General features: G+C 36.8%; 5 protein-coding genes across 7 annotated transcripts in view; 3 read left to right on the forward strand and 2 right to left on the reverse strand.

Annotated features, from left to right (window-relative positions):
* Positions 1–13, forward strand: part of LOC148867596 (Tetratricopeptide repeat (TPR)-like superfamily protein) — a 3,264-nt gene extending 3,251 nt beyond the window's left edge. Inside the window, exon 3 of the mRNA XM_088977761.1 lies at positions 1–13. This exon is cut by the window's left edge and continues 436 nt beyond it. The gene's annotated coding sequence lies outside the window, so the exon portion shown is untranslated.
* Positions 14–10,998: 10,985 nt separating this feature from the next.
* On the forward strand, positions 10,999–40,522 carry LOC148867597 (putative GTP diphosphokinase RSH1, chloroplastic). Of its 2 annotated transcripts, XM_088981008.1 has the most exons (24): positions 10,999–11,446; positions 11,576–11,766; positions 24,103–24,282; positions 27,973–28,038; positions 28,140–28,232; positions 28,378–28,509; positions 28,620–28,721; positions 28,796–28,873; positions 28,964–29,035; positions 30,961–31,068; positions 31,221–31,318; positions 33,629–33,689; positions 33,813–33,875; positions 33,983–34,039; positions 34,130–34,231; positions 34,441–34,599; positions 34,714–34,845; positions 34,936–35,022; positions 35,119–35,190; positions 38,619–38,705; positions 38,793–39,249; positions 39,695–39,756; positions 39,853–39,921; positions 40,015–40,522. In XM_088981008.1, exons 1-24 carry the CDS (start codon positions 11,395–11,397, stop codon positions 40,117–40,119), a joined length of 2,685 nt encoding a protein of 894 aa, XP_088837134.1. In that variant the 5' UTR covers positions 10,999–11,394; the 3' UTR covers positions 40,120–40,522. The 2 variants fall into 2 exon arrangements, with proteins under 2 accessions (XP_088837134.1, XP_088837135.1); XM_088981009.1 differs by lacking the exons at positions 10,999–11,446; positions 11,576–11,766; positions 24,103–24,282 and adding an exon at positions 24,751–24,897.
* Positions 40,523–40,794: 272 nt separating this feature from the next.
* On the reverse strand, positions 40,795–43,312 carry LOC148867598 (uncharacterized). Of its 2 annotated transcripts, none has more exons than XM_088981011.1 (3): positions 42,906–43,312; positions 42,721–42,808; positions 40,795–41,574 (listed from the first exon to the last, which is right to left on the reverse strand). In XM_088981011.1, exons 1-3 carry the CDS (start codon positions 43,247–43,249, stop codon positions 40,903–40,905), a joined length of 1,104 nt encoding a protein of 367 aa, XP_088837137.1. In that variant the 5' UTR covers positions 43,250–43,312; the 3' UTR covers positions 40,795–40,902. The 2 variants fall into 2 exon arrangements, with proteins under 2 accessions (XP_088837137.1, XP_088837136.1); XM_088981010.1 differs by having other exon boundaries at positions 42,721–42,817; positions 42,906–43,311.
* Positions 43,313–46,343: 3,031 nt separating this feature from the next.
* Positions 46,344–55,147, reverse strand: LOC148867599 (cytochrome c1-2, heme protein, mitochondrial). Its single transcript, XM_088981012.1, has 8 exons — positions 54,894–55,147; positions 54,715–54,789; positions 51,656–51,876; positions 51,136–51,415; positions 50,982–51,053; positions 47,018–47,134; positions 46,851–46,916; positions 46,344–46,681 (listed from the first exon to the last, which is right to left on the reverse strand). The coding sequence occupies exons 2-8, from the start codon at positions 54,772–54,774 to the stop codon at positions 46,565–46,567; spliced, it is 933 nt and encodes a 310-aa protein (XP_088837138.1). The 5' UTR covers positions 54,775–54,789; positions 54,894–55,147; the 3' UTR covers positions 46,344–46,564.
* A 7,083-nt stretch (positions 55,148–62,230) lies between these two features.
* LOC148867600 (ethylene-responsive transcription factor RAP2-3-like) lies at positions 62,231–63,412 on the forward strand. The gene is made up of 2 exons (XM_088977921.1): positions 62,231–62,518; positions 62,626–63,412. The coding sequence occupies exons 1-2, from the start codon at positions 62,344–62,346 to the stop codon at positions 63,228–63,230; spliced, it is 780 nt and encodes a 259-aa protein (XP_088834047.1). The 5' UTR covers positions 62,231–62,343; the 3' UTR covers positions 63,231–63,412.
* The last annotated feature ends 8,677 nt before the right edge of the window (positions 63,413–72,089 follow it).

The raw sequence follows: 72,089 nt of genomic DNA on the forward strand, positions 1-72,089 counted from the left end.
AGTTTATAGGAAAGTGCTGATGCCTATATAACTCCCCCCCCAACCCCAGCTACCCCTTGTCTTCATTTTTTTTCTTTCTTTGGTGCTTCTTCCTGGTTGATGAGCTTAAAGTGGATGGGTGGTATGTGCTATTTGCACACTTTGGTGTCTTCTTTCTTGCAAGTTATGTATTAAGTATAATGCCGAAGACCTAATAACGAACTACAGAAATTTATGTGTTTCTAGTTGCATTAGAACATAGCTGGTAAGATCCTCTGTGGCATGTTCTGTGAATATTATCTAGGTTCTTTTCCTGCCTTTTGTTTTCAACTTTTCTTGATATGATTTGGAAGCTGGTACCTCTTGTCATTTTCTGTGGAAAGAACACAATGAGAGAGTGCTCAATGCAAAAATCTCTCCCCTGGATGTAGTAATAGGGAGAATGGAAAGATCCTACTTTCCTGTGGGTGAGGATTTACAAGGAGTTCATAGGCTCCACAGGCTTGCAGTTTTCCTCTCTATCAGATCATTGGCATCAAATCTTATGGGATGATTCCTTCAATTTATTGCCATGATGTATCTATTAACCGTCTGTTTTACATGTTTTCTGTTTTTCTTGTTGGTAGCTTATGTGACCTTTGTATACTGTTTGAGGAATGCTTTTCCTCCTTTTAATAGAATTATCACCATTTCTTAAAAAAAAAAAGAAAAAGAAAAATGTTTCTCTGTTTAGTGAATCCAGAGTTACTAGTTAGGATTTAGGAAACAAAGAAGAGAAATCTATTTGGATACCAGCTACAAGTTCATATTCATTATGTTTATAAATTAACTATGTATGAATATCCGCTAGATTTGTTGGTAGGGATTTTCTCTTACATATTGCGTTTTTGTTCATGCTTTGGTGGTGCATGTATTTTGGGGTGAAGTGGGTTGATAGATAAGCATCTTATATTTGGCAAGAAAAAGCATCTGATTAAAATCGCCTTTTTGTTTAAATAATGTAAATTTCTTAATAACGAACCTCTTCACTTCTTCAGCCTAGAGAGTAGAGACTATAGAGGACTTGAAATTGGTGTTAAACTACTTAGATCCAGATATGCCAACTGTAGCGTGTCATTTTATCTGGTTTACGTTTTTTGCTTAACGGTGCAGTTCATGCACCATGGGTTTTACACAAGACGTATTCATGTCCCAGTAATCTACAAAAATAATAGACTTGACACCTCTACATGAATCTTCACTCACTTGATCAATGTTTGTTCCTTTTGTTTTTGGTTTTTTGCAATTAAGTCCATTTCTTTGCCCGTCTCTATATTTCTGACTTATTTGTACTTTCAACATCTCTTGCCATCTGCATTTCCATCTTCATGTGTCTCTCGAAAAATTGAGCTTAAATTTTGCATCTTGAAATATCCTTAGCCACCTACCTATACGTGGTATACCTTGTCAAATTTTGAACCATTAAGAATTCAGAAGAGGCCAACCCAATGGAATCAAAATAAAGCTGACCCAGTCGTAGCTGAATGGACCACCAATACCTCTGATTGCCATGTAAACAAACTTTGGCCATAAATTATTTAGGGTCCGTTTGGTTCATGGAAATAGGGGTCTAGTATTCCGATTTCAATCATTTGGTTGGGTGGAATTGGATTCCCATTCACATTCCTGATAGAACAATATTCACTCATTTGAGAGAATTGGCATTCTCTCCCCCTTCCTTAGAAATGAGACCCCATTCCAAATGGTTCTAATTTCAATTCTGATTCCCGTTTGAACCAAACAGGTTGTAGGTATAAATTGTTTTGATTCCGGTTTCGGCTTGGCTAAAAGGGACCCTAATGTGGCAACACATTAAGGTGTTTTGATCTATGACGTTATTTTCAGACGTGGGGTTGTCGGTTGAATTGGATTGGACAGCTGTGGAATCAGACTTCTAGTTTATGTTCCAAGACAATGACCTTTTTTTTTATTTTTTTTGTGACGCGTTCTACATGTGCCCCCTTGAGTGGATTGTCATCTCTCCACCAGTTATCCTTGTATTTTTTTGCTTATTCATGTAACTCAGCTTTCCCATTTCAGACTACAGATATCTTGATGTTTCAACTTTCAAGGCTTGGGTTGTATATGGGCCTGGTCTGTTGAAAAGGAAAGTCTATGAGATGGACAGGCCGGAGGGCAGGGAAATAGCAGCCCAGTGCAGAAGGCTCCCACAACACAAATGACATGGAAAAGTCAATTCTACCATTGTACTAAACTAGCCTTCCTTTACTCTATTAGCAAGTAAATCCATGGAGGGTTGGTTTTGGGTTGGCCCTTAACCCAATTTATCTAATCTGTACCCCTGATTTATTAGAGGGAATCAGAAGTTATGAGAGATTTAAGAGAAAATAAGGGGCTTAATGGGAGAGGGTAGATGTTATAAACATCAAACTATTGGAGAGATTCTATCAAAAAAATTTAATTATTGGAGATAGTGAATTAGAGAGTATCAATGGATTTTATTAAAGAAAATGAAGGCTCAAGAGGATTTTTATTGTGACATTATATCTTTAGTAATTTAAAAAATAAATAATCAGATGTGTGAAAAATGAGAGAAGAACGAGGAGGTGGTGTGTCGTGTGTGACTGTAGAGGAAATGAGGGATATTAACCTTACCCTTACTCTTTTGACAATTGGATGAGAGCCAGTGGTGTCACGTTGAATATAAACATTTCACTTAAACGTTCGAGGTAACGATGTCAATACCAAACACGATACTGCAACCAAACAAGTTTCATATCAAAATGTCATTGTATCTTCAAATGTTTGAGCTTGAAATGACAATGGTAGCAAATACAACCTAATTAATCTAAGTGTAGTGCTGAATTTAGGTTAATTGAGCCTCTAGATAAGGTTTAGTTTGAAGCTGACCTATACTAAACCAAATCCATTTACATCCCCCACTCCCATTTCCATCTTGTTCTTGATGTTATGATGTTGAAATGTGGAGATGTTTTCTTGAGGTTGTGTTAAGAGACATGAATTGTACATATTCTGTGATAATGGCTCATATAGGTTGTGAGAATATATGACCTCTAGACTCTCTTTCTCTCTTTCTTTTTAATATTAGTAAGCGTGCACGCATATAGCAATTCTAGATGATGATAATGATAGTAATAATATATCAAAAAATTTATATTAATATGTATTTTTTTATCTTTTTTATTTATATTATTAATAAGATGCAAATTGCAAAATCCAAATTTGATTACATAAAACACCTCATCCAAATATCATCGGATCGAGTTGTAAAGGTTCAAGTATCATTAATAGGCCTACCTACTTGGCTAGATTCTTCTTTTTTTAATGTTTTATCTTTTTGGTATATCTTTTTTTGTTCATTTATCAAAGAAATATAAGATTTAAATAGAGAGAATTGAATGAGGTGAATGATGTTGTTTGATTCGAGGCGTGTTGAGTTGAATACGCAATAGATAGTCCTGCCAACTGGTCGAGGTCGAGGTGGAAGGACAAGGCCATGCACCGTAGTCTGCAAACACAGAGAGAATCAGAGGCCTAAGGAATTTATCCCCAAGTAGGCACTTTGACGCTCAAGTCAATAATGAAGAGAGAAAGATATCGGTTGGGCCGAGCAAGTAGAGAGCTGGTCCAAGCTGAGGAAAGTAATGTGTGTTAGATTCCAGAGAGCTTACCTTGAGGGGGAGATGCATTTATATAGACCGAACACCCGTGTTGTAGTCAAATGAGGTATGTGGGGTTGTCGGGATGAAGTCGCCCACCGAGGTTCTCAGGAGGTCCCACTCTTTCTAGCGGGCCACATCTCCTTGTTTGTGCAGGACTCTACTTCCTCGTGAGGCCTCTCCATGACATGGTTGTGGTGACATGTGCTGATGTGGTCCAAGTCACTAGCCACGGAGGCAAATCATGCGAGCTTTGGCCAGCTAGGGCGTCACCTGAACAATGAAAAAGTAGTAGTAAGGGTGTCAATTGACCAATTTTGGACTAGACCTGATGGGTCCAAAATCAATTTGGACAGATTGGATGGACCAACAAGACATATTGGATTAGACCAATCCGGTCCAAAATATTTATTAGATTGGATTGGACATGGTCTGTCTATAATAAATTTGTATTGGATTGCGTTGAATTAAGCCAATATCTGGTCCATTTATATAAGATAAGAATATAAGTGTCAATGGATCAGGTTTGGGTTGAAACCAATCTAAATTTAAACGAATTTTAACAGATTGGATGGTCCAGACATTGAATTGGATTGGTCTAAAATATTTATTGGATCGGATTGGTCCCGGTCCATTTGTAATGGGCTCTTATTGGATTGGATTGAATTGGACAAAATCCGATCCAATTAACACCCCTAAGTAGTAGTTCAATTTACAATTTAAGCCTCACAATTAAATAGGGACTAAATTCAAATTAAGTATTTTAGTTAAAAGAATGTTCCATAATCTTATTCATATTTTTAATAGTAGTGAAAATATAAAATTATATATGTGTTCAATTTTTTCTATAATTCTTTTTGTATTTCTATGTGTAAAAATAATTCTGATATGTCACAGTTGCTTCTTGTTTATGATAATTATATGATATTATACATGTGCTTGAATGTTCTTTTGCAAACTTATGTATTTTCATTTTGTATTTTTATATTTTATTAAATTTTATTATTTATTTATTTATTTATTTATGACATTTAATGCTATCAAATTTGATACAAAAGTTGAACTGTTGATCTTTGCCAAATAGTAAAATAATTTCATGTTTGCTTTGTTCTAAATTATGTATTTAATTTTCATTATCAATAAAAATCATTCTTGTTTATTACACATATTATTTAATTTCATTAATAAAAATATCATAAATGTGTCTATTTTTTCTATATTTTGTAGCTTTTTATATTTATTTCTATTTTAAAAAATTTATTACCTAATTATGACTATATAGGTTGGTCAATTTTGATTCGGATGGTTGAATTTCTTAGCCACCACTTTTATTACCTAACTATGACCATATAAGACTTAATGAGAGGGGATTAAATGAGGTGGAAAGTAATAATTGAAGTTACACTTTCAACCTTTACAATTAGAGATGGATTGAATACACAAATATGGCCATCATAGTAGTCATTAAAGCTAGCATTAAAACTATAATAAAATGACTTGTATACCCTTTCTCAAACAAAGAAATAGAGGGTAATTTTAGTACAAAAAAAGTTTCACACTGCATTCATACTTTTATATAGTATAGATTGTTTGAGCTTGAAATGGAAGTGGCACCAAATATAACCTGATGAAGATCAAAATTGACCACAAATGTGAGGATGGAAAGTTGCTGGAGTAGGGTGTCACCTCATCTCGGAGTGTCACATCGGCCTGGCACCTAGGGGTGGATTCGAGCTGAGTTAAGCCAAATACTTGGCTATTCAAGCTCGGCTCACTGAAATTGTGTTTGGCTCGAACTCGAGCTCGATTCGAGCTAGAGACTTGAGCTTGAGCTCGGCTCGTTTCAAAGCTTGCAAGTTCGAGCTCAAATGCAAGCCAAGTTCTTTTCTAAAAAATAAAAAATATACATATAAAAATATTTTTTATTTTACATGCAAAAACTTAAGAATTATAAAAATTATTTATTATTATACATATAAACAATAAAAAATATACTTATAAGAAATGTTTTTATTTTACATACAAAAATAAGAATGATAAAAATTATTTACTATTATACATAAAAAATAAAAATAAAAATATTATACATACTATTATGCATACATGTATGGATTAAATAATAAAAAAGTATTTATTTATTATACTAGGCTCGCGAGCCTCACGAGCCGAGCTTCACTGGGATCGACCTCCGCTCGACTAGCAAATGGGCCTATATATCATGCTTGAAGCTTGGTTTAAACCAAGTCAAGCCGAGCTTGAATAGCTTGTGAGAAGCTCGGCTCGTGGCCACCGCTACCGGCACCTTAGTTGTTGAGAGAGACTTGCAATCATAAGAGACGTCAGAGGCCCCGGGTGATATCCTAGGGGTGTGAACTTCGACGGTTAAGTCAATAACGCTAAGGGAAAATAAGGTGAGCTGGAGAGCTTAGTAAGATAAGGTGAAAACTTGTGAGGAGAGCTAGTGAGCTTGTAAGGAGAGTTGGAGAGCTCATATGGGGAGTTGGTGAGCTCCATATGATGAGTTTTATAGCTCGTATGGGGGAGTTGGAGGGCTCCATGTGCCGAGGTTTTCCAGCGTGCCTTGTTCATAGTAGTGTACTAACATGTTCAGTTGTGTCCAAATGAATGGGGGACTCACCTATTTATAAGAGAGGGGCTTCATCCAAGAACTGACACATCTCTCACATGTGGTTAGAGCTTAGTCCACTTGTCGTGCCCTTGGTTGACACATTGTGTGCACATGGTAGGCAGTAGGCCTACACATGTTGCTTGTGCATGTTATGAGTTGGGGTCAGATCAGTTCGTTAGGACCAAGTTAGCTCATTACTCATCAGGACTAGGTTATCTCACCAATATAGGTAAGCTCGTAGCTTGTCAGGACCAAATCATCTTGTTAATTGACAACTTTGCCCCCCGCATGCTTCCACTTGGCGATTTCTAACTGATGGTCGTTTTTCACCTTTATCATAACCTAAATGTATTTGTCATCATGAAGACACAATAGATAACATATGTTTATAATGAGATGTTCATTAAACTTCTATAATAAGCGATGAAGTGGCATTAACAAGAATATTGTTCTTCACAGGGTTGGGTGGATTGGTTTTGGTTAAGATCCTATTGGTTTGGACTAGACCTGTTCACAAGCTTGGCATTAGGCTTCTTGGCCCATGAACATTATACACTTTTACAGGCTCAAGCTTTTGGCGAGGCTCATTCAAATTTTAGTAAAAGCTAAGCCTAAGCCCAAACTCATGAACAAGCCTAATTTGGATGCAATTTGATACTTCTATTCATTTAGTCAGCTCAATCTTGGACTAGACTTTTAGGTTTTGGTACCTTAAGTAGGGGTAATAATGGGTTGGGTTGGCCTTTAGGCCTAAGTCTACATATATAATATAATAATAATATGATACTAGCGGGGACCCGTGCAATGCACGGGATTTATTAAGCAAAAGCTAAATAATAGAAATGGTCATTTACTAAAATACCACTTATAGTTTCATGGATTTACAAAAATCTACCCTATAGTTAGCAATTTACTAAAACACCACTTATAATTTGTAATGGATTTAATCAATCTTCCATTAGATGACGGTGGAAAATGATAATGTTGACCCTAATGTTCATTTAAATAGATTAATCAAAAGAAAATAAAAATAAAAATACTATTTTTTCCCTTAGTAAGACACGGACAACCACTCTATTGGCTATATTTGGTCAATTTTATTTTCTGTACAAAAAAGTGTTAAGGGTATTTTTGAAAAAAAAAATATGGGCCGAATGGTGAAAAAGCACTCCTTAGTGAAAGGTTGGTTAAGTAAATAAGTTGTAAAATATATATGAGATGTTTTAGTAAAATGAAAACTATAAGGTAGGTTTAAGTAAATATGTAAAACTATAAGGTGTGTTCTAGTAAATGACCCTAATAAAAACACATAAGAGTATACAATTGTTTTAGATTTTCAACTTTTTAAATAATTAATAATATTCATATTTTAAATACTACTTTTAATAATTTTTTTATAATACAAAAATAACAATAATTAATTTTAGTTAGGTTTATTCATCAAACTGATGAAACCAACTAACCTGATCAACTTGACCCCAGTTGGTCATTTGTAAACTGACCAAGATCGAACGACCTAACCATGGATATATATATATATTATATTAAAATTTTATATTTTAAATATAACTTTTAATATGGAAAAGTGGAAAATTTCCCATATTTCTTAGTTTAAAATGTTTTATATCATAAATCTAATTTTTAAATTTATTTTTCAATAATTGCACTATAATTTTTAAAATTAAATTAAACTTTTATGTTTAAATCTTTTGAACTGATTGACGATTTGATGAGAATAAAAATTATCATATTTTTATCCCTCGATATTCAGTCTTTTATACTTAATTAGTACCTAATTGGACTCACTATTCTTGTATTTCGATTTATGGCACGAAAGAAGGCGTCAAGGGAAAAACAAGGTTAATCGGGTAATTTTACACAGTTTCAGCACCGCAAGATAATTTGGGCATAACTCTCCCATCTGGACTCCGATTGAGAAGATTCAAGATGCATTAGAAAGATGAAGAAAAACTCCACAACTTTTATGTTTTGAGTTTTAATAGATTCAGACTGCATCGAGGTCAAAATTGGGCCCGAAGTCTAAGAAAATTCATAGAGGAGCCCAGTTCGCAGCTGAAGCCCAGTTTGCAGAGAAGCCTTGCAGCGGCCCAATTCGTTAAAGAAGCCCAATACGAATGCAAGAATAAGAAACATCAAAGAGTCCTAACATATTCAATTTTCTGTTGTATTTCTAGAAATATAAAAGAAGATTAGGATTACTAGTTAAGAGATAATGATAGACTAGATCTAATCTAAGCATTATCTATTAGAGAACTGATCTCCCAAAGGAGAAAGAGCTCCTTAGAGGAGTAGGAGACAACACCCTCCTAAAGCTATAAAAAGGGGGGCGGACTAGCACCTAGGGCACCATCAAATCCTCCAAGAGAGCTTCAGCCTTTGGAGAGAGACATCAGCAACGAAGGAGGAAGAAGCAGAGTTCGCCCCCCCCCACTCATTTGGAAGTTGCAATTTCATCATGGAGTGTCTGTAAGTTTTTATTTCTGGTTGAAGGGTTTTTTATTCTATAAACATTGTGAGATCTAATTGATTTTTATTTCAGTTCATTATTTATGGATATTCATATGTTTTCTGCGATTAACTGTGCGGATTATTTTTATTGATTAAGCAAAAAGGGCCCCTTGCTCATTCAATGAAAATAATCTATGGCCGATTGAACCTCCAGTTTCGTATATGATTGGTAGGTTCAATCATGGTGGCAACTTACAGAAATTGATTGCAAAAAAGTTTTCGATCTATGTTAGGAAAATGTATGATCTGGTTTAAACGGTCTGAGCTTGTGAGATCGCTGACCAGAATTGGGTCTCTCCCCTCTTAATGCTATTAATAGATTAAATCCTAAGAGCTTGCTTAGGACTGTCTATTTATAAGAGAAGCAATCGAAGAGCTTGTTTTGGTTGTCGAATAATACGAGTAAAGGCTGGTTGTTAGAGCTTGTTAATGGCTATAACCAATTTATTTGTAAACATACGAATCTATCTTTTTATCGATGATTGATGATAAGAATCAAAGCTGAACTTGTCCCTTCAACCGGAATCTATCTCCCATCGATGATCTTTTGCTTTATGTTCTTTTCTTATTTTCCTTAGCTTTACAACCCCTTACTTCGTTTACTTGGAAATAAATCCACCAAATCCCTATGGAGACGACCTTGCTCATCATTATCTACAAATTATTTAATTGGAGCAAGACTATTTATCTTTGGTTGGATTCGACACCCACCACTAAACAAAAAAATCAACCCAAACTAATACAACTTGAGTGGGTCGATTTCACAAAAGGTCAGTCGGTTTCAGCTAATCAACTCCCCAACTTGACCATGTTAATTTGGTTAGCCAAATAGTCTATGACCGAACCAAACCAACTCTTGAACACTCATAATTTCTACTAAATTAATAGTCTCATATCTCATAAATAATAATAGTTTAATATCCAATAATTATTGAAAATTTATAGTGAAAATACACAATTATTGAAAATATATTGATAATGAAAAAATGCAATAATTACAAAAATACAATAAGTACTAAAAATATATTAACTTAGTCAATAAATAGTATAATCTCAAATATAGTTTAATCCCTAATAAATATTAATCAATAAGTTATAACAAAAATGAAATAAGTGAAATAAATTAAATTTAAAAATTTCAATAATAGTAGTTTAATCTTCAATAATTATTGAAAGTTTTCTATTAAATAACAAAATAAAATAAATTTATACATAATCATTGAAATAACATTTATATAATTATATTATACATAATTATTGAAATACAATAAATATTAATTTTGGTATATATAATTATATTATAAATATAAATTAAGAGTTTAAAATTATTATTATAAATATTATTTTTTGAAAGTTATTTTCTTGAATTATTACTTGATATAAGTGAAGTTAGTTATTTACAATATTATGTAAAAATATTAAATTATTATTAATTTTAATATTATGTTATTATTATTTTTCTACTTTTAAGATTTTTTTTTAAATTTATTACATAATTTCTTTATTTTAACTATTTAAAATCTAGTTATGTTAAATATTTTGTTATTTAAATACTTAAATAATATGTCAAATAATTATATTTTAAAATATTAGTCATTTATTTAATTTATGTATCCATAAAAGCATAATTCATACTATTATTACATAATTTCATTATTAATTTTGTAATACTTTAAAGTTGTTATATAATTTTGTTAGAGTATTTAAATAATTCTTAATTTTTTTAATCCAAAATTTTTAGATTGATATAGATAAAAAGTAGAGGAGAGGATGAATAGGAATTATGGATAATTTAGGAGAGAATTTCTCTACTGAATTAGAGATAATTTTGGAGATAAATAAAAAATAGAGATAATTTTGAAGATAAATAAGAATTAAAGATAATTTTGGAGAAAGTGGGGGTGGTGGGGAGGTTTTTTAGGAAAAATTTTAAGAGAAAAAATTATTTAGGTTATTGAAAAATTGCACCTCATTAGTTATTTTAAAAATGACATAGAATTAAAAAATAAAAAATATAAAAAAGAGAAAATTTCTAGATTTCCTCGTTTTAATATATATACATAGATGTCGAGAGAGACATGTCACCCTGTCATATTTCTACAGTACAGGGATGTATATGTAATTTACCTTTTATTCTATTTATTTTAAATGAAAAAGGGATTAAAAAAAAAAAAAAATCTCGAGAGAGACCGTGGGTGTTTGTTTGTGTGGTCTAGGCTGAACGCTCCCGCCCACTACTTCTCTCCGTTATCTCTTTCTTTCTTCGCCCTCGCACTCGTCTTCTTCGATTGTTCCAGTTCCACCACTCGCCAACACATTTCCTTGTAATTCTTGTTGCCCGAAAAAAAAAAGAAAAACGAAAGAGAAAAAGAAAAGAAAGAATCGAAGGTTGATCCCCGTCGCTTCGAATATAATCGAGTATTCGAGTATCTCCTTGATGCTCTGCTGGAGTAGTTCGTAATCTTTTCTACTGCTTTTTTTTCTTTTCCTGGAGTTCCGGTTCGCCACCCGCCAATTCAGTTGGAGCTCTGTTTATTGTTGTCTGTTGTTTTGTTTGCACGAGTCCATGCGATTTCTATGTTCCGATGCTTCGTTATCGTAGAAATGGCTTCTACTCCTTCTATGTCAGGTAGGTCTACTCTCTCAAAACTAGTTTTCATGGGATTGATTCTTTTGTCTTTTATATCGTTATGCGATTCTTGGTCAATGGTTTTTAATTCTGTCCTCTGGTACGGACAATGGTTTGGTGATTTTGTAGTTCCTGTCGAATGCTTGAACCTTTGTAAGTTATCCAAAGGGGATGGCAGTGGAAGATACGAGTGTAGCATCCTCTCCTGTGCGTGGAAGGCTCCTAGGGTCTTGACTGGTTCTCTTGCCAGCACGGCTCATTCTCCTCATTGTTCTTCCTTGCCGGATGGGCGAACGGGAAGAAGAAACCAGACCAAATCTGTGAGTTTCTTTTTTCTCAGTTGTATTTCTATGTGTTGTTTCTCCTTTTCATCTTTTGAGTATTGACAACAATACTATAAATGACTTTACGTTCACAGAGTCGATTTTCTTTCCCCTCCTCCTCTACCTGTTTTTGCGCTGATTCTGTGAGGTCTAAAGAAGGAAGAATTGTGAATATATTTCTTGCGTTTGATAAGTGTTTATTCCGTAGAAAGCTTTTTAAAAATGAATAACAATGTGCACTTTAGCAGCTAGTCATTGAAATTATGTTGTGTATCCAAACCATCCTTGACATCTCTTTCTCTTGCTGGGATTGTTTAGCATGTATTTTCTTCTTTTTTTTTTAATATATAACTGTACCATTTTATTCTTCATTGCGATTTAATCAAGTCCCTTGCCATCCAGCTGAATTTGTTGTGGAAAAATTCTGCAACAGTAAAGAATTTTGGGCCAAAACATCCATGTGGACTTATTTGTGAGAGAAGATAATTCCATCTATTTGACAATCTTCATAGAAGAATTCAAATTCCAAGTTAATGTCTTATGCACACTTTAAAATGTGGACTGATTGTCTTGTTGTGTAACAAGGCAGGGTTAACTAAGCCTCTCAGATTCTGGAGATTAGTGCATATTCTTGACTAGATTTAGGACTATTTTGGGTACAACAATATCATTTAGCAAATCTCAAGGATACAAATGGCATTATTCTTTCTTTATCCAGGGTTTTCGTTTTGGGAGCATTGAGGTCTATGGATCATACGTATATAATGGGACTCCATTCCTGGCTGAATTGTACTATTCCTCTTGGAACAAAAAGTCAGTTATGTATAGTGGGAAAAATATTCAGTTCACCTGATAAAATTTTATAGATTATTCTGTTGTTGGGGGGGGGTCTTTGATGATGTTGACAACCATTGGGAAATAGTGATGAAGTTTGATATCTAATGCACATATCCAATGGCCTGAGCTTGTACCTGAAATGCTTTGGTAATGCTCTGTGTTTGCTGGAATGAAGCTGCCAAAGGAGAAGAGAAGAAGAAGAAGAAGGAGAGTTGAGAATGGCGGCAATAATCTCTCAGCCGGCCCTAGTCTATTATTAATAAGTGTATTACATAATGTTACACAAATAGACTAGAATGCCCCTGATTAGTGATGGGACACCTAGACAAATAAAAAAACACTAAATAAGATTAGGTCCAATAACAAAAGACTAAAGACCCAATAGAGATAAATAAACATATTAAGACAGCCGAACCAACACTCCCCCTCAAGCTAAGCATGGATGTCAATCATGTTTAGCTTGCCAAGTAAGTCCAAGAATTTTACTATAGCTAGCCCTTTAGTTAAAACATCTGCGATCTGCATCTCGGAGGGAGTATAAGGAATGCATAGCTCTCCTGAGACTATTCTTTCTCTGACAAAGTGGCGATCTATCTCAATATGTTTCGCTCTATCATGTTGCACTGGGTTATTTGCAATGTTGATGGCAGCCTTGTTGTCACAGTACAACCTGAGAGGGCACTCGATCTTTATTCCAAGTTCACCAAGAAGGATCTTAAGCCACAGAAGTTCAGCAACACCATGAGCCATAGCTCGATATTCAGCCTTTGCACTTGATCTAGCAACCACATTTTGTTTTTTACTCCATGTAACTAGATTTCCTCCAACAAAGGTGCAGTACCCGGAAGTGGACTTCCTGTCCCCAACAGAACCAGCCCAATCTGCATCAGTATATGCTTCAACTTCAATCTTATTGTGTTTTCTAAACAGAATCCCTTTCCCCGAGCAAGACTTCAAATATCTGAGAATCATTTCCACAACTTTCATGTGAGGGACTTCAGGAGTGTGCATGAACTGACTGACAACATGTACAACATAAGCAATGTTAGGGCGAGTGAGGGACAAATAGATCAACCTCCGCACCAGCTTTTGGTATCTTTCCTTGTCAAGGTAGTCCTCTCCTACTGATTCCTGTAGGCCATGGTTCTGTTTTATTGGAGTATCTGCTGGCCTACACCCCATCATGCTTGTCTCTTGTAGAAAATCAATGACATATTTCCGCTGACATATGTAGATGCTCTCTTTTGATCTAGCAACTTCAATCCCAAGGAAATATCTCAGTTGACCCAGGTCTTTGATCTCAAATTCAGCAGTCAAGAATTCCTTTAGTCTTTTAATCTCTTCCTGATCATCCCCTGTAATCACCATATCATCCACATAGACAATAAGTGCTGTAAGTTTTCCATTTCTCTTCCTTATGAATAAGGTGTGATCTGCCCCACTTTGAGTATAATCACCTTTCTTCATGGCCCCACAAAGCTTCTCAAACCAAGCTCGAGGAGACTGCTTAAGACCATATAGTGTTTTTCTCAATCTGCACACTTTCCTGCCAAACCCATAACCTGGTGGAGGATCCATGAATACCTCTTCATGTAGGTTGCCATTTAGGAAGGCATTCTTCACGTCCAACTGATTAGCTCCCATGAGAAATTTGCAGCTAATGACAATAGAACTCGGATTTTGTTGAGTTTTGCTATTGGAGCAAAGGTTTCTTTGTAGTCAATCCCTTCTTTTTGAGTAAACCCTTTTGCTACAAGTTTGGCCTTGTACCTTTCAATGGACCCGTCCTCCCTATGTTTTATAGTGAACACCCACTTGCATCCAACAGTGCCTTTCCCTTCTGGTAGATCCACTAATTCCCAAGTCCTTGCTTTCATTAAGGCTTTCATTTCTTCGTCCATAGCCTCTTTCCATCTTGGGTTGGATACTGCCTCTGAATACTTAGTAGGAACATGCACAGAAGAAAGAGCAGACACAAAAGAACAATAGCGGGGAGACAAATGTGAGTAAGACACAAAATCAGCAATGGGGTGTCGGATAGTACAAGAATGGGTAGGCTTACGAAGGGAAATAGGAAGATCCAAGTCAGAGGGATGTGTGATAGGATTACCTGGGGCTGCTGAGGCAGGTTGGTCTGAGTCCAATTGGTTTCTGTCATGAGTTGGAGGACCCTTTTTCCTTCTATTGTAGGTGATTCTTATATCTTTTTGCTGCCTTCTGGAGTCTTCAGTAACATCTGCAACATCACTAGTAGTAGCTGGTGCAATGGGAGCCTCATTAGATTCACCCGGGATACCACAACTAGGAGGGTCAGGAGGAGAAGGTGGAAGGTCCGAGGCAGAAAGAAGCACAAAGGAGGGAATAGAAGAATCATCTTCCATCCTGCTAGTCTCCCCCTGAAGAGGATTCTGGGAAGAATGAAAATAGGATTAAGACTAAAAAAAAAACCACATCCTTTGTGACATATTTTTTCTTGGTGACTAAATAGGATTGAGACTAAAAAAAAACCACATCCTTTGTGACATATTTTTTCTTGGTGACTGGATCATAACACTTGTAACCCTTCTGTGTAGGAGAGTACCCCAAAAAGATTCCTTTTGTAACCCTATGATCCAGTTTGGTCTTCTTTGGATCCTATACATGTATAAAGCATACACAACCGAAGACTCTTGGTGGAAGAGAAAAGTCTGGAAGATGAGGGCAAAGGACAGAGAAAGGAGTTTTCATCTTCAATACCTTGGATGGCATTCGATTTATCAGATATGATGCAGTAAGGACTGCTTGAGACCAACAGTTTTGGGGAACCTTGTGCTGAAATAGTAAGGCTCGATGACTGATGGATCATTCTAGCATCCTCCATAAACAGATTTAAGGACCTTTCAAAGTATTCAACTGCATTATCAGACCTGAATTGTTTAATTTTCTTGCCAAATTGTGTTTCAACCATTTTGTAAAATGCCATGGTTACCCGTGGCACTTCATCGCGTCCTTTTAACAAGTAGATCCATGTGCATCGAGAGTAGTGATCAATAAAACTGATAAAGTACCGAAAGCCATCAACAGAAATAATGGGTGAAGGGCACCAAACATCAGAGTGGAGTAAATCAAAAGAAGCTTGAATTTCATTATTAGAAATTGGATAAACAGTTCTACATTGTTTTGATAATTGACAAATTTCACAAACTAAATTTTGACTTGAAACACCTTTGAATAATTCTGGAAACAACACTTCTAATGATGAAAAAGGTAAATGACCTAGCCTAGCATGCCACAGATGTAACCTAGTTATTGACTCCACATTGGACTGACTACTAGTAGCAGATGTTTGTAAGGTCGAACTGATGTCTGCATCGAGGTAGTAGAGGCCTCCACACTCATGACCTCTCCCAATCGTCTTTTTGTCAATCTGTCTTGAAAGACACAATGAGTAGTGTCATAATTCGGGTCTGCCTTAGAGTTCTGCCTATCTGAGATCAGTTATGTAGAAGAAGAAAGGTGAAAGAGAGAGAGAAAGAGAGAAGAGAGAATTCTAGTTCGAACTGGAAGAGTCAACATAACATCTCCCAGTCGGCCAGGAAGTATTTATATTATTAAAAATAACTGAAAAGACCTATGTGCCCTTACTTAAGTTAGGAGCAATTGTTCCAACACAACATTACAGATCAACAACATTAAACTAGGTATAAAGACAGAAATACCCCTACGCTAACACTCCCCCTCAAGCTGGTGAGTATATATCATATACTCCCAGCTTGTTACATATGTAGTCCACTCTTCCCCGATTCAAGCCTTTTGTAAATAAGTCAGCCCATTGATTTCCTGTATTAACATGTGTAGTGTCCAACTCTCCATTCAGCACCTTCTCCCTCACAAAGTAACAGTCAACCTCAATGTGCTTGGTTCTTTCATGAAACATTAGATTAGAGGAGATATGAACTGTAGCCTGATTATCAGAATAGAGCTTCATTGGAGTGTTAATGTTGTACCCTACTTCTTGTAGAAGGTTCCTTAGCCACACTAATTCACAAGCGGTGTGCGCCATAGCCCTATATTCTGCTTCTGCACTGCTTCTTGCAACAACCGTCTGCTTCTTACTTTTCCATGTCACCAGATTACCTCCTAGAAACGTGCAATAGCCTGTAGTAGACCGCCTATCAGACATAGAACCGGCCCAGTCAGCATCGAAATACCCTTCTATTTCAAGTTTTCCGCCACTCTTGTATATCAGACCGCGACCCAGAGCCCATTTTAGATACTTCACAATTCTCAGAACTGCATTCCAATGAGGAATCAGAGGTTTTTGCATGAACTGGCTTACCACACTAACCGCAAATGAGATGTCTGATCTGATAATGGTTATGTAGTTCAATTTGCCCACAAGTTGCCGGTATCTGCTAGGGTCTTCAAACACTTCACCCATATCATTGCTTAGCTTGGTATTTGTGTCCACGGGTGTTTCAACTGGTTTGGCACCCAACAAGCCTGTTTCTTCCAGCAAATCAAGCACATATTTCCTTTGGCACAGGTTAATACCATACTTGGATCTCGCTACCTCTATCCCCAAGAAGTATTTCAGCTTACCCAGATCCTTTGTTTGAAAGTGATCCTGCAGATAAGTCTTCAGCCTGTCAATACCAATGTTATCATTCCCAGTAACAACAATATCATCTACATACACCACCAACAGTATTTTTCCTCCCGGAGAGTCATGACTAAATACAGAATGGTCAACTTTGCACTGTTTCATACCAAACTTCTTTACCACCTCACTGAACCTACCAAACCATGCTCGAGGAGACTGTTTAAGCCCATATATAGCCTTCCTTAGTCTGCACACCTTACCATCCTCCCTCTGAGTAACAAACCCTGGAGGTTGCTCCATGTAGACCTCATCGAGTAAGTCACCATGCAAAAAGGCATTCTTGATATCAAGCTGATATAGTGGCCACTCATACATGGCTGCAAGAGAGATCACAACACGAACTGACCCTATCTTAGCAACCGGTGAGAAGGTCTCTGTGTAGTCAATACCATAGGTTTGGGAGTACCCTTTTGCAACCAATCACGCTTTCAGGCATTCAACACTACCATCATGCAGATACTTAACCGTATAAACCCATTTACAACCAACAGCTTGCTTCCCAGGAGGAAGAGCAGTGAGGTCCTAAGTATGATTATAATGAAGGGCTGAGAGTTCTTCTTCCATGGCTCGACACCACCCTGGAGAGGCAAGGGCTTCCTGGACATCTTTAGGGACAACAACTGATGATAACAGGGTGACAAATTGGCGATGGGAAGCGGAAAGGTGAGTAAGAGAAACATAATTAGAAATGGGATGAAGGGTGCAAGTACGTTTACCTTTCCGCATAGCAATGGGTAGATCAAGCTCAGATGCTAAGTGCGGGTCTGGTGCCGGATCCGTCGACGGAGATGTAGTCGGAGTAGTAGTAGCTAGTGCGCGTGGGCGATGTGTATACACATGACGGATAGGTGGGCGTTCAGCAGGTGGTGGCACCGGAGGCAAGGGTTTGGTCACGACTGGAACAAAGGAAGGAAGATCGACAACGGGAAGTGGAAGAGGAGGAGGTGATGAGGAGGAAGGAGAATCATCGGACCCCAAAAAGAATGGAGTAGACTCAAAGAAGTTGACATCAGCACACACAAAGGATCGTCGAGAACCAAGATGGTAACACCTATACCCTTTCTGGGTCCGAGAATAGCCAAGGAAAATGCACTTGGGAGAACGGGCATCGAACTTGTATTCCCGGGACCCAGATTATGGACGAAGCAGACACCCAAAAACTCTCGACGTAAGAGGAAATAGAGACAAAGTGGGAAACAAGACCTAAAACGGAGAATGACCATCAAGGATGAATGTGGGCATCCGATTAATCAGAAAGCAAGAGATAAGCATTGCATCACTCCAAAAAGGTTTGGGAACATGCATGTGATGCATGAGGGATCTTGCTGTTTCAAGGAGATGGCGGTTCTTTCTCTCAGCCACCCCGTTTTGTTGTGGGGTGTAGGTACACAAAGTCTAATGTATAATGCTGTGTTGGTCAAAGTATTCCTGAAATGAGGAGGATAAATATTCGCGGCCATTATCAGAACGGAAAACTTTGATGTGGGTACCAAATTGGTTATGAATCTAAGCATAAAATTTCTGAAAAACGGTAAACAATTTACTTCTTTCTTTCATTAAATAGAGCCACGTCATCCTTGAAAAATCATCCACAAAAGTGACAAAATATCTGTATCCATTATATGACATCACTTTATAAGGACCCCAAACATCTGAATGAACTAAAGAAAAAGGATTCGACACACGATTATCAACCCTAGAACTAAAGGGAACACGATGGTGTTTCCCAAATTGACACGACTCACAATCCAAAATTAAAAGCTGACTCAAGGATGGAACCAATGACTTCAAGACTTTTAGCGACGGATGACCAAATCGGCAGTGCCACTGGAGAGGAGAAAGAGATGACTGGAGAGCTGTTGAAGTTCTACCGCCACCACCGTCAAGATAATACAGTCCACCTGCTTCATGCCCTCCACCAATCTTCATCCCCGTCTTGAGATCCTGAAAAACATACATAGAAGGATAAAAGGTAATGGAGCAGTTAAGTGATTTGGTCAGCTTACTAACAGACATAAGGTTAAAAGGCAATTTAGGAACATACAAAACTGATGAGAGGGATACAGGATCTAGGTCAACATTACCAACACCACAAATTGAGGATGTGGAACCATTAGCAAGGGTGACAGATTGTGATGTTGAGCAATGGGATAAGGAGGAAAACACACCTGGAGTTCCAGTCATGTGATTGGAGGCTCCCGAGTTAATGATCCAGGGATTTGGTGTGGATGCCAGACAAGCCATACCCGAGTGAGCGAAAGTCGCCGTGTTCTGCTGTGATTGGATAAACCTCTCATATTCATCACGGGGAACACTCACCATCTCCTTCATGGGACTATCTGTGGATGTAGGAGGCATCTGATCAGATGAATGATTCTCCTGTCTAAAGCTGGAACTTGAGTCAGCGGTCGTGGCATGATTGGTCCAGGTTGAGGGAGGACCATGTAGATCATAACAATAGTTGATGGTATGTCCATCCATACCACAATGAGTGCACTTCCTTGGGCCTAAGCTACGTCCTCTACCACGGGCTCCCCCTGAATCTCTGCCCCCAGTACGACCACCACCACGATTATGAGTAGACCCACCATTGCCACTTCGGCCATACGTGGAACCACCACCACCACCACGGCCAGACTGAGCTCCCCTAGCTCCACCTCTAACACCACGGCCTCTCGATACAACAAAGGCAGATCTATCTGAGATATTAGAGTTCTCAGTAGATCCGATAGAAATCCTTCGGAGTCGAGCAAATACCTCTTCTAAGGAGGGAAGAGCTGATCCTCCTAATATCTGAGCCCGTACTGGTTCATATTCAGACTTTAGTCCCACAAAAAATCTAGTCACATCAAGCTGCTCTCTCTGTTGTTGCTGAATCTTGACATCAGAAGTGAGAGGATGATAGACATTCAACTCATTACGTATGTTTCTCATGTTGGCATAGTACTCCTCAAGACTCTGATTGCCCTGTTGTAGGTTAAAGTACTCTTGATAAAGCTGATAAACTCTGGTTGTATTATCCTGCCCTGAATACAATTTCTTCGCATGGTCCCACAAATCTTTGGCAGTATCAAGAAACATGAAGTTCACACTAATCCTGGGTTCCATACTGTTCCACAACCATGTGATGATCTGGGCATCCTCTTGCTCCCAGTCTTCATACTCGTGAGAGTCAGAGGAGGGTTTCTCCTCTCTGATGTGTTTTACCTTCTTCTTTGCCTTCAGAAAGACTTCAATGGATTTAGCCCAAGGCACATAATTCTCTCCATTTAATTTAATGGAGGTCATCTGCACACTACACACCACTAGGTCACACCTGTCACACTGATTGCAGCACTTATTGTTGCTGGAATGTGTGTTCTTTACACCACAAACCCTATATCACACCTGTCACACTGATTTCAGCACTTGTTGCTGAAAAGTGTACCATTTACACCACAAACCCTACTCCTACAACTACCTGAAATCTCACCACTATATGATCATATCTCTTCCTTCGAAATGCACAAAGAAACCAGCATAAACCCTAGCACATTACAGTCCGAAACCCTAGCATATGGTCTGAAACACACTTCCTATTTAATCCACAACAGATATCTTGCACTGAGATCTCTTACCTTATCACTGAAGTAACAACCATATGAGCAGGAAATCAGTCCACACACGACAGCCGCTGCACACACAACAGCCACACACGACAGCCACTGCACACACAGTTCGACCCTCTATTCTTCCTCTACTAGGAGAGGGCGATCTCAGAAATCACAGCAACCAGCCACATACAACCTGACTGGAGGCATAGAAACCTCCAAGGGAAGAGGGCGATCACTTCTTTTCAGCCCTTTCCCTCATCTCCGATCGAATACAGAAAAAAGAGGAAAAACCCTAGATAGGGTGCGTAGAGAATAGAAACCTAGGCAAGCAGAAATCTAGGTAGATTCAAGTAGCTCTGATACCATGTCATAATTCGGGTCTGCCTTAGAGTTCTGCCTATCTGAGATCAGTTATGTAGAAAAAGAAAGGTGAAAGAGAGAGAGAAAGAGAGGAGAGAATTCTGGTTCAAATTGGAAGAGTCAACATAACATCTCCCAGTCGGCCGGGAAGTATTTATATTATTAAAAATAACTAAAAAGACCTATGTGCCCTTACTTAAGTTAGGAGCACTTGTTCCAACATAACATTACAGATCAGCAACATTAAACTAGGTATAAAGACAGAAATACCCCTACGCTAACAAGTAGGAAAAAAAGTTATGCTACAATTCAAATTCTCGGTAAGCTTTGAAACAAATAAGAGATTTGAAGAAAGGTTGGGAACATGCAAGACAGATTTGAGTAAGAGGCCCTTGCTTAGGTCAACCACCCCTTTCCCAGAGATGGTAGAGAGGGAACCATCAACAACCCTCATCTTATCTTGGCCAGACAGTAAATGATAGGAAGAAAATAGAGAAGACATATGTGTCATGTGGTCAGTTGCACCGAAATCAATAATCCAAGAAGCAGGATCAATAGAACTAGTTGCACTAAAAGCAGAGGTAGTACCTGATCTGGCAAGGGAGGTGGAAGCAAGAGAATTGGTCCTTAGACGGGCTAGTGCCCGGCTAAGTACCTCTACCTCATCGGCAGTGAAACCCAAGGACCCGTGTCCGGGGGAATTAGCAATCTGTCCCATGGAAGAGGAAGTAACTGTGGATGAGTGTTTTGAGCCATCACCACTATGATTGGCAACTAGATTCCCACTTGCAGCTTGACCCTTCTGATGCTTCTTATCTTTCTTCAAAGCAGCTGGTTTCAGATGTGGATAGAGAACCCAACAAGTCTCTTTCACATGCCTTTCTCCTCCACAGTGGGTGCACTTCAGATGTCTCTTGTCCGAGTACTTATTCCCCTTTTGATTTGTAGAAATTAGGGCCGAGTGTTCCACAGATTGTTCAACTGGCTTAGTTTGAGTATCAACTTGCATATTTTTTCTTCTAACCTCTTCATTCCTCACGAGGTAGTAGACATGATGTAAGTCTGGCATTTCATCCCTTCCCAGAATTTGGGACCTTATGCTCTCATATATTGGATCTAGGCCAGCCAAAAATTTAAATGCTCTGCCCTCTTCAATTTGTTTGTCATGCCTTTCCTTGTCTCTGGTATTCCCCCAATCAAGAATGAGGTGATGATCTAGCTCTTCCCATAGTCTTTCAAAGGTAGCAAAATATGTTGCAACAGTCATATCCCTTGCCTCAAGGCAGCAATGTGTTGATTCAATCTATAAATTCTGGCATTATTTTTTCTCTGCCCATAAGTTTTAGACACTTTCTCTCATATGTTGGCAGCAGTGGAGAAATGTTGAACAGTCCTAACTACCCTTGGAGTCATTGAAGCAAGTAGCCAGGACATAACTGTAGCATTCTCCTTACGCCAAACAGCATAATCAACACTACCCACTTCAGGTTCCTTCTTCTGCCCGTCCAAATAACCAGTGAGTTCCCGGGATATGATAAAGAGCATGGCTGAAACAGACCATTATCTGAAGTTATACTCATCCAACAACACATTAGTAATCCACAAGCTGTGCAGATTTGGATTTTCCAGATTAGGGGACTTCCCACTAGTCCTAACATCTCTAGAAGACACTTCCCCGGATATAGAAGACATCTTCTCCTACTTGCAAAGATCAAAACTGTAAACACAATATACAGAGAACTGTTTCAGACTTATGGAATTTGCTGCACTGCAAACTCTGTCCAGAGAACCCGTAACAGAGCTGAAACCATGAGCACCACGCTGCTGTACTGCGCTCTAATTACTGCTGTCGCAGACTGTAATCAGTCCAGACTTCTGCTGTGCTCTAATCACTGCTGTCACAGCCTGTAATCTCTGCCATGTCCAGTTCTAGGATTCCCGAGATCAGCCCTCCCACCTAGATCTGTTCCACACAGATCTCTCTTAGCCGAATGGCTACAATCTGCTGTACTGAGTCTATTAGGGCATCAGCTTCTGGGACTAACTCCCCTTGGGCCCTACAACCAAGGGAAACCCTAGATGTAGGTCCTGCTGTGTTCTACGACCAACCCTAGGGTTTCTTTGCAGCAACCAAGATAGAAAAGAGGAAGAAAGAGAGTTGGATACGAGTAGAAGATGAAGCGGCGGCTGTAACCAGGTGAAAGATTAGAGCTCTGATACCATGTTTGCTGGAATGAAGCTGCCGAAGGAGAAGAGAAGAAGAAGAAGAAGAAGAAGAAGGAGAGTTGAGAATGGCGGCAATAATCTCTCAGCTGCTGACCCTACTCTATTATTAATAAGTGTATTACATAATGTTACACAAATAGACTAGAATGCCCCTGATTAGTGATGGGACACCTAGACAAATAAAAAAACATAAATAAGATTGGGCCCAATAACTAAGGCCCAATAACAAAAGACTAAAGACCCAACAGAGATAAATAAACATATTAAGACAGCCGAACCAACACTCTGAGGTACTTGGTAGGTTACACTGAAGTTCAGTTGGTTGTCTCTTGGCAGTTTAGATGGTCCAACTTTTGTATCTTTGATTAAAAAATTATCTGAGTGTTGTATTGTTACCTTGGTAGCTCGTAGCTGACACAGAGCAATGCCAGGTGTCTGAGATGTCAACCTCTAGAGATCATAAGATAGTGGTATGGTCATGAATATTATGTTTCATGAACTTTCTTTAACAGTTTTAGATAATCATAGCCATTTTGCTTTGAGAATATCTATAGTCCTGCAGTCAGCATGTACAACGAAGTTTTTTTTTTTTTTAATGTGTACAAACCAAATAGGTATGCATGGGTATTAAATTTCATATGGGGCCAATGTGGCTCTTGTTTTTCCACTTTCCAGAGATCTGAAGCCTCATATTTTGGAGACTGGTACGTCACAAAAGCTGCCAAGTTTGCATTTTCTGGGAGGTTACATAGGTCATGTTTGCTTCCTGTTGCTTGTAGAAGATGGCAATTACGTTGTTCTTCCTCATTTTCTTCAGAATCTACTGATATAATTTCTCCTGAAACATTGTGGGAGGTATGATATTACTCTTGTTATAGCTTTTTTTCCTTTTTTCTTTCATCTTTATATCACTAGGAGTTTCAACAGATCTAAAGGTCTCTGTTATATTACACAAGTTTTTATTGTTTACTGTGGTTATGCTTCATTTCCTCTCCATAAATCCAACTATTGAATCTGTTAAATGCCAAAATGGCTTCTTCTTATGGTATCGAACTCTCAAATCTGAGTTAAGATGTTAACATTAATTGTAATGTCTTTTCCAAATTTGCATTATGGTATGGACATTTTCTAACATTGTTATTTTAGCATGTAATCACTTAAGTTTTTGAAATGAGAAATAAAATAGTTAATATGTGGTTTTTAAGAATGTCAGCAAGCTCTGTGTTTAGACCCCATCTTAGGGAAGTTGCAAAAACAAATTCTGTGGACTGACCCATCTAACCCATGAGGACATAAGTGATATTGATGAAAGGTCTCTTGTAGTAAAGGGATGTCTTACAAGCAAAACAGTGGCAAAGGTGTACATGCAGAGGTGCAATACCCAGCCAGTTGTGACAATTGACGAAAAAGGCATTGGGAGGGGTATGGAGCAGCATTCAATTTGCTTTATATATTCTCAATTGTACTCAGGTTAGGAAACCTTGAGAACCCTAATTTAATGATATAAAAGCCAGTTTATTTGTTAGGGTTGTATTCTATTAAATTGAGCATAGTAAGTTTCACAAGTATCAGGGGGATCTTTGTGGACATAGTCATAAAAATGCCAACCACATTAAATTGCTTTGTTATTCTCTTTTTGCACTCTTTTATTTCATTTCTTCTTGATTTTTGTCACAACATCCATAAACATAAAACAATTTTAAAATGTTGAAATCATAAAGCTAAGATCAAAGATATTTTTCTTTTTTCTTTTTGAAAATAAACTTTCATAGGTTTGCAATGAATCGAGTTTCATAGGTTTTCTTCATGTGCATGAGTTTGCAATGAATAGAGTTTCACAAGATTTGTTTTCTGTTTATCAACATCGACTTTCATAGGTTTTGTTGTTGTTGTTGTTCTTCTTCTTTTGTTTTTTGTTTCTTTTTTATTTTTTGCTTTTTAATTTTGACAGTCAACAACCATCAACCATTGATTGTGTTGCATTGATGGGGGCACCTTACCATAAAAAAACCAGATAGCAAAGGAAGGATACGAAATGGCACTAGGCTGACCACAATTCAATCCCACCTGCACAGATGGTTGAACTTGAAATGATACATTGTTCCAAATGTATGGTGTACCTAAGGCATACAAGAAAATAAATTTATATGTTTAGTGTTAATTTTTCTTAAGGAACCAAGCTATTTGTCACTGATCTAGATGTTTTGGATGGTTCAGCAGTTTATCGATTGGGGCTAATGTTTCCTTTTTTTTTTTTTTTTTATCAACAACTCAGAAAATGAATTCATTAAGAAAAAATAATGAAGTACAGACAGTTCAAAGATTCATTAAGAAAAAATGTTTCCTATTAAATATAATTCTTTGTTGTTCATTGCATTGTGTGTACTTAATCTTGTCTCCGATTTGGATCACCATACAAACAGTTCAAATATTTTGGCTGGGCTTAGTTCTCAAAACTTTCATGTATGAGGCAGCTTGGTAAACCATTTGTCTAGTCTTTTTAGGAAGATCTTCCGACAGCCTAGATTGCCATAAGATGTAATGAGCTTTTGGGATCTTGTCTTTAAAGATCTAGATTGTTTGGTAAGTATCCTAGTCTACCATGATGTACAGAGCTGTTAAATGAAAGATTTTAGGTGCAGAAAGACAGGAAGCTTCATTTGAAGCTTTTAGATTTTTGGCCATTTTGGGCTTTCATGAGCTTTTTGGGGCATAGGTCTTTCTGGCTTCCTGTAAAGCCTGAAAGACCAAAAAGACTTGCCAAACGCCTCCAGGGTGTCAGATGACTTGGGTGCAAAGTTCTGAAAACTGAAATCGTATCATAAGTTGTAGAGAAAGTTGAATTGAATCATGAATCATATTGTAAATTGTGAGATTATTTCTGTTTTTTAAAAACCTGTGAAAAAATAAAAAATAAATATATTAAAAATCTAAATATAATAGAAAAGTGATTTTACTCTATTTTTAATCCTTATCTACCATATATGTACCTAAAACAGTAGAGTTTACCACCTGTACACTAGAATTTAAAGATGATATAATCAAGTTTGACTTGAAAATCAAATAATCGACATACAATAGCTATTTAATTTATATATGATGGAAAATAGACTCAATATTATTTCTAAAAGGTCTTAAATGATCTAAATAAGTTATTTTCTGCTAAGGGCTTTAAGTCTCCCTTGACAAAACTAAATAGAAATAAATAAATGAAAAGGTAGAGAACTAATTCTTAATTGACTTCATTTTCTTTCTTTCTTTTTTTTTTTTTTGAAACAGGTATTGCGTGAATCGTATAAACCACAAGATTCATGATTCAAATCATAGGATTCAAAGAAAAATCTTAAGGTTTTTTTTGGCAGAAAAAGAATCATACATGAGATTCAAATTGAAACCCTTGGGATTCGTGATTTAAATTCTGAGTTGTATTGTAAACTGGAAGGGTCTGTTTGGTTTGCAACGGGATTGGAATCGGAATTGCCAATTTCTCCTGCTTGTCTGGTTCAGACAGGAATTGGAATTGGAATCGGAATCAGCTGGAATGGATTCTCATTCCTGAAGGAAATGGAAATGCGGTTCTGATTCTACCCAACCAAACAGTCAGAATCAGAATGGATCATTCTGGTTCTGATTCTAGACCCCTATTCACGTGAACCAAAAGGACCCTAAGATTTTGGCAATGTTTCTTGGGTGTATCTGGACATCGTTTAACTCCTCCAGTCACAGGGAACTTCAAATCTTGGCTTAGACTGTTGATTACAGGACATTTTGTGTTCTAGGATCCAAATTGGGTTCTGGGGTGGCATCAGAACTGAGATCTGAATAATTGATGGATAACTTGAAGCAGATGATATAAGAGTGGAAAAATTCATACTCGGGATGCTCTTTGTTGGAAAAAATGTTGGTACATTACAATGATTGCCAAGTCAAGCATTCTTGGAATTACCTGGATTTTGGATTTCATAGAACAGAACCTTGTAATTTGCAAAAACCTTTTCAATATTTTACCAATGTAAATTCGGATTGGTTACTATTTTTTGAGTCGTAGTAATTGTTTCAGATTTTTTTATTATAATTTGCATTTGTTTTCTTATTGTGATTCAAATGTTTATTTAAAAAGGAAGTTTCAAGTCTACCAAGTAATTTTTTTTTTCTGGAAATAAGTAGGGGTATATGTCATGAGATTTTCTTTTTCCTCATTCATAATTGTTGTGAAAGAATTTTTTAACCTGTTCTTGGTTGTCTTCCTAGGATATTGTATGTTTTGTTGTTATTTTTTACAAGGTTCATTTTTCAGGAAAGGCACCAGCTTCTTATGCTTTTTCCAAGAATCTTTAAACAAATCTGTTAACATTGAAATCCATTCATCCTCTTGGTTCTGCTATGCAAACCATTTTCCTTCTTTTTTCTATTTCTGAGTAAATTGTCCATATAATTTTGTTTTACCCTATGTCAGCAAATTTAAACTGCGTTATTGCCGTTGGTTGTTCATGAATCACACTTATAGACTTAGATCTTTATATGCCATTTTTTTGAGTGTCTCAGGACCTTAAACCAACTATTTCATACCTTGCACCAAAAGAGATGGAGTTGGTCCATAATGCTTTGAAGGTAAATTTATTGAAGGTTTCATGTGTCAATCATTTTGTATGGCTATTTCAAACTATCTTTGGTGATGTGATATACCTAATTCTGATTATTTTCCAGTGCAGCTAGCTTTTGAGGCTCATGATGGTCAAAAGAGGCGAAGTGGAGAGCCCTTTATCATTCATCCTGTTGAAGTTGCACGTATTCTTGGAGAACTCGTAAGTTGACAACATGAAAAATGATCTTTACTTTTAACAATGCCAATTCTCACCAGTTTATGGTTTATTCAATTGCTTAAGAGATTTCTTGTGCATTTTTTGGCTATCTGAAGTATAAATTGATCCTTGTTAGCTCCTTCCCCAGGAATTGGATTGGGAATCTATTGCTGCTGGATTGTTACATGACACAGTTGAAGACACAAATGTTGTTACATTTGAAAGAATTGAGAAAGAATTTGGTGCCACTGTACGCCATATCGTTGAGGGAGAGACTAAGGTTCTGTTTTTATTTGTTGAAATTTACTTGTGTGCAACTTCTGTTTGTTTTGTTGACTCTGTAGATGGATAAATTTAATGCTAAGTCCTTTGCCTTACCTTGTCAATTAGGTATCCAAACTGGGTAAGCTAAAATGTAAAAATGCAGATGATACAGCACAGGATGTAAAAGCTGATGACCTGCGGCAAATGTTTTTAGCAATGACAGAAGAGGTGTTTCTTTTTCTTCTTTTATTAATTGTACGGATCAATAATGTTGTGTTATCTAAGCTGGCAACCTTTATCAGGTCCGTGTAATTATTGTCAAACTAGCTGACAGATTACACAACATGCGCACGCTTTCACACATGCCTCCACATAAGCAGGTAATGCCTTCATCAACTTGATAGCCAATGTGCCATCTGGTAGGCAGACAGTAGCATTATTTCTAAAGTTTCTATTCGTGTTGTGTACAGTCCAGCATAGCTTTGGAGACATTGCAAGTCTTTGCCCCTCTTGCCAAGTTGTTAGGAATGTACCGGATCAAGGTGTGTACCTTTGAACCTTTAAAAAGCCAAGTGCCTGTTTTCGATTCTAGATGAGCTGCAATGCTTAATCATGTTCTGTAGATTTACATATTGGCCATCCCCAAAGTTAATGCATATTTTGATCATGAACCTTTTGTGATCATCAGTCATGTTTTGAGATTAGTGTCCTGCTGATTGGTGCTATCATCATCTCTCTTTAAAATTTGACTGCCCTACGAAATCAAAATGTATTAGGAAGTAGACCTATTCATGGGTCGGGTTTGGGCTGGGCTTTGCCTCTGTATCAACAGAACACAACACATTCAGGCCTGAGCCTGAGCCTGAGCCCAGCCCTCATATAGGCTATTAGGCCTGAAGCCCGGCCACGGAATTGAGAAAAAAGATTTCTTTTGCTCAACAACAAAACTTTTTTATTTATATTAAATGACCTCAAAAACCAAAAATACTGAAAGATCTCACCATGGCTTGACCTCTTAGTCCAAGCCCAACTAAGAGCGGGCCATGCCGGGCCAGCCTGTTGGACTACCCGGCCCATGAACAAGTCTATTAGTAAGTTCCAACTGTGTCATTGCTTTATCTACTAGTATTCTAGTAATTTCTGGTTTCACATACAATAAAAAAATTTCTGGCTTCATACTTTCAGAAATCGACTATATTCTAGTAATTTCTGGTCTATCAGTCATATGGTTGCTCGGTTTGGAAGGGAATTGAAAAAAGTTACAATGCTTTTAGCAAGGAAATCAAGTTTGTTGTGGGGAGAGCCGGAGAGGTAATAGTCAATTTCTGGATGGATGTTTGGTGTGGAAACAACATGCTAATGGCTGATTTCCCTGAGTTATTCGCAATTGCATCAAACAAGGAAGCTAAAGTGGCTGATTATGTCCAGTCCCAAAATGGGATGATTATCTGGAATCTTACTTTAGAAGGGCTTTGAATGATTGGGAGATTGAACCATTAGGTAGGCTTCTTCAATGGTTGTACAACAACCAAATAGATGTCAATGCAGCAGACAAAAGGGTCTGGTTAGCAGCAAGCAAAGGCCAATTTTCGGTGAAATCTTTCTATACCAAACTGGTCCAGGAGGAAGAAGATGTGCTTTTCCCTGCGTATTTAATCTGGTGCAAACACAGCCCATCAAAGGTATCTTTTTTCTTCTGGACTGCCTATTTAAATAAGATTCCTACAAGAGACAACTTGGTTAATAGGGGTGTGGTGATTGACTCTAAAAGGTGTGTCTTGTGCAACAATGATGAAGAGTCTGTTGATCACCTGTTCCTTCACTGTGGCTTCACCCACAAAATCTGGGTGAGGATTCTCAGAATTTTTGAAACCAGAAGTTGCTGGCCAAAGTCTATGACGACTTTTGTCAACAGCTGGAACTTACAAGGCCTAAGCAAGAAAGGGAAATGGTTGTGGCATCTGATTCCAGGTGCAGTGTTATGGGTGATCTGGCAAGAAAGAAATTTAAGTATTTCAAAACAGAAGCTGTCAAGAAGACGAAGTGTGGCAGAAGATCGTGGGGAGGCTCTGTTCTTGGTCATCGACTAAGTTTAAAGTTGACAGTTCTTTTTGTAGCTCTCTATTTATATTTGAAAGTCTGTTTGCATTCCCCAATGGTTTGTGGTTTGAATCTATTTTTGTATCTCATTTGTACAGCCTCTGGTTGTACTTTTCTTTTTGAATGAATTGATACTTATCAAAAAAAAAAAAAATTCTGGCTTCAGATCCTTGGAAAAGAATCCATTATTTTTGTAGCAGGAAATGTTATGCCATGATTAGTTTTCATTTTTTTTTTTTTTTGAATGATGCAAAATTTCCTTTCTAAAATTGTCTGCCCTAGGTAGCTAACCTTGAAGTTTATACTGTTTCACTTTCAAGTGTCGTATTTATCTATAATCATCCTATTCCTTGATGATGACTTGCAGTCGGAACTGGAAAATTTATCCTTCATGTACACAAATGCCCATGGTTATGCTAAAGTCAAGAGAAGAATTGCAGAACTTTATAAAGAGCATGAAAAGGAACTTGCAGAGGTACTACTCATGTTACCTTCCACAAGGTTTTATTGCTTAATATGCACACAAAAAGGATGCCACAAATAGCATCTAAGTCTAGCCTCACAAGCATTGTCCAATTGTTTCTGGGTGTGGTTTTCTGCTTAATAAGCCCCTTTTCCTTGTTCCAGGCAAAGAGAATTTTAATGAAGAAAATTGAGGATGACCAATTCTTGGATCTTATGACATTAAAGGCAGAAGTTCGCTCTGTATTTGAGGAACCTTACAGGTTAAGATATACCTCATCTCTGTCAGGGCCTGTTTGGGACGGATTAGTTTTATACATAGCTGCTTTAAAGAAGCTACTGGAAGAGGCTTGTCCAGAGGACCAGTTAAATGGCTGTATGATTATTAAATTGTGCTCTTTTTTTTACCAAACATTATTTATAGGTTTCTGGGTGGGCCCCACCTTCCAAAGTCAACAGCCATAGCATGGAATTCCCTCCCAAATGGGCACCTATTATAAGACAGCTATAGAAATAGAGTATCATGTATGAATTAGATACTGGAATGTGGAATGCCTACGATCATATAACTTGCTTTTCAGGTAGTTTGCCAAACTCGTAGGCAACTTGTAATTTCAACTTTGACGTATGCATGCTTTCATGCAAATAAATTCTTGAGTACATGTGTATACATGAATATAACATGTACAGGCTAATATAACCCAATGCTCAGTTGCTCACATGTCATAAATTTTCATTCTTTGAGACAGCTTGGCTTTTCCTAGGAAATGATACAAAGTTTGGACACAATTATAAATCATTTGACCTACAATTTCAGGAACCTTATTGAGTTAATAAATGTTTGGAACCACACAATCTCTTTCCATTGGAATTAGTCATGAATCATGACAAATCTGCAAATATCATACCAGTAAGAAATATGAAAATGTTAAAGAGATTTGGAAATCAATGATTTGTGAGTTGATCTGATGAAAAATAGCCCATTCTTGAATTAGGTTTGATGGGGGATCAGTCCTTTAAAACAGGCAGTTATTGCAAGGAAGTTATTCTATGCATTCAGGCCTCAAGATGAACCTAATTTTGGGTCACAAGGTGGATGTAATGTGCCCACATCCAGCCAGACCATAGAAACAGATGAATCGCTCTTAATGCTGCCATGGGTCCCACTAAAGGGATGATGTAGGATCAGTGATTTTAAAGACGCCTAGCCAGGCAAGGCGTATTTTTGGGTATAACCCTTGTCTAGGACCCAGGCACAGAATTTTCAAAAGGCCCCAGGCGTGTGCCTTTTGCTAATGTTGCTCATTCTTTCATCCTAATAAAAGGTATTTTTAAAAGACACTAAACGTTATAAAACCTTTTTTTTTTTATAGGGATTAAGAATTCAATACCCTGATATGGACTTGTTTGGGCTTGCCTCGAGGGGCTTGGTACAAAGGCAGCTTGTAGAATCAGGAATGCATAATGTTTAATGTCACATTAACTATTTGAAGTAATCCAATTGTGAAAAAAATAAAGAAAGTAAGAGTTTATGTGCTTGAATATGTTTTATATGTTATGTTTGATTTTATTTTTAAATTTTCATTTCAAATATGCTTTACATGTTATGTTTATGTATTTAATTTGAGATAATAGGCTTTTTTCAAAAATTATTTTAAATTTTAAATTTATATTTTTAATCAATAGTGTGTGTAATATTTTTTATATTTTGCATTTTTTGGCATTTTTGAAAATTTTTAGCATTTTTTCGCCTTGTTTCAAATAGGCATGCGCTTTGTGCCTCAGGCGCAAAATAGTCCTAGCAGTTCTAAAACAGTGTAGGATGGACTTCATTAATTCTTTTAGACATTTATGTACACTATGTAGTTACCATATCATCATCATCATCATTCTCATCTAAGTCTTATTCCAGCTACATGGGGTCAGCTACATGAATCTTGTTTCACCATTCCATTCAGTTTAGTACCATAACATGAAAAGACAATCAGGATCCATGACCATAAGAGTTTGGCAAAAGTTTTATGCCAGCTGCCGATCTGACACAACCCTCCTTTATTTGGGCTTGGGACTGGTGGTGTAAGATAAGCTCACATTTGGTGGAGTTACTTAGTTACTACATATGGGACATATAATCATGAGATGGAGTAGGAGCCCTCTATTTTCTTTGTCCTGTGAACCATATTAGATAAGGTTCCTTTTTTTTTTTTTGGAAAAGGTAAGGTAAATTTATTCATTCAAAAAGGAGTTCTGAATAGGGAGCATCAGTGACTTTTGAAAATTCCCCCTATTCTACCCTACTGGTCCCAATTTTTCTTCTGTAGACAGTTGCAGATCTTTCAATCTGATCAATCTTTGCATTGGTTTTTCAATGTACCTTGGTGTTTTTATATTTAGTTATATTATCCATTTTTATTTATTCTTTTTTTTGGGGGGGTGGGGGGTGGGAGAGGCTGCGGCTTGGTGCTAACTTTCTGTGATGTGTAGTTATGCATTATTCTTTCTTTCTCTCCTCTTTTTTGTGCTGCATAGTTTTTATAGTTATACGTTCATTCATTATTTATTATTTATTGCAGCATCTATAAAGCTGTTCAGAAATCTAAAGGTTCAATAGATGGGATCAACCAAATTGCACAGGTGTTTTGATTTGCTATTTTGCCATTCATAATATCTGGAGAAGCTGGAACATTAGGATTTGTATTATATTTGGGCTAACTTTATATAATCCTTTTTATTTTTTATTATATCATCATGTAACAGCTTCGTATCATCATAAAACCAAAGCCGCGTATTGGAGTAGCACCTTTATGCAGTTCGCAGCAGGTGAATCTTTGCTGAAAGTTATTTGGTTATGTCATTTATGGTGTGTGTATATATATAGACACACACACACACACATTATTGTTTTCTCATTATTGTTCTACACACAGATTTGCTATCATGTTCTTGGGCTTGTCCATGAAATCTGGACCCCCATTCCTCGAGCTGTGAGTATAATTTGCATTTTATTATGCTTCTTTTTTCTTTAACTTTGACCACAAGAGCTGAGCAGAGACATAAATATATCCTTTTGTTAGATGAAAGACTACATTGCAACCCCAAAACCTAATGGCTATCAAAGTCTTCATACGACAGTGATACCATTTCTGTATGAGAGCATGTTTCGGCTGGAAGTTCAGGTAACTTATGCCAATTATTTTTTGAAAACCAGCAGTTTCATTCTTTCAATCATTTCCCTCTCTTTGAAAAGAAAATAGTGATAAGGGAATAAAACTTTGTTCAATGTATTTTGATCTTAAAAAGTTACTTGAATCTTTTATGCTGTTGTGTCTTTATTAGTTAAAAAATATTCTTTTTCATCTCTGGTTTTATTTACTTTTTTTGACAGATAAGAACCGAAGAGATGGATCTGATAGCAGAGAGGGGTATTGCTGCGCACTACAGTGGGAAGATATTTGTTACTGATTTAGTTGGACATGCCATGCTTAAGGGAAGAAATTTAAGAGGAAAAGCAGTCTGTCTGAACAATGTGAACATTGCTCTTAGGGTATTTATGAATCATCCTTTACCAAGCTAGTGGTTTTTCTTGATTGGTTGTTATTTGTAACCCTTCAAGTCTCTGACTTGATTGGTTATCTATGGATGAATTGGTTTTCAATAGATTGGCTGGCTAAATGCTATTAGAGAATGGCAAGAGGAGTTTGTTGGGAACATGAGCTCTAGAGAGTTTGTTGATGCAATAACAAGAGATCTATTAGGGAGTCGTGTCTTTGTGTTCACTCCAAAAGGAGAGGTAGGATAACAGTGTCATACCATGCATGTTATATGAAAGCATTATAGTGTTTTCAAGTTTCTTACTCTTTTTCTTCACTTTTTTATACAGATCAAGAACCTACCTAAGGGAGCTACAGTTATTGACTATGCTTATATGATACACACTGAAATTGGCAATAAAATGGTTGCTGCAAAGGTTTACTTTTAGATCCCCCTCTGCATGATTGGCTTCACTTTGTATTGATCTAATATTGTTTCTGAATCAGGATTTTAGTAACTTTTTCTGATGCAGGTCAATGGTAATCTTGTCTCTCCCATGCATGTACTTGCAAATGCTGAAGTTGTGGAGATAATTACATACAATGTTAGTATTCATCTTTCTCTCAGAATTGCATGTGCAATGCATTTTTACAAGGGATTATCTGTGTGTGTGTGTGGGGGGGGTCTCAAAGAGACTAATACTCGTTACCATGAATTCTAAACAAAAACTAATGTCAGATGAGCCCCTGGACCTGGTAGCCCCCACATTATGCCTTGTTTACCAACCTCTTCTCTTGCCAGATGGGGTATTATATTTTTATACTTGTTTTTTTGTATTTGTTTCTCTTATTGATGATTTATTTCTAAGAACTTTTAATTTCATGTCCCAATGTGGAAACAAAGATAAAATAGATGTCAACGATTAAAAAAACGATGCCTGTAGTTGTTACTATTTATGTCTGCTTTTCTCCACCTTTTCCCATATATGAACTCATGCCTTATCACGGAGTTATCCTGACCTAATCTATTATTTGCTTGTGCTTTCTTCATCTCAAAGAATGGAATGACAATCAATATTCTTTCATACTTTTGTGTATGAACTAGTTACTTTTGTGCTTGTATTTCTTGAACTAGTTTTTATTGGTTTTATATATTCTGCCCCTTACTTTTGTGCTTGTATTTCTTGCAGTGTTGCTTCAAGTAGGCAAAACAATATATTAGAGTTGCAACTTACAAGTTAAAAGTTGAACTTGAAAGAACTGAAGGGGGCAGAGCCCCTATTTTAGATCAACAATACATAGGGAACAAATACTAAAATAAAAGAAGAAAATGAAAAAGAAAAGTAGGGGGTGGAGCCCCTGTTCTAGACCCAGAAAAGCTGATGAAAAAAATACTAAAATAAAAGAAGAATATGAAGAATAAAAGAAGGGGCGGAGCCCCTGTTCCGCCCCTGTTTCAGACACCAATAATGAGAAAAAAAAAGCTGAAACATGCAGGAAATTTAAGAACATAAGAAGGAGGCGGAGCCCCTGTTTTAGTCCAATAAAATGATTCAAAAAACTTGGAGAAAAGATACAAAAAGGAAGTGGAGAAAACGGGGCGTAACCACTGTTTTAAATCAGGAAACAGAGAAGAAAACTGATTAATTCACCTTCACTTTAGAGGATTGTGTGGGAACGTTGGAGGCTGTTGTTCTCTCATCTTCCTCAGTTTGATACTTCAATTCTATTGTCAATGTGAAACCCTGGAAGATTAACTTTTTTTTACTTTCCTCAAAACAAAAGCATGATAACATGCAATAGGTTCTATTATAAAAACTAAAACAACCAATAAAATATTATATATTTTTTATTTTTTATTTAATAAATATCTGTATAATATATATATTTGCTTCAGCCCACTAAGCATGCGCCTAACATGGTTGGCATTTGGGTGAGGCGTTCTTTGAAAAGCGCCTAGTTGTCGCCTTGACAACTATGTTTGAGGTTTAGCTTTGATTCTCTCAACAAAGTAGGCTTATGCTGGTCAGAACTTAAAGAGATTAAATAATCAATAAAACAAATAAAACAGAATTGACAAGTGGGTGAAAATGAGCTTGAGTTTAATGGTATGTTGAGCAAATAGAAAGGGCTAGTGAGGATGGCTGTTGTGCTAGTTAGAGAGTACTGAAGACATTTATTTGATAATACAAAAGATATGCAAAGGAAAAGAAGGGAAATGATGGGAAAGCAAGAGGAGGAATTACGAAGTTGAGTATATAATTCGAAATGTAAGAAGCATGTAAGAACAATAAGAAAAACAAACCTGAAATAATAAGACATTGATTCAGTAGACTAGTATTCATTTATTCATCAATTTCTCGAAAATGTGATTACATGGGTTTCTATAGAGAATTCAAAATCTCTTTCTTATGATACCCAGATACAGACACGGACATTGGACACAGATATGGGAAAAAGGATATGACTACCCGTTTTCTAAAATCTTAGACATGGATATGGGTATTGGTATCCATGTAATATGCTTATTATCTAGTTTTTTAAGCTAAATGCCATTTTTAAAGACTTATGTCTTGCCAAATTTAATTTTCTAATATGTGTAGATTTTATATAGTATAATATGTTAAAACATTCATTTTACATATTTTAAAAGTGGTAAACTCTACCAGAATGACTAAAAAGGGTGGCAGGTCTCCGGGATGACTAAAAATGGAAAGTTTACTGGTTGGTTATTCCCTTTGCAATCCTTTGGGCTATATGGTTTGAGAGAAATACCAAAATTTTTGAACAGAAAACTGCATCAAAAGCAGAAGTCATCAATATGGTGGTGGGACTTATTAGAGATTGAATCTGTTCATAATGTATTTAAGGAGGATACTTTTGCTGTTTCTTGTTCCATTTTGCAGTGATGGTGGTGATATGGTCCATCCCTTTAAACCTGTGGACAGTGGAGGCTTATTGAGCACTCCTCTTTGGATGAGGGATTTATTCTTCTAGTTGCAGTTGGGCTCCTATGTAGAAAGGGAAGAGGTTATATATTGGGATATGCTCCCTCATATGGGTATGTGGTGCAAAAGAGTTAGGCTGTTTTAATAGCTTTAATTTTAATAGATGTCAATAAGCGAATTTTCTGTATTGAGAGTATTAATGATTTGAACCATGGGGGAGGCTAGCTCCAAGAAGGCGGTAGTGCTTGTTGTTCTTGTCAGTTCAGATATGCCAAGGGGCATCTTCTCATCCCTTTCGTTAAAATATATTCTAGGAATGCTTTCTGATGGTGTGTCTGCTAGATCAGACAACTGGTCATTGTCCCTTATTATTCATGCAAAAGACCATACTATTGCACTGAATTTCTCATTTAGATTAATGCCTGGGAAGCAATCGGGATGACAGGAATCCTTGTACCATCACTGTAGGTATATTGTTCCATGGTAGAGCCTTGCATAACATCATCTTTCACTTGCAATCTTTTCTCTCAATGTAGGTTACTAGGTTTTGTGCCTTGTCTTCTCTTCCATTTCTTTTTTCTTTTCCATTTGATACATATTCTTACCATGTTCATTATACTAGAAAATAATCAATTTGTGGTGTCCAAAAAAAAGCACTCAAGCCAATCACTAAAAGTTGCTTGAGGAACTAGTTGGAAACATATTAGTGATGTGGCAATTGGCAAGGCATCTTTTGTACATTATGGTACTTGGTATGATCAAAACCTTTCTCTTAAAACACACTGAAGACAGATAGTGGTTATAGCATGGCTTAACAATTACACTAAAAATTTAACCATGCAACATGATGTGGCACCCTTGTACAAGTATCTGGGTATTATAGCTTAATACCATCCATCATCTCAATAGACATCGTGCTTCTGGTTCAAAGTATCTTTTCCTTGTGTGCCAAAAATATTTTGATTTTTCAAGGGAAGCAACTATCCTTTTTCAAATGGTCATTCTTTGAAGCATTGTTGGTCATCTCATGTCATAATTTTTGAAGCACTGCTGGTCATATCATAATTTATGTTGTTTCTATTTAGGCTCTTTCTAGCAAATCTGCTTTCCAGAGGCATCAGCAGTGGCTGCAACATGCAAAAACACGAAGTGCCCGACACAAGATAATGAAAGTAGGTATTCTTGTATGGTGATATTACATCGCACTTCCATTTTTGTGTCCTGCTGCTTCATTAATCAATTTTCTGTCCTCTTTCTAGTTCTTGAAGGAGCAAGCTGCACTCTCTGCTACTGAAATAACAGCAGATGCTGTAAATAACTTTGTTGCTGATATTGAAGATGAAAGTGAATCAGAAGAGGTAGAAAATTCTCCTAATGTTAGCAAACCATTGTGGAAGAAGATTCTCACTAATGTTGCGGAGCTCTCTTCTTTAAAAAGAAGCAATGATGATGCTCAACACTTTCAGAACGGTAAAGTTGGAGTCCCTAAGGTCAATGGGAAGCATAACAAGAACGCACAACATATGAGTTTGAAGGCCAAGGGAGAGTTTCTGTCACAGGGAAATGGTATTGCAAGGTTGATATATGCTAACATCCCAATGTATAAGGAAGTCTTACCTGGTCTGGAAAGCTGGAAAGCTGGCAATATCACCTCCTGGCACAACCATGAAGGACATTCAATCCAATGGTTCTCTGTAATATGCATAGATCGGAAAGGTCAGCTTCCACTTTGTTGATAATAACCATGTCTAGCTATTCCCTTTTTTGTTAAGCAATGTCTGGTATGCCTATGAAGAAGGTATCTACCAATGGCAAATTGTTTCTTGTCATCTGAAATGCAAGAGTAGGAACCACCATTCAAAAGTTTCTCTGAATTAGATTTGCACCAAAGAAATATACAGTAATAGAAATAGCAATACCTCCATATAGATCTCGGTTATATTGTCTAATGATCTGGTTGGGACCTGTCATATGTGGAGTATCCATTGCGTCTGCACCTTGAGTATCAGTAGGCCATTTGATGGTCCTTGGGTCCCAATTACCTCTATTAATATTTCACCATTCATATTAAAACTGTAGCTGACCCCATATAGTTGGGACAAGGCTTAGATGATGATCATGATAATTAATATTAAAGCTTGTACTTCTACCAAAATTTCAGGTATGATGGCAGAAATTACATCAGTATTGACAGCTGTTGGCATCGCCATTTGTTCTTGTGTGGTGAGTAATCGGTGATTAGAGGGTTTTTTGCTTGTTTGCCAGGAACAGGAAGCATTGCTTTTCCTTGATGTTATAACATACGTTTTCCATGAGCAGGCAGAGATTGACAGAACAAGGGGAATGGGCGTCATGTTATTTCACATTGAAGGGAGTTATGATAGTCTGGTACGTACAGCAAAAAGATTTCATGTTTGTGCCATGATACTATCCTGCTTTATGATGCCCGTCTGAAAGATATATCTCTTTATTTGCTCTCAGGTAAATGCTTGTTCCAGTGTGGACCTGGTTCTTGGTGTTCTGGGCTGGTCTACGGGTTGCAGCTGGCCAATCTCATCAGACAACCAACTTTTTCTCGAATGCTAAAATATGCAACAAAGGTTACCAAATTTATATTCTTGGAGGAAATTTTACGAGATGAGCATCATATTCTCTTTTTTATTTTCCTTGTATCCTTGAGGCTGAGAAATCAGTGAGTTCCACGTGTAGATTGTGGGTGTCGTAGTTCCTTGGTTTCTCATTTTTTTTTTTCGTTTAGAGCTCAAAGAGAAGTGATACATCATCAGCTAGTTGAGTGACTCTGGAGTAAGCGGACTGTATATAGAGGAGAGGAGTGGTAATAGAAACTTATGATAAGGAGCATCATACCATGTCGGACTTTATATACTTGCCTCTTTCTTGGATGGACATTTTAGACAACAACAGGCTGCATAGAGGTATTTCTATTTATATTAAAGTTGAATAGATGGATATCATCATATTTGATTAAGATGAGCACCATACAACTTTGTGACCTTCACTGAGCCACTCTTTAAGTTTTAACTAACAATCTAGCATGCACTTACCGCATTAACCCTAAATTCTCTGTTTTAACTTCTGGGGAGATAACTAATAAGGCCATCGACGCTCTCATTTCGTTTGGTCCTTGGCAGCGTTGCTTTTATTTGGTGGGTGGGGTGTTCTGTACTCTGTAGGTGGCTAGGTGCCAAGAGGATGGATTCAATTAAACAGTAAGCAAAGGGGCATAGAGAAAAAAAGCAATGAAGGGCAAAAATCCAACTCCCATGATTTTATGATCTTTATTCACAATTTCGTAATTAAATCCATTGGTAACTCGCTAAATTGCAGGATGGGAAAATGGGTGTCATTTTAAGAAGATAAACTGATTTGGCAGATATAATGGGCAAGTAAAAGCAGCAACACCGGCACCATAAACCACAGTAGGAAGTTCAGGAACCTTGATCTTGATGGTGAATGAACCACTGTTTCTTTTTCATTAAGATTCTTCCTTTCTGTGCCTGTAGTTCCATCTTCCTCTGTTATCGTTTCTCTTTCTTGTTCGTCAATCTTTTCTCCAGAAATCAACAAGTTACTCTTAGTCCCCTTGAGCTCCAATGACTCATCTCCCACTCCCAGGGTCTCAACTGGCCAGATCGCCTCGGCGTTTGAATCATTGGAAGAATCTCCTATTCCTTCTGAATTCCCTTCGACCAACTCTTCGTCATCATCGTTGTTGTCATCGTCATCTTCTTTTTTGAGTTGCATTGATGATGAAGTATCTTCAAGGATCTTTACAGCTGGGACCATCTCAAATATCTCTTTTACTGCATACGCATCTACTGATGGAAGATGATCCTCTACATGGTTTTCCTCCCAATCCCAGCCAATAACGTTGTTTGGGTTGGGCAAGGCCAGTCCTTCCAAAATTCCAGCACCAAAACAACCCTGGGAGATATAATCAATTTCAAGCTCTGACAGGTTTTCCCATTTGTCACCGATAATCTCCTTCCCGCCATTCACCCTCAAACTGGGCTTATCTTCCTTCAACGTAAAACCAAAATAAATAAATACAATTTGGAGTGTTTAGATGAACTGTGCTAACATAATAGAGTTGAGATCTTCTGCCAACAAAACATCTTGTTTTAAACACGTTCCAACCCTCTACATTCTTGGTCTAACACTGTACATCTCACCATGAGACTGAGACCCACCATAAAAGTGGGACCTGTGTAAGATCACGTTGGTAAAGGGTTGGAATGTGTTTTGTTAGCAGATGATCTAGACTCAACATGATATGTGACATCCAGGAGTGTTAAAAAACCGAAAAATCTGGTTAACCAAATTGATCCATTCAGTTTTGATTAATTTAGGGGATGTTTGGAACCGTGGCCGTTTAAAAAAAAAAACGGTGCCACGTCAGATCCACATAGGCGTTTCAACAAACGCCCATGTATCTCATTGTTTGGTTCAGCCGATTGTTAAAAAATCGTGCATGCCTCGAAAATTGGGACCCCAACGTTTCATGCATCGGTGTCCTGTTTCCCCCAACGGTTGACTGATGTGTATCCTATGTGGTGCTTACCTGTCAGTACATACATGAAAAATGGTGATGAAAATCACGTTACCAAACAGCATAGTGTTGCTCACTGCCTACGTGGTTGAAGCGTTTTTTTTTTGTGAAAAACGGGTTTAAAAGCATGGGTGTTTTTTCTTGAAAATCGATCCCAAAAAGCGCCCATGATTCCAAACACCATGTTAAAAAATTCCAATTTATTGAACCGATTGATATATATATATATATATATACCGAACAATCAAATCGGTCAAAAACTGAACTTATCAACCGGTTAGCCGATACCCGATTGGTTTCAATTGAATCTCGGTTCATGATTTTCAAAAATCAGTGATACTGGTTCGATTTCAAAAAAGACCCCACGAAAGCACCCCCTAACCCACATCAAACTCCTTAGTGGTGGGCATAGGATGATGTCATTGATGTGGCATATCTTAATTTATACATATACGGGCTACACACCCCAATCACCAACCAACACATCAGCAATCCACACTGTTACCAGATCATGCATGGCAGCCGACGTGTTTATTTGTGATTGGAGATGCATTATCCCTGTTACAGATGCTATAGACAGATAATCCGAGTCACACCCTTCTGCAGTTTAGCATTACCAACACGAGATTCTGAATCGCCACCAACTCGGAAAAATCAACATGGATCGAACCGATTGTCGACACCCATTCTTCGCTGCTGCTGCTGCTGCTACCACTACCAATTAAGAATCAATCAAATTATTAGAAAGGATGAAAACCAAGCGTATAGATGATAATTTTACACGAGTAATCGACGCATATACCATCCATGGTGATGTTCATAATCGCATGGAAATGGAGTTTCCAGAAGAGAACGAAGCCCTTCCATTCCTTCATCTTTGCTGCAGTCGCAGTTGCTGTTCTTGCATGGCTTCGTGGGTTCTTCAGTTGTGTCTTTGATGCACTTCTGATGGGTGGTGGTGCGGGATGGTATTATCTTAGTTGTTCTATTTTTAATAGCCGATATCAGAGCTGCAGAAGCTATGACACCACCCAACACAAGAATCCCACCAAACCCACTGCCACACTCACCACCCTTGAGCTCCATCGTCATCATCTTCTTCTTCTCGTTGTCATTTCGTTGATTCAAGTTGCCGCTGAGCTCCATTGCTCTTCTCCTGTCGAGGTTCACTTCCTGACTTTGCTTGGTTTGTCTTCGCTAGGACCCAAAGCATACATAGAGATTAAATATAACAATTAGGTGAGGAGGTCTAATTAATGTTTCGATCAGAGTTTGAAGCGGACAGCTTCGGCAGATCCGCTAATTGCTGGTGTTAGTGAGTGGGTTTGTTCAGAAATACTCGCAACCGAAGATTCTCTCACTTCACGATTAGATTAGACCGGGTCTGTAGAACTCGTGGAGCAGACCTGTACCAGGGACTCAGAGAGAGAGAGAGAGAGAGAGAGAGAGAGAGAGAGTGCATGGTTCCCACCCTAGACCCTACCATCCGATACACCCCCTATCTCCAGATTAGTTATTCCCCAAGTAAACGTAATTTGATCAAAACCGTCGAGTGCACGTCCCACAAAATCTAATATGTAATTTCGAAGCAAGAACCAAGGCTTTTTCTATCCATCCTATGTTGCAACCTTGGGATTTGCAGTGCCGATCTGGAGTTACGTAGCTCCGGTGATAGTAAGCAGCACTAAGAGTGCTGACCAGCTTCAACATTTTGAGCCGATCACAGGATGCCCCTGCATGCCCCGTGCTCTGCTAGCTCAAACACTTGTAATGAGATATAGGCAAGGTGCGCTAGCTTTGCATCTTGATGGCATTACGGTGAACAACCCTGCATCTGATATTGAACAATAGCTCAAGATTATCTGCACCTAAAATTCTAGTTTAGACCTTCATCCTGGAATTTCCATTTATTTGTTGCCAACACAACACATCTAGAAAAACCAAAGCTTTAATTTAGTTCACTAAAGAAGCTCACTCTGAGATCAAAAAATCAACTTGCTGGAGGTTGCAGGTTTAATGGGTATACAAGAGCCTGCAAACCCATGTCGTCGATGCTATAGCACCCTTTCATGTCCAAATCCGACAGCCTCACTGGCTCAGCGCCAGCGGGCAACCAATTCAACATCCACTCCATAAGTTCAATAGCAACGATTTAATTGATTAGGGTGCATTTGATAAGAGTTTAAAAAGCAAATGCACTAATGTGAACGCAAATTTGTTGAAGAATGCACCAACTGATGGTGGTCAGTTGGTAGAATATCTGATAGCTAGCAGAGACTTAAGATCAAATCACCGGGGTTGGGGTGTTAAGGAGACCCCAGTTGTGTAGGCACATGAAGCAAAATGACGAGTGTAAATACAAATTTCATGGCTGGAACTAATCTATTTTACACTAATCAATTTTGAGCGTAAAGTTTGCTTTCATTTTACTTTTAGTTTACTTGTATAAGAACAATTAAAAAAGGGTTAATTTTGAGAAACTACTTATATATATCTTAAACTCTTAAAAACAATTTATATGTACCTTATTATTGATCTTTTCAAAGTTAAATCTAACAATAAAATTTAAAAGACAAAAGTATCCCTGATTATTCATTAAATTTTAAAATATGCCATGTTTTTTTTTTCTTTTTTCTTCTTTCTTCTCTCTCCCTCTCCTCCTCCTCCTATGGGTTTAAAGATCAACCTCATCATTAACTGTAGTCGGGCATTCACCTTGATCAACAACCAAAGTAGAAGAATTTGAGCTCAAAGCAGTAGGTGGTGAATACATGGTGTGACATCCTGACAAGGGTTTTCCACAGCCATGTGACTCTTGACAAGGGTTTCTACTGTTAAGGATGCAACCATGTGTGTGCTAACAACATTAATTGTTATCAGTTTATTCTCTTATCTTGTTTTCTGTTTTCTGGCTAACCTGTGTAGTCACTTACGTATTGTACTTAAACTCAAATCACTTCCATTATTTATATCATCTGGACTTCCCTAATAAACATAAAACGAGGGAGTTATCTTTCCGTTCAACATCTGTGTTCTATCATCTACAGGACAGAGAGACCAGTCTCTTCATATTTCACCAATGATGTTGATCTCTATTGTCATGTCAAGACAAACAGCAACAGCGGTGCTCATGGATGGAATCACCTATGAACTCTTTACACTTGTTGCTGTACACCACTCACCCATCTCGGAAGGTATGTGGAATCATATCCAAGATGTCAAATACACTCTTGTGTGTTTGGAGGTAAACCTATTGAATATTGATGATTAGATTAAAAAGCCAAGACCAAGCTCGAGGCAAAGCTAACAATAAGCACCGGTTTAGAGAACGGTCCCAGTCTTCTTTCTTCTTCTCATAAAGCCACGACCAAGCTCCCGATGAAGATTTGCCCATCGTTTTGAAGATTTGGGGCAAATTTGGCATTATAAAAATTTTTGGAACGTGATGGTAACAGTTTTAAACGGTGTGACGATTGGGGCCTTGTTTATGCTAAGTGAGGCCGATGAACAATTATATATATATATATATATGTGTGTGTGTGTGTGAGAAAGAAAGAGAGAGAGTTGTTTTTAAAATTTCAGGGTTTATAGAGACAGTTACTCAAATATACAGACAGGGTATATATAAATAATCAACCCTTAAAAAATCAAATTTACTTTTATCCCCTGCAAAAACATATTCTTGCCCTATAGCCAAATACCCATGAAATTGAACCAGAGTGCAAATTCACTTGGGTTTTGCATGTACACCCTTTAAGTGTAATAAAAAATAATGACACCAAGTGGTGTTGGTCATGCTTAATCAGCTTAAGATGAACATCGCAGTGTAGTACCGTGTTGGATATCCTATATTCCTATATTTAAGAATCATTATAGGCACTAATGACAAGCATAATGCCAAGGGCGGTCAGAACTTTTAGGTCCAACAAGTGCCAGCTCGGAATTAATGCCAATTTACGGACAGGTATTGGTGTATAAAATAGGGGTTTTTGACATTTTGAATGCTTATAAATCTGCAGTAAAATCCAGAAATCTACATTGAATCTATTCATACTCTGTAGATAAAAAATAAATACTTGCTTTGATTTTGGTGTAAGTCATAACTGTTAAATTTGATTAGTTTATCCTTCATTTGCACATACATGTGCATAGCATGTTGCTTTACAGTAGTTCTAGAAAAAGAATATAATGTACCATGTATACGAGTATGATAAGTTGTTTACCAAGAGAAATGTACGAGTAGAATATATACTTCTCTCTCAAAAATAGATTAAAATGGGGACTAAAGTATAACAAAACTTATTATGAAGAAATAAGGTATAACAAAAATAGATCCTCAACATCCATTATTGACAATTCGTGTCCTCCACTCCTCCCGAATTTCAAGGGAAAGAGAACAAAGAGAGAAGCCAGTTGACATCTAATCCGATACAAACAGATTGAGAGATAACGAAAGAGGGATCAGTTGACAACATCAACGATTAACTTGCGAGACTTCAGGACAGACCACTTCAAGCGCCGGTAATAAGCAGCTTGGAGAAGTGCGAGTGACAGTACAAATATCCATTTGAATCCCATCTGCATTTGGAATGCTCGAAAAGTCTTAAGGCTCAGTTTGGAAAGAGTAGAAGTACAAATATGTATAATGCACATACATACAAATTAATACAAAATACAAGCTTTTGCACTCTACATATTGTGAGCCTACTTGAGATATAACGCGGTTTGGACAAGTCACCCAACTTACCAGTTTCCTCTCTTCCATTTCCGGCTCTGCAGCCCATGACAAAAATGTCACCACATCTTTTCCCATCTGCACCAAGTTGTGATAAAGAATATTAGCTTCTCGTAACTTCATGTGTATAAGCAAATTAATTGTTAACAAAGATTGCTGGATGGGCTAGGATAATTTACCTGAGATTCTGTTGCAGGTGTACCATCTTCATACTCAACAGCACCATCAATAAGCATTTTGGGCATAGCAATTGCTCCTCCAGGGAAGTAAGGATTATAATGCAGCCCTTCTCGAATCTAGTCTCGCAATTAAAGGCCCGGTAACTGGTTAATAAATAAGAGAGCGATATGTTCCACCAGTGGAGAAACAAAATCCTCAAGTGATAACCAAAAGATTAAATGCACTCAAATTGCAACAAGTTAATCCAACACAAAAATCAACAACCATAAAATAAGGATCGACGAGCCAAAAAGCAACAATAATTGGAATGTCATCATCACAATCAGGTGAAAGAGATGACTAAACAAACAACCTCCATCCAGCACATCAGCACATAAGAGCACAAACATGTGATCAGAGTGATCAACAACATGGTATTCTTGATGATGCCTAAGGTATGGAAAAATTAAATAGGGCTATCAACTACTGAATTTCAGGATATATCGTGGGAGACAAAATGAAAAGGGTTGTCTGATAGCCCAGGACCCAGGCTGTCCCTCTTGGACTAAAACCTTTTAGGGATCAACAAAATACATGCTAGTTAAGACTGCAAGCCCATGTACAAGCACCATGTCATGTATAAATTAGGGGTGCAAGTTGGGCACCCAATTTGAAGAGTTTACACTGCACCAGGCCTTCGAAATTTTAATGATACGACTCCCCAATCAAAGCCTTCCCAAGTTGAGTCCCTGGTATAAACCCCCAAAAAGTCTAACCTCAAGTTGCATTATTTTGCAGTCATCCATCAACATGATGCCCTCATCTGACATGAAATAATCTTTGTCCTATACTCCCCCTAAGAGGAGCCATGACAGCCTCAAAACGTCTAACTTCAGGTTGCATCATTTTGCAACCACCCATCAACAAAAACAGAAGACTGTTCACATGAAACAATCTTCAGCCTACCTAGTAACAATCATTCTGGCATCAACAAAGCCAGAAGACGCATGCATTATTTATGTTAAAAGAATGTGAATTCTTAAGTTATCCTTCTTTACATTGCACTGTTGCAGAATGTTCTGCTTCAACAATTTATGTCTGTAGGCAATACTAACAGTATTACACTAATTGAGCAGCTTAATTGCAAATTCACTGTACAGAGTCCACAGGTCAACTTCTTACAACTATATTCAATATTAGAAATGGTAACCACTTCTTCATTCAAAAATAGACAAAGAAAAGGCAAAAGAAAAACCAAGATCTGACAAGTGACAACATTTCAAATAAAACAAGAAAGCAGTAAAAATTTTACGGAGATATTCACTAACTGCAAATTAATTATTTAATTATTAAACAAAATAAAAAAAACACTAAGTCCTCGGGTTAATTGCATACATCTAAATCATAAATATCGAAACTGATTTCTTTGTATGTGGTGTAAGCATCAAATAAATAAATAAAAACAACACAATTCTACCTATCATCATCCAAGCCTTATCCTAACTATAAGGGTTGGCTACATGCCTACATTTAGGTCTTTCAAAGGGTTGGGTCTAACCAGCAGAACCAAACGAGCCAAACCGATTGTGCAGATTCTGGTTCCAAAGTTTTGTTTCCCGGGGTTGGTTCCAGTTCCATGTTTCCTGTCTCAATTATTATTGGATCAGCATTGGCATTAGTTGTCCTGAACCAATTCAGACCCAGACCAATTAATTATACATATATGATATATTATATGTCATTTTTGCAATATTAGTTGTAGTAATTGTCTAAAACTGTAAATTCAATAGCTTTATTAATACAAGGCAATGGATGGCATTTGAATAAAACCCTAATCTTTTGTCAATTAATCACTTTCTCTGCTTTTCTTCTCCTGTTAAGTGTTTCTCTTCCTCCTAACCCTAATCTTTCCTCACTCACTCAGTTTCTCTTGTACTCTTCCCCTGTTGAGTGTTTCTATTCTTCTCCTATCAAGTGTCAAAGCTTGAACTAACTGAGGCTACTCAAGTTGTTGTAAATGTATTATCTAATCAATAAGGTTTTGTTCTTGTTTCTGATCAAAAAGAAAAAAAAAAAAAAAAACCTAAGGCATCGAAGTCTAAGACTGAGAGAGATGGTGAGTTGTCGGAGACTGGCACCACCAGCATATCCAGCACACAGCAGTTGACACCCAATGGCCCAAATCATTGAGAACAGCAGCAGGCTAGACACAAGTTATCAACAAATCTCTGCTTTACCGGCTCTAAGTGACACTCTGCACACAATTGTTCATAATCTCTTTGAGATAATGATTCTTTAGCTATTTTGTTTATTTCTCTCTGAGCCATTGTAAGTATCTGTTCCTTCAAATGAGGATGATGAACAGTACCAAAGAACAGTACCATGTATATTTGTCAGCTATTTTGTTTTTTTAATCTTTCTATTAATATAATTGGTTCTTATTGGGTCAGACATGATCATCCCAATCAAGAATTGGTTCAGTACCAATTCTAATTTCAGAGACCCAATAGGGTCTGGTTGGGTTTTAGGTCTGCATATTTTATAGTCGGTTCAGGATGGATCTACCATGTTCTGAACCAGACCTGACCCATTGACAGTCCTAGCTACATGAGTCCTGTCCTGCCACTTTGTTTTATTTAGTGCATATCCACTGTTAAACTATGGGCTCTCTCTGTAGTTCAAAGTTCAGCCTATATTCTTTTTGGTCTGCCCCTAGCTCTTCTAGCCCCTTCAACTTGTAACAGATCACTTTTTTTTTATGGGAAACAGTAACTTTCATTAAGCTTAAAGGAAATTTAGTACAACTGTCACCTTGATAGGCAAGGTGACCCCTCAAAATAAAAGCAACTTACACACCCAGAATAGAGTTTCCTACTAACTCCTTGCTTTGCTAAGGTGACAGTCGTTGCAATTGCTGACCTTCTAGAGTCTAGAACATTACAATGTGCTTTAAGATCCCTTTTTTATAATTAAAAATTCATTAAGATTTCATTAAAATCAGTTAAGGATAAGCAACTATTACAAGCCTCCCAGAGGGAGGCACAAGGTGCAGCCTCACTCTTAAAGAAAAAACAGCACAAGAATTACAATTGAGCCCAACACAAGTGATCCCTAATTACCTCTTGCTTAGCTAGAGAATCAGCCAAAAGCATTAACCTCCCTCCCCACCCATTGTATAATCAAACTCATCTGTTGTGCTTCAAGTTCCTTTGTTAGGTTCTATATTTCCCTTACAGGCTGTCTAAGGGACCAAGTGCCCAAACTGTTTGTTTGTATCCAACCTACTTATTTGAATCTCATTCCACTTCTAACTGTTGAAAACCCAATTGTTTAGCCAATCTGACCTCCTGGAGGAGTGCCAAACTTCTACTCTTAGTGAGTCACCCAACCTATTGGGCCAGAGAAAAGGGCCAGAACTCTTCCTTCCACATCTCTAAAAACACCCCCAATTCCAGAGGGGGCAGGATTACCTACAAAGCTGCCATCAAAATACCCCAAATTCAGTTTTACTCCACAACAACACTAGTAAGAAGTGGAAGGAAGAGTTCTGATTAGTGTGAAACCGAATTTTGATGGGCCAAACTCTGACTTTTTCAAATTTTAATTTAAAAAGTTGACCACAAAAGATAGCTTATCAGTTATTTAGACTCTAGAACACATCCAAGGTTTTCTGGGCCAAAATTTTTCCATGAATCAGGAATGAGAAAGGAGTTTGGGGAATCATTTTCAGCCCCAGACTAACTTGCCTAAATAAATACATACAAAAGATATACTTTATCTCATTTTCTCATTAAGCATGAAATTAAAACAAAATTTCCAAATCTCACAAGTGTTTGTGATCGAAAATGAGTATGTTACATTTTCAAAAGAGAGAGAGAGAGAGTATGTTACCAACCTTCTATCCTAAAAAACTATATTCTGTGGAAGGTACCAGAATTCAAGAATTAGATAATAATCTATTCAATGAAAGAAGCAGAGAATTACCGAAATACCAGCAGGAGGATCGTGATAGCCAGTCAGAAGGGCAAACACATAGTTCTGGCCATTATGGCGGGCCTGAAAGGATAGAGTTGGAAACTACCAAGTTACCAGAAAGTTTTTATCAAAAGATATGAGAATTCAGAAGACTGGAAGTTACCTTGGTGATAAGGCTCAGATCTGGAGGATATGCCCCTCCGTTAGCAAATCTTGCTGCTTGTTCATTTGCATATGGCTGAGGAAAACGATCACTCAGTTTACCAGGGCGGGTAAACATCTCACCCTCATCATTAGGCCCATCAACCACCTCAATTTCTGCGGCCATAGCCTTTGTCTCCTCTTCAGTATATGCCACTCCAACAAGATCACGATATGAAATTAGAGACATTGAATGGCAAGATGCACAAACTTGTTGGTAAACCTGATGACCACGACGAATCCTGTCCAATATATAGTTATTATGCATAAGTGCTACATTATATTCACATAATCACGTAACTACTTCATATCATAACACAATGATGAAACAGTATAATGAAAATTTCCACACAATTATCATTTTATGTTCAAAGATCTTGAAACAGAAGAATGGATGGGTGACGGGAGTAAGAAATGCATGCTTCTTAACAATTAATCATTGGCATAAGTATTCAACACGGAGAAAACAATCATACACTCACGATGCATGATCATATGAACTGAGAATGCCTTTATGAGGCCAAGGATAGCTCGGACACTCTAAACCATGTTCTGCCTCATCAGCAGATGCTATCGTTGTGAAACTCAAAAGCCCAGAAGCACCTGCTCCGATAAGTGCCATTGCCCTTAGAGACCTCATGCCAGCAGAGACAAACCCATCTTGATCCTGCTTTGGGGTGGAGGCAGATAATGCTGGAAGAACCTGCAAATTATCATATAATTGCCATTAACAAAAAAATGCTGAAACTATTCTTCTGAGAATTAGAAATCTGATAAACCCGCTTCAGGTATTAGAGGAGTAATAAGAAATGATAGGGGAAACATTCTATTTAGTTTCTCAGGGCACATAGGTATTGAAAACTTGCTAATGACAAAATTGCTAGCCGTACCATATGAGTTAAAGTTTGATTCAACAGCTGGCTGGAATGAGTTACAAGTGGATGGAGACCGTCAAGTGGTGATAATATGGATGACTGAGGTAAATATGCACCATAGATACTAATATTCATGGTTAGATTAGGGCTCCAACTGCTAACCGGAACTTATTGTCAGGACTCAGGAGCATACTTAAAATAGCAAATACTTTGGCAAATTCTCTAGCTAGAACAGGAACCACAAGAGATAATCCTGTACACAGTAGTACTCCAGGCCCAGGAGAAGATATGTAAAGAACAATTGTATTGAAAGGACAGGAATAGTTTGATTGCTGCCGCCACAATTTGTACCCTGCTACCAACCTTTTGGATGGATAGCAAGGATTTTTTATGGTTCATTAATGAAATCCTCTTTACTGTTGCTTAATGCTTATAAAAAAATAGAAATTTGATAGAGTTCATACTACATCAGAGATTTAGAGGGACGTATAGCAACATACATTGTTGGCTGGCTGAAAACGAACTTCATAAAGGAGAAAAACAAAGAGGTGTCATATCCCAAAAATAATAAAAAAGACAAATTAAAAGGAAAAAGAACAAGAATAAGAACAGAATTAAAGAGGTTTTTGAGATATCCAGTTGTCAAGCCCTAGACTAATGCTATTACAATAACCTTTTTCCAAAAATGCTCAGAAGATTGATAACAATTTTGTTCCTGGAAAAAAAAAAAAGAGAAAAACAAATGAACAATTTCTTCACCTCAAGGAATAATAGATCAATCGACTTGGTGGAAAACATGTATGCAATGTTCTTTAAAGAAAAATTAGGGAGATTCTATACAAATCATCTCTCCCTCCCAAGGCGACCTTGTAAAAATAAGAACATTTTCTTCTTTAAAAGCAAGAAAGTTTTAAACAAAATACTATGTGCAAATGAATTTGGAGAGAAACGGTGGGTGAGGAAGGGGACAAGGAAGTGGCTTGGCATTCAATGTTCATCTTGATTTTGGATTAAGCATATGAACATGTTGAATAATTTTGTACATATTACTCTTTTTTTCATGTGTATATTTTGGTACTTTTAAGTATTAAATCAAGTCTACATTGACATTCTTTTTGAGCTGTATAAAGTTACAATTTTAATGTTTTTTTCATATTGGAACAGTGCACACCATTTTGATATATATATTTTTTTTGATAGGTCACCATTTTGAAATTTTCAAAATATAATCCATTTGAATGGTCAAAATTTTTTGTAGAAAAAATAATTACGAAGTTACAAATGTGAACACACCAATACCTAACTCAACAACAAACCAGACTCAGCACCAGGATAACAGAACATGTATGGAATTACAAAACACCAATACCAACAATATCAAACATAGAACATAATTTAGAATCCAAAAAAGATGGGATAGGTTTTCAACAAGCGGATGAGGTTGTAGATGGTAGGTGAAGAAATTCTCATCTACAAGTTGTAGATAATACCATCTTCTTTCTGAAAGCTAACAGAAATGTCATTGTTGACTTTAAAGGAAATTTTGAAACCATATTCAATATTACCTATCCAATATGCTAGACTAGATTTTACCAACCCAACTAGCATGGTGAATAGTTTCAGAAAGTCTTTTATGGGAAGATAAAAATCCAAAAGATAATAAGATAACTAACCAAATAGACACAAGTTTGTGTCAAAGAATGAAGATTGACTTAAGTTTGTACCCAAGGAACAAATCACTTAGAGTTAAATGGTTGTAGAGATCCTCATAGGAGTCGTGCAGTAGGTTGGTGATTACTAGCACACACAACCTTGACTCTAATGGTTGAGGGTAAAATATATAGTATTGAAGTTCCATTAGAATATTAGTCTCCCTGCTTTTCTTTCTTGTGTCTGCATTTAAGTGGTCTTCAAATGATTATTAAAAGAAAAGAAAAGTGATCTTCAAATCAAATTCTGGGAAGACTTACCATGAGGCAACCTTGAACCTCCCCACTATTGTCCTTCCCTCATCTATTTAATGTCCCTACTCTAAGAAAGGCACGATTGCATACCTCATTATTCTTCTAGTTTCTTCTATCTATTCTACTCCATGGAGCTATAATTTCTTTACAAGTATCAAAGACGTGGAGAAAGAATAGGTAGTTCAGAATTATTATATGTATTTATCTCTCAGATTGAATCACTAAATATATTCTTGGGTTACATTAGACTAAAATTTAAAAAAGAAAACTAGAAACACTAAATGCAATATAAATTAGGAAATGCAGTATAAAACAACTAAACAAGCGAAGAAAAACCAACGAAGTAGGAAGTACGAACTACAGAATGCCCCGCTCTGTAGTTCAACAGGCATTACTGAATCATGACTTATAACTTATTGCACGTAAGGAAACATCAATTCAAACAATAATCTCAAGAGACAATAAATCATCATGGTCATTGGCCGATGGAACAATCAATGTACGACAGGGTAAAAGTAGTTACTATCAATTGTACCTGAAGCTTATAATGTTCTATTGTTGTATACAAATCGATTATATCACTTGTAGGATTTCATTTCAAAAAACAAGTCTTGATTAAACTAATTGAGATCATCGTAGGCGATGCCTTGGAAAGTATAGAAATCAAAACGAAGAAATGAAAATAAGAAGAGAGAGTCTTACGGTATATTGGGACTGAAGTTTCCTCCTCAGCAATAGCTGAATCGATCGGCTGACAGCCATTTGATTAGATCCTTTCTGTTGATTTGTTCGGCCAAAAACGGCAGAATCAGAAACTAAGATCTGATGAAAATAAACAGAACTCGACGAGATCTGATGAAAACCATATTGAATTAGCTTACCTGGAAGGATCGACTGAGAGACTCTGAGAGGCAACCTGAGGTCCTGAACCTCGCAAGGGATGTGATTATGTGAGCCCCCTAATTATCGATGGAGAGCTAAGCCAATGGTGTGGTGGAGAATGGAGAATAGAGAAGGGTAGTTTTGTCTACTAAAACAGAGCGAGGGCTTTTTCCTACGACCTGCACAATCACATTGTGCCACGTCTTCAATATAAGAAAGGGGAAAATCCATAAACCTCCTGAAGTTTTTCCATAAATTCTAAAACATCACCGCACTTTTAATGTAATCCTTAAACATCCCCTGTTGTCTTCACCGGGAAAAAAAATATAAAAATAAAGGGCAAGTTTTTTAAAGTACCACTAGTTTTTAAGGAAATTGATATACTCACCCCACTGTTTAGAAATTGATTTAAATTTACTTCAATTCACAAATCTTTTCCTATTGTTAGTGTTTGTTAACAAAAATATTGAAAAGACTCATTATTCTTCTTTAAATTTTTAAAATGAAATATCTGAATAAACTTGTAATATTTAAATAATACCATGTTGGTCTTCTCCTCATCACAAACTTTTTCCACGGATGAAGATGTTCAACGAAACCATCTACAACCCAAAAACTAGATTTTGGGATTGTCTCCCTTCTTTGATGCTGCAAAGTCCTATTAACATGTGAACACGAGGGAACATCTTCCACACAAAAACTAGATTTTGAGTATGCCATCTTAGCTATAGCTAGATCCATGTCCATCTTTGTTCATGACCTTCAACTAATTAAAAAGTTGAGTTTTGTTTTAAAATCTTGAAAAATAATGAAGGTTAAAATTGACCACAAAGGGTAAAAATGAGTTTAAAAAAATTCTCTATGTCACGTGGTGTCACATGTTAATGACTTATAACGGGATGCTAATGGACAGCAATGGTAGAGAAGGATTTAGTTAATTGTTAAAACACTTAGGGTTACTTTAAGACGACGTCTAACCAATAGGGTAGAGTTAGGTGGCATTTGATAAATCTGAAAAGTTAAAAAGATATTATAAGTGTCTAAAATCTGAAAGGAGGCATTGATGCTTTCCTACTTTTTAGAGGCTTTGAATACTTAAGTTTGTTTGTATTGGACCAAACCTTTAACATCTGAAATGTATTGATTTTACTATTTTACCCATAGAATAGACTATTTGGTAAATTTGAGCTCAATTTGTATTATTTCATATAAAATAATTTATCAAATTCAAAATAATATTGAAATCATACAAAAAATTAATAAAATAATTAATATTTACGAAAAATAATTAATAATTAATATATAACATAATTAAATTAATAAAAATATTTAATCACTACTAAAAAATATGACTAGTAAATTAATATTTGAAATTGACGATTACAAGTATGATTTTCAATGTGCCAGGTCCATTATTCTTCTCCCTTTCTCCTTAAAATAATTCTATCAGAATATAGTGCAAATTGGTATAACTGTATACACAATCAAGCAGTAAATTTGAACCGAATTTGAGAACAAGAAAACCAAAAGTGCAAAGAAAATCAAATATTCTAATGCATGAAACCACTGTAAACGAGTACAGTACTAAAGCACCTTCTCCGTACTTGAAGTTTGGGAATTTCCGTCATCGATCTTGGATTTGAGAGACTTGTATCTTCAGTTGGGTCGACCAGAGAAGCATTCAAAGAAGAAAATAATCGATACCCATTTGATTCAGGTAGAGAAAATTTATAAATTTTGGGAGAAATCATGGTCTGATGAAACTGGATTCTGCTAAATGTGATTGAAGAGGCTACATTCTTTCTTCCTCGTGAACTCGAAATAGGAAAATCGAATCTTGACAAGGTAAAGGAGGGATAACTAGTACTTGTCATTTCCCTAGTGGCACTAGCAGAAAGAGAGACAGAAGCACTAGAGAGTAGGAAGAACAATGAGGGGAACTTGGATCAATGGTTCGAAGGTTTGTTGTTCGTTGTTCGTCTTCCTCGGTAGAGAAGAACACAAATGTTTAGGGTTTGGTTTAAAACGGGGCATTCCACGTCTTTTCCAAAAAAAAAATGCTAGGGTATTTACGTCTTTTGGCTAGTGTCTATGGCTTTCAGATCTTAAAAAACATTTCAGATGCAATACAAACGACAATGGCCATCTTAAAAGTAGATAATTCAAAGTTCAGACCTCTAAAAAGAGTTATCAAATGAGGCCTTAATCAACTTCATAAAACTTATGGATACTTTAAGAGATTTGCCCAAAAACAAAAGGAAGCCCAATTAAATGATTATGGGCAATCATTTCCCACTTGACCCAACTCGTAAAATTTTCTACATCGAATATAAAAATATATATTTATATTATCATAAAACTATACATATAATATTATATATATATATATATATATTTTTTTTTTATATTTTATAAATATGTCATGCAATATAAAATATTATATACATTAAATATAATGCATATGGTGAAATAGACCCAAAGCCGGACCAACCCATGAACACCCCTAATTAACTTTGATAGAATGAGAGACATATCAAGAATAGCTTAATTGCTACTTTATTCATAAAAATTGATCCAAATAAACATGCAACTCATAATGTATGAATCACAAACTCCACTTTTGAACTCAATTGACAGCCTTATTTGAACAAGTAATTTTGAAAATACACTGCTTTTAGGCTTTTGTTTGGGAGGAGTATAAATATACAATTATGCAAGGTTGGTGAAAATGATGTCATTTGTATTTCCACCCCTCCCAAATGAAGCCTTACTTAATAAAGGCGAACATGTTAAAGTTATATCAAGTTATCAATATTGTCTCTACTAAACAAATTTTTGACAGGAACATTGCATGAAAATGCCGGGATATTCTATTGTCCAATATCCATTATATTTATAGTAAATCAGGAGTTGAAAAAATGCAGATATGCCAACCACCATCCAAGTCCACAACCTAGCAGTCCTCTTTGAAAAAGACTAGTTGGGCATATCCTCTTATACATTGCAACAGATGTACGATGATGTAGGTAAAGCACCATTCTGCAACTTAGGATACATCTCGAGCGGGTTGGGTCAGGTTGGAAGTCCCAATCCCCTCCCCATCCCCATCCCTATTAATGGGGACAAGGTTATCCCATCCCGCAAGGACCCCATTCTCTATGATTTTTTATAATGTTAATCATTTTGCTTTTTTTTTATTTTATTTAAAAAATAAAAATAAAATAATTAAAATTTACAATCCCATTAAAAAAGATTCAAATATATTCAACCATATTTTTAAAAATATTAATATATAGATGTATGTGTGCATATATATATATATATATATATATATATATATATATATATATATATATATATATAAATATACGTATGCATACATATATACATATATTTTAGTGGGGATCCCACAGGGTAGGGATTGGGGTCCCCCTGGGGCGGGGTGTGCTCTCCCCGTCCCCGCTAACGAGGATAAAAATTTCCCCATCCCCGTCCCTGCTGGGGGGAAATCATCCCCATCCCCACCCCATTTGGGGTGGATCCCCACGGGGATCGAGGAAATGGGGAAAATTGCCATCCCTATACAAGCCCAACCTGGTCCAACTTGAGGTCAGGCTCAACTCAAGCTTTAAGCCATATAAGGTCAGGTTGGATTTAAAAGAATTTATGAATACATTTTTATATGATTATTTTTCATTCGGCTTTATGATCCAATTTAAGAGTATGATGAGTTGAAAATGTGTAATTTTGATTTATAAATGTACATATTCGCGTTTGTTTTATATATAAGTGGAAAAAAAAAGATGAATTTAAATAAATACAATGCATGTATGTATATATTTGTTTGGAGTATGGACGTATTTGGATTGGGTTAGGCTAGAGTCGGTTGGACTTTCTAGAGCATCAACCCAACCCGAAGTTTAGGCCAAGTCCAACTTGCAGCCCAAAAATGTAGGCCCAACCTGTACAAATATTCAGGTTGGGTCGAGTTGGGCCAGGCCTGCCGATGTTGTACCCATAATGAAAACCATTATAAATTGAGGATGCTACTTAGGCTCAAATTTCATATTAAAAATTTATTATTATTATTATTATTATTATTATTATTATTATTATAAACATTTGATTCCAAGGCTACACAACGAGGTATAACCCTTCCTTATATCCAAATATAACCCCAACCCTAATGACAGCACGATTTGATCCCAAGTAGCCAACGAAACTTTTGACGTTTTAGACGACAGAGAGAATTTCAATCAATGACAAGAAATTGGGCACTAGGGGTTTCGTCAACAATGACAAGAAAAAGGGCAAGCACCCGCACACCCCCACGTTTTAGATGGAAGCACCAGCGTCGGGGTTGAAGAGATGCAAGCACCTACTCCTAAGGTTCAGACTAGACAGAACCTTAATGATAGGGGAATAATTAGTCAACTGTCAGAAATAATAAGGATAATTTAAAACAATATATAAACAATTAGGGTAGAGTTTGTCAATTAATTAAACAGTAGGGATAGTTTAAGAAATTTCCATTCATAAAACTAGCTATTTGGTCACAAGAGAGCGATGGAAATGTATTATAGGATTCCCATCTCTACTCTCAACTCTCTAGGGCCCTATATAACTTGTCATGCTTCCTATTCAAGTATTCAATGACCATTTGTTTGGGAGAGTTTTTTGGATGCCACTTCTAGTATTTCAAGCTAGGCCCAGTTGTTTTGGTGAAAATTTAGAAAACGGATCATTGTGTTTTGGACATGTCAAATGCAATTAAAAGCATATAGGAAGCTACCCTAAATAGCTTCTCCTAGGTATTCAAGATGAATCAATACACTTCACTTTGAAGATAAGGGTATTTACCCATGTTTTTTTTTCTTCATTTCTCATGTAAATAAGGCAATAATCATTTTAGCCATAAAAAAATCATCATTAAAAGGGGCAATTTTGTCCCATCCAAGTGTTAGCAACTTTCGCCCTTGGTGGAAAAGTTACTTACACACTTAGGAGATGGATATATCAGGTAAGTGATATCCAAAGAAAATATATTTTTCATAGATCCACATAAATCTGAAAAAAGAACATAATTATTTTGGTCAATAAGAACCAAAATCCCATTAACCAAATTTCTCCAAAAACAAACAATCCATTTCCTTGATGCTTTTTCCCTCTCCCAAACCAGAATCCAAGTGTTATTTGGTGGATCAAAACCCTCAGCCCTCACACAGTCTCCATTAAAACACCCTATACACAAAGTTTCATTGCTCTCATAAGTCATAACTAGTGGAAGGACTGGATTTGAATTGTAACATTGCTATTTACTACATTAAAAAAGACAGACTTTTAAATAAGAAACTTACAATTATAAGTACTCAAGTCTTGAAACTCATATAAAGACTTAAAGAGATCATCATATGTTTGTTTTTTAAATATTGCTTTAGCAAAGCATCTCATATAAAAGAATACAATCATACTGTGATAGTTCTGAGTTCTACTTCATAGTTGTCATTTTCACATTAAGAACTCTCAGTTGGCTCGGATGGTAGGACCTTTCGGCCTGAGAACTGTCCAGACAACTAGTTTCGTTTTACCCCAAACCTGGTACTTGGCCAAAAATCAAAGGATGGACATTACAAGGGATTCTAAAATCTTGAAAGATAAATCCAAAATGACTTTAAGTATTTTTAAAAAATTAATGATAAATCTACCAAATTGGAAAACCAAAAAAGATAATCAGAAAATCAAATTCAAAGTACCATTTTGAGATGGAGTTAAATATAAATGCAATAAAAGAAAGAGAGAAAATTTAAGGAGCTTCATCAATCAACCAATCACACTGATTGTTGAGTTTAGCCCTGATAATCATAAAATTCATTTTAAAGTCCCCACAGTTTGAACTTTGAACCTTCTGGACTCTATCATGGATTTTTTTTTTAAACTTTTAAATATTATAAATTTCTTATTTTTTAATGGAGGTCTGGATCATGGATTCATGAGGTGGGATGAGATTTAAGGTCCAGTCATTTTCGAAGAGCTATCTCCCTCCTTCTGGATGATCGTCCTTTCATCCTTTTTTTTTTGGGTAGGTCCCCTGGATATATGATCTGATCATTGAGGGGAGCATGGAAAAACGGTATACGGGCTTCTTTCTGGTATGTGGATATTCATATTCATTTCCGTCACCCAGTGGGCCCCACCCCTCTTGGAAGTTGGAACCAACTTGCCAGCTGATGACCTGATGAATGATGATGTTCGCAAAACGGGACCCACGTGTCATTTTCCTTTTGAAATTCTCAGAATCTTACGGTCGCTGTCTCTTCCCATTCTTACAACCACCCATTTCTTTTAATTTTGGGGAGTGTTTGTGAACGTCCATACCAGAAAAAAAAAAGAAAAACACACCACCTTTTTCCTTTTATTATTTCCAATGATTCAATCCTAATGCGGGCTCCATTCGCTAAATACTCGAATTCGGTTTGAAAATTATTGAGTTGAGTTGAGTTTGATTCGAGTGAACCGATCGTGTAATTAGTTGAATTAAGTTTGAGCTTAGTAATACCCGGATCAAGTAGCTCATAAGCGTAATCGAGTTTCTACTAAAATATTATTTTATATTTTAATATATTTTTATTTAAAATATAAATAACTATTTATTTTTTATATTAATTTGGTTATAATATAAATAAATAAAAATTGATAATCAAATATCATATATATTTTTTTATTTATAAATAATATTTTAAACATTAATTTATTTATAATTTTTAGTAACAATTCATTTATAATTGATTCAAGCCAAGTCCAGATTGAATATCTTGCAAGTATCAATTTGAATCGAATTCGAGTATAATAACTCAAACTTAATCGAGTTTTAGCGCGAACACGATTACACGAACCTCCCAAAATTAGACTCGACTATATTCCATTACACCAAATCAGGGCCTTCTGTGTTGATTCAAACTACGTTGGACGCATTTAAAATTAGGATTAATTGTAGATTGGACGGACTAATGCCATTATTGATATTAGATGATTCCAATCCGAGGGAAGAAAAGTGTCTTTGTTTATCGGCCTAAAAATTTAGAAAATTAATTCATTTTGTAACTGTCTCAAATTTGTCGCCATTGAATGACGAACACGTAATTCATTCAGCGTGGTCTCTCCTGCAGGCTGCAGTCTGCAGCACCCTTCACTAAAAAAATATCGAAGCTTTACTGTGACCTTTTTTTTTTTCTTTTCTTTTTTGAATTTATTGTGACCATTGGATGAAAAATAAAGAAACGATGGACGAAGAGATGGAAAGGATTAAAAAAGGGAAAGCTTATTTCGACTTTGTCCGTTTCAGTATCATTGGACGTAACGGCCGCACTATTAATAAAAGGCGTTGCCCAAGAGCAGACCCCCAGGATCTCTCTCTCTCTCTCTGGAGTGGAGTCTTAAATCTGCAGTAAGATGTGCGGAGGGGCTATCATCTCCGATTTCATCGCTGCGAAGCGTGGTCGTAAACTGATGACGCAGGACCTTTGGTCGGAATTCGACACCATCTCCGATCTCCTGCTCAAAGACTCGTTGTCTTCTTCTTCTTCTTCTTTGACGGAGTTGGAGAAGAAAACGCAACCAAATGGAGGTCAGATTTTTGTTTCTGGGTTATATTTTAAAGTTGGATTTAGTTGGTTTTAAAGTTTTTAAACAGAAAAAACTGAAAAAAGCCTCACGTCGTTTAATGTTGTGTAGGGACGACGGGTGGTAATAACAAGAGTACTAAAAAGACGAACACGGTTGGAACAGATCAAGAAGGGAAGAGCAAAAACAAGGAAACCCGAGCTCGAAAGAACATTTACAGGGGTATCCGACAGAGGCCGTGGGGGAAGTGGGCTGCCGAGATACGCGACCCACGGAAGGGCGTCCGTGTGTGGCTCGGTACTTACAACACCGCCGAAGAGGCTGCTATGGCTTACGACCAGGCGGCCAAGAGGATCCGAGGTAACAAAGCGAAGCTCAACTTCTCTGAAATAAAGCCTGAATCGGTTCCATCACCACAACCACCACCAGCCAAGAGACGATGCTGTTTCGTCCCCGACTCAGTCCAGAAGAATTCTCCGGCCACAGAAGGAGAATCGAATACTGCCACGGCGACGTCCTTTGCTTTCAAAGAGGAAATATTCTATAATCAACACACCAATAGTGAAGTCGAACTGAAAGAACAGATTTCTAACTTGGAATCGTTCCTGGAGCTTGAGCCTGAAGCAGCGGAGTCGGTGGGGAGTGTGGAACCGGAAGCAATGGATCTTTGGCTATCGGGGGACGTTCTCATTACTCCCCATCGTCTCGTTTACTGAAGTGGAGTCATTTACCCAATGAGTGTGTGTGCATGTGTCTGTCTGAATATGTGTCTTCGTACCAGTGTTTCCTTATTTTGCTACAGTTTCAACGTTGCGCATGTGTAAACCACATATATAAATCTCTCTCTCTCTTTCATAATTGATTAATGAATTGTGTACGGTTGGGGTGGTTGCGTCAACGTTTAATTGTCGTGGTCTGTGCTCGTTTGGGATGATGTGTGTCAGAGCATGTATCTGGACCAGTTTCCACGATTCCGTTGGCACAAAAGATCTCATTTTACAAGGAGTAGTAAACGTAACTATATATATATATATATATATATATTATAAAATAAACAATTCTATTAATTATTTTAGTAGTATTGAAGATGGTGACGATGATCTATGATTAATTGTTATTATGTAATAAATATTAATTGTGTATGGACTAAGTAATGGTAAACTGTTGGGGTTATTAATTATGAAGCTAATTAAACCTAGATTACAGGAGAAAGTCCTTGACTCCTTTCCCAACTCCCAAGTGTTTGGTAGCCGCGTGTGTATCATGCATGCATGTGTACGTGTTGGTGTTGCGCATTAATTAGATATCGTTCATAGAGTAAGGTTAATTCAATATGGAGTACTACTCCAGCAGAGACTCAGGTCCGGCTGGGTTTGGCCTGTTATCGGTCTCTTAGGCTGCGTTTGGATGCTATTGAGCTTCAACATCATCAAAATATTTTCTACGAACTGAAGCTGTGTCTTGCTTTCTTCTTTAGGTTGCCTTAGAGAGCAAGAGTATTCCACTGCGTAACTTTAGCTTTGCATTCCAGTGTCATCAGAATCCTTTTCTTTTCGTTTCGCTTTTGCATGCTTGCAACTTTTGGAGGCTCTATATGATACAAATATTATGGCTTCGTTTGCTTATCGTGCAAATCTGAATTAGTTACAAAATTTGCACCCAATTCGATAAGCTTTCCATCACTCTTATCTAATATAAAATTTATACTTTTGGCGAACGAGTATAGGCTCAGTTTGGAAGGAGTACAAATAAAAAAATATAAATATGTAGAGTACAAAATTAAATAGAGTTATAAATACAAATATCTAGAGTGTAAAACCTTGTATTTTGTATGTATTTGCATTTCAGCATTTGTACTCTTTCCAAATTTAGCCTATGTCTCATTTGCATTAGTGAGACGGTTGAGTTTCTCCATTGTGACCTGGATGACCAAGCGTTTGTTTGGCATCGATGACGTTGCTCCAGAAAACGGTGACACATCAGCACCACATCGAAAAAAATTGTGTTCCAGGAAACACCTGCTTCTTTGGAACTATTTTTCCATAAAAAATGATGCTCCAAGCCAAGGCTTGGAAATCGGGAAGGCGTGGTTTGAAGCAACACGGAATTTGGCATTTCCTAGAGCTGCAGCTCGTTGCTGCCGATAAGGACATGAGGTGGCAGTGACAAGGACATGGCGTGGCACTGGATAATAGGTACCAGTGCTGAAAACGTTTCCTAGAGCATCGGTACCAAACAGAAAATATTGTTATTGCTCCAGGAAACATCTTACCCCGGGCAGCAACGTTTCCAAAAAAAAAAGACATTATTTTCTTAGAAAATGTTGGTTCCAGCCCACACATCGGCATCAAAAAACGGTGTTGTATATACAACATTGATTCCAAATATATACCAAAGTTCAAATCTTGAAAACAACTTTCTATATGTGGAGGGGTAATACATCTATCCCTCCCCAACCCCCCATTTATAGGAACCTTGTGCATTGATGAGGTTCCCTTTTATAAAGTGAGGACCATATCTTCTTATCTCACTTCCAAATAGATAACCCTCCTCCTAACTACATTTATCCTCTTCTTTAAGATAGAGATTATGCTATTTTAAGTTATGTTTTACTTCCTGTAAACAAATTAGACAAAACCAGAGTTTACATTCAGCCTCTCTGCAGTCCCCATACATTTACACCATGCAAACAAATTGAGCTTCACTACAAAAGAAAAAGGGTCTTTGGCAACAGTCACCACATAAGAGTTATAAAGGGTTGTCGTTAAAGGTAATTTTTTAGCAACAATTGACTAGCAGTGTTGTGAAACCAATGTATTAAAAACAGGTATTAAATCGAAGAAAACTTGTAGCTAGACATATTTAGAACATCAACACTTAACGTAAGACCAATAATTCACTGGATGAGATTAACTAAGGGTCCATTTGGTTCGTAGTTGGAATTGGAACTGGAATGGTCCATTCCTATAGTCTGTTTGGTTCAGACAGGAATGAGAGTAGGAATTGAAATAAGCAGGAATGAGATTTCATTCCCTTGCTAGGGAGGGGCAGGAAATAGCCATTCCCTCAAATAGGAGAATGTCATTCCAGTAGAAATGAGAATGAGATTCCGATTCCATCCAACCAAACAGTTGGAATCCGATTCCAGACCCCTATTCCCATGAACCAACGGGGCCTAAATATATTAATAACAATATCAATCATATAAAAGCCATAAAACAAATGATGCCTCCAGACTTATTTTATATCTTTATTGCGGTGGCTTAAATTGGGATAGGGATGTCAAAGGGTCAAGTTTTGTCTCAACCCAAACCTAACTCTAGGAAAAATGTATATCAAATTTGACTAATGATCGTATATAGAAATGTTTAAAAAATGACAAAAAAGGAACCATTGCCTTATGACCATGATAGTTTATTGACCATTTCAATGGTTTGAACAACTAAATAGATATTTTATTGACCATTTCAATGGTTTCTTCCTATAATGTTATGCCATAGTATAAATGAAACAAGAAATTTGATTGGTTCTTGGGTTGGACAGTTCTAATTCAACATGATCTAAAACATTGATATATAGCAAGGTTTTAAAAACTATATTGGACACTGAACCAGTTCCGGGATCAAATGGTATGACTGTCTAATTTGAATAGACGGTCTATTTTGATTTAAAAAATAAAAAATAATTAAAATAATTAAAACAAAAAAACGCAAAAAACCATTGTTCAGGTCAATGGTTTGACTGCTTGGGTTAGTGGGTCGCTGATCAAATCAATGATTTTTGTCCTAAATATGGTTTTAGGGTAAAACGGAACTGGTTGTTTGATCGATTCCTCGACCACCCGGTCTGATCTGGTTTTCAAAAGCATGATATATAGTATACCTTCACTCAAATAAGCTTAAATATACAAATCAATGCTGAAATATCAATGACAGTGTTTGGAGAATTGAAATGAACCATTTAATTGGACCAAAAAAAATTGTGAATCAATCTACCAACCTCTTCGGTTAAGCTCCAAAAACCGAGGGTGAAAAACTAGCCATAAGCCCATAACTAGCCAACTAGGAATTGGTAAACTGGTCCTGGATTGATAAAATTAATTGTTTGTTATTATTATTTTTTGACTTATATCCCAACTTCTTAATTCTGCACTCAGAGCTCAGATTGGTTTTTTTTTTTTTTTATTTTGGGTAATTTTTTATACATTACCAAGGCACCTTGTATGGGCAATAGGGTGGGTTTTGAGTAGGGACCATACTCTCCATCCAATATAACATTGAAACAAGTCCCCATCACTGACCTCGATAACAAAAATTACCCTCCATCCTTAATCCCTAGTAAAGATGGATTCCCCTTTGAGGATCCAAATCTTTAAAAATTTTTAATTGAACTTTTTTAAAAAATAGATTTATTTAAAATAAAGAAAAAATTAAATATAAATAATATTTTAATATATATATATATAATATAAATAATATTTTAAAATATATAATATAAATATATTTAATACATATAATCAGGTTGGAGTGGGGCTCCATCCTAATTGGAGATCTCTATTAATCTCCATCCCGCACCCTCTAAGCAATCTCCATCCCTACCAACTATTTTTTTGCAAAACAAAAACATGCCTTTATTATGCTTCAATTATTGATTTTGTTGTTAATCTCTCTAACTTTGGCACTAATTTTGGTGCCATTTTTATTTTTTATGAGAGGGAAATTTTTTTCACTTTTGCACGGGAGAGAGATTCCATTCACTCTTTATGGCTGAACATCTTCAGAAGAGGAACTCAAGCCATCAATCATAGTCCCTGACCCTATCGAGACAATCCTCTATTTCTTCTTTGCTTTCACTCCCCAACCACCATTCGAACTTAGGAAGCTGATTTGATTCAAATAAAACTATTTTACCATAAAGTTCCCTTGTTGGAGCTTCTTTCCCATGTATTGTGATCCAAAACCCTAGGGAAAGCATGGTAGCTATGAATAAGGTTAAAAATTTCAATACGATACGCCCGATATGCGGTGTATCGTATCTTTGAAAGACAAATATAGGATACACATGGAAATCGGACGTATTGTCTTTTTTTATACGTATTGAGGTGTATTCGTAGCATGTTGACGAAAAAGATATGGCCAAAAACTAAAATAAAAAATTAAAGAGGGAAAGCAAGATTTTTTTTCCTTGAATAAATGCTTTTTTCACCCACAAATGACTTTAAAACTCCAAACCTCATTCCTAGAGTGCTAGATTTGCAAAAATTGGCAACAAACAAGTGTGAATTGTTAATTTTTTTAGAAGATTTTTTAAACTTTGAAAAAAAAAGGCAAAATAGGTATTTTTCAATTTTTTTATAATATCTTGTGATTTCTTTTTTTCTTTAATGTTTAAATTTATGTTGATCTACATTTATTGCATTCAAAATCACAATTTTTTTTTTGTGTTATCAGTAAATTTATGAAAATTTTATGAAGATATTTGGGGAAAATATAAATATACAAAAAAAAATTGAAAATGTAATTTTTTTCTCTGCCTATAAAGACTAAATATGTTTTAGATCTATGGATTTATCTACCATATCAATAAAGCAATTGAAATTTCTTCTTTAATATATTTTTTAATTTTTAATTTTTTATATTATAATTCTATGGATGATCTATCATATCCACAGACCCATTGAAATTTCTTGTTTAATAAATATTTTTTATTTTTTATTTTTAGAATTAAAAAACAAATAATTAATTAATTATATTTTATCATTTGGCCACAATGATTGAATATATTATAATTCTATAAATGATCTATCATATCCACAAAGCAATTGAAATTTCTTCTTTAATAACTATTTTTTGAATATATTATATAATATATTATTTATTTATTTTTTATAAATTTTGGAAATAAATAATAAATAATTATTAATTATATTTTCACTTAGAAGTTGTGCAAATGCATATTTTATGGTTGGATAGGAGAGTTGGGTTTTTTCCCATCCCACAAAACTTTAAATTTTAATAATTATAATTTATAAATTATTGTTAAGCATAGAATTTTTAATGAAATTATAATTGACTACAATGCATTTCTTCATAAAACCATTAAATTATATTAATTTAATGTATATACGCCTCATCGAGGTCTTACATTTAGTGTTGTTGATGTATTTTTACGATCTATTAAAGTATTTATAGTGTTTCAAAGCGTATTTATGCGTATCTTAGTTTTTTTCGAATATGCGTACATATCAAAGATGTATTTCGATATGTCTCTTAAAATTGCCTTTCCTATACACTTGATGTTTCTGATACTTTGAACCTTAGCTACGACCATAATCGACTATAATTCTTTAATGTGCAACTTGATCAAGGTTAACTTACAAAGAGTAATACGTCATGGGGATGTCTACTAAGGCATTGCCAAGTGAGGTCTTTAATGCTCCAAAGTGCTAGCCCACTAGGACCAGGGGCAATAGCGAATAGCTTGTTCTATTTCTCTCAAATGGTTTATGTGTTGCGATTCATGTGGTTTGGAGTAGTGATTAATAATTAATCAATTAATCTCAATGATTATCTAGTTTCTTGTCTAGTACCCGACTGAATTGTTGAATATGTTTAAGTGGTTTGTCCACATTTTATTTCTTATTATTTTGTTTAATATGTTGCAGCAAAAATTAGAATAGAACAACGTGAGTAATCCCCATTTTAGGTCATTTTATTATTTCTGTGATTTGCCCTTGTTTGTCTCTCTATTTTCATATGTCTCGATTAGAATAGGCTAATGGTACCGATTCTTAGTATATATTGTTTTGATTAATGGCAATCAAAATGACTACTTTCTCTATATTGTTAATAGTTAGAAAACAAGTAAGAGTAGGTTCATTTTAATATTTTGCAAAGGGTTAACTTCGATATCGGAAAGACATGATATAGGAAAAACTTTTAACCAATCAACCCATATCATTAAAGTTGTAACTAATTATGTGGTATCTATACGAATTGAGGGAGGGTTTTGATTAGTCAAAGCTCTTCCGATCCGGTATCATGGGTTATAAAGAACAAGCCATCTAAACCTTTTTTGGTGATTGAATTCATTTAAGGTTCTGTTATACTTGAGCATTAGATAGAAGGGCAGGCATGCATTGGGTGATGTTGCTGCTTGGCCTGTGCAGGGATTCATCAGGCATTTCAGACCTGAGCCGGAGAGGATTAGGGAGAGTGTAGAAAAGGAGTTGCTTGAATGATCCACCCAGGGAAATAGCAAATGTGTTGGCCATTGTGAAATAAAGTTGAAAGATAGCAGATGTGTTGGCCATTGTGAAATAAAGTTGAAAGAAATCTATGTTTGGAAGAAAGGTTACTCTAGATTTCTGGATGTTTTACATATATTGGAATGACCATTATGCTGAATGGTTCATCTAATGTCTCAGTTGTTACTGTATTTATTTATATCTCAAACCTAGAACTTAAACTTGTTCTGCACTAGTCAGGAGTGGATCACCAATCTTTCTTTTCGGGAACATTGACTACTTTCACCTTTTAACCTGGGGGGATTTTAGAGTAGCTGTCTTCAACAACATCTTTCACATTTTATTTATTGTTTCTATAAATGGAATTATCTTATTATCTCATAAAAAATAGTTATAGGAACATTGAATTATTGGTTCATGTGTATGTGTATGAATCTTACACATACAAAAAAATAGTTATAGGAACATTGATTTGATTGTTGTGTATGGAACTTTACAGTACAGTTTCCTGATTATTGCTAATTCAACAACAGTTTGCAAAGATTGTTGCCATAAATACTTATAAAATTACAATTATTCAATTGTTGCCAATTTATATTTGGTAATAACTAACATGATTGTTGCTTAAGATGATTATTAGATACTAATAGATTCGGGAAGCTCATAGTCGTAAGCATCGGTCCAATTTGCTTCTCAGGTTAAAAGGGTCCAAGTGTTTGCAACCTTACGAAGGACCTCACCGCCTTGAGTATCGAGGCACGAGAGCGAATTCATTCGTCAAGGAGAGATGGAGCAGGTACCCCAAGGACATCTACCTTATTAGGGATCCAACCATCAAGGGGTTCTGTAATCCGACTAAGCACCTCAAGAGCGAAGCTCATCACGCCGTCCTCAAGAAGGGGTTCTGTGTGACTACTTTATCGGATCGCTCCACTTAGGTAGACTTCGACGCAATGTCCCTCAAGCTAGTTCTCAAAAGAGTAGCCAGTGAGTTCGATGCGGAGCCTGAAATCGAGGTAGAGGTTGACTGTGAAGGGATTGGCCAAATTTGCATATCTGCCACGATGCTGAGAGCAAACTAGTCTTCCCTTCCTCTGTTTCTCTTTCCTCTCTCTCTCTCTCTTTGGATGTACCACTTCGTGTACAATATAGTGAATCAATAAAACTTTTCCAAAGCATAGTAAAGGATAAGGGAAGTAATGTAAATTGAGGTGAACAAGCATTGTAGGGTACGTGCCCGGTCTACCTGTGCACCGGAAGTGACTGGGTCTTATTTGTGTTTAGTGCCGAGGTCACCTTTTGCTCAGTGCCATAGCCCTTGGGCTTTGGGAGTGACTCATAGTCTACTCTCCATAATATTATTTAGCCGACATGCAGCCTGACCTATTCGCCTAAGCGGGTGGTCATTCTATAGTAGCTTTAAATGTGGCTACTTCTACATCGTCACATGAGATTGGCTTCCCCGGGTAGGTGCTTGCAAGATCATGGCGTACTATTCCCAGAACCGTTGATTGCCTGCTCCTACAGTAGTCATGGGAGGCTCACCTTAAGGGGTCGACTCTGCTGTCTACAGGTTACCTATCTTCATGGGAACCACAAAAGGCTCGACCTATGAAGACAGCTCCACATTCAACTCGCTTCAAACTCTCAAGGGAGCCATAAATGGCTCGATCTACAATGAGGCTTTGCTGTTCGGGTTGGAGGCAGTCCGAGCTAGATCGCTGAGGCTCGCCGGGGTTGGTTGTTCATTTCTATTTTGCTTGTAAGCTTTGTCGTTACTTTCATTGTTAGATGATAGGTTGATGTCATGGCTGCACTGCATCAGCCCTCAAAGACGTTGGTCGCCAATTCCTACGAGAAGTCACAGGGAGCTTGACCTTTAGGGGCAGATCTACTAGTTATAGGTCACCAACTCGCACGGGAGCCTTAAAAGGCTTGACCAGCAAGGGCGTCTGCATAGTCTGTAGCCCGCTAACTCCCGCGAGAACCATGAAGGGTTTAACCTGTAGGGGAAACCTTGTGTAGAAGGCTGACGAGGCTTGTCTGGGCTGAGATGAGGTTGGCAGAGTTGCTTAGTCGGTTGGCCATCAACTCCCGTAGGAGCCACGAAGGACTTGACCTATGGGGGCGACCTTACTCCGAGGTGCCTATCGTTGGACTGATGGTTGTTGAGGTTGTTCTGTTGTTGGTTATTCTATGAATGCATTGAACTTCTCCCTTGCTTACACTTGATTGTCATAGGGGGGTTTTCAAGGTTCGCTGGATGTCTTTGCCCCCTAGTAATTGATCCTTCGTTCTTGATATTGGTGTTGCTTAAAAATGCTATTGA

Source organism: Nelumbo lutea, chromosome 3 (genome assembly GCF_056320005.1).
Source record: "Nelumbo lutea isolate HS-2025 chromosome 3, American lotus-T2T, whole genome shotgun sequence".
NCBI classification, from domain to species: domain Eukaryota; kingdom Viridiplantae; phylum Streptophyta; class Magnoliopsida; order Proteales; family Nelumbonaceae; genus Nelumbo; species Nelumbo lutea.

Bases quoted from the DNA above. Each gene is read 5' to 3' on its own strand.
- LOC148867597 (XM_088981008.1), top strand. From the start codon at position 11,395: ATGTTCCGATGCTTCGTTATCGTAGAAATGGCTTCTACTCCTTCTATG. The intron at 29,036-30,960 runs GTGTGTACCTTT...GATGACTTGCAG, and splicing joins TAGGAATGTACCGGATCAAG to TCGGAACTGGAAAATTTATC. The intron at 38,706-38,792 runs GTAGGTATTCTT...TCCTCTTTCTAG, and splicing joins CCCGACACAAGATAATGAAA to TTCTTGAAGGAGCAAGCTGC.
- LOC148867598 (XM_088981010.1), bottom strand. From the start codon at position 43,249: ATGGAGCTCAGCGGCAACTTGAATCAACGAAATGACAACGAGAAGAAG. The intron at 42,818-42,905 runs GTATATGCGTCG...CTTAATTGGTAG, and splicing joins TATGAACATCACCATGGATG to TGGTAGCAGCAGCAGCAGCA. The intron at 41,575-42,720 runs GTAATGCTAAAC...TTTACGTTGAAG, and splicing joins CGATTCAGAATCTCGTGTTG to GAAGATAAGCCCAGTTTGAG.
- LOC148867599 (XM_088981012.1), bottom strand. From the start codon at position 54,774: ATGGCTGTCAGCCGATCGATTCAGCTATTGCTGAGGAGGAAACTTCAG. The intron at 46,917-47,017 runs GTAAATTATCCT...AACTTGGTGCAG, and splicing joins CACCTGCAACAGAATCTCAG to ATGGGAAAAGATGTGGTGAC. The intron at 46,682-46,850 runs GTAAGTTGGGTG...TTCCAAATGCAG, and splicing joins AAATGGAAGAGAGGAAACTG to ATGGGATTCAAATGGATATT.
- LOC148867600 (XM_088977921.1), top strand. From the start codon at position 62,344: ATGTGCGGAGGGGCTATCATCTCCGATTTCATCGCTGCGAAGCGTGGT. The intron at 62,519-62,625 runs GTCAGATTTTTG...AATGTTGTGTAG, and splicing joins GAAAACGCAACCAAATGGAG to GGACGACGGGTGGTAATAAC.